This window comes from Capra hircus, chromosome 5 (assembly GCF_001704415.2).
Source record: "Capra hircus breed San Clemente chromosome 5, ASM170441v1, whole genome shotgun sequence".
In the NCBI taxonomy this organism is placed as follows: domain Eukaryota; kingdom Metazoa; phylum Chordata; class Mammalia; order Artiodactyla; family Bovidae; genus Capra; species Capra hircus.
In genome coordinates this window covers 44,438,075-44,510,163 of record NC_030812.1, presented here as the reverse complement: position 1 = coordinate 44,510,163, position 72,089 = coordinate 44,438,075, and the positions used below count along the sequence as shown (strand labels likewise).

General features: G+C 37.7%; 1 protein-coding gene across 2 annotated transcripts; it reads left to right on the top strand.

Annotated features, from left to right (window-relative positions):
* On the top strand, positions 13,249-60,781 carry NUP107 (nucleoporin 107). 2 transcript variants are annotated; one of them, XM_005680201.3, is made up of 28 exons: positions 13,249-13,371; positions 14,625-14,716; positions 15,431-15,517; positions 16,149-16,264; positions 18,376-18,520; positions 23,925-24,028; positions 27,469-27,596; positions 28,259-28,307; positions 34,264-34,335; positions 34,739-34,827; positions 37,026-37,104; positions 38,664-38,777; positions 41,201-41,291; positions 41,436-41,512; positions 43,623-43,682; positions 44,423-44,568; positions 44,694-44,742; positions 49,005-49,074; positions 49,384-49,502; positions 50,472-50,510; positions 50,825-50,975; positions 51,297-51,409; positions 51,978-52,080; positions 52,663-52,823; positions 53,443-53,568; positions 53,948-54,061; positions 59,768-59,935; positions 60,427-60,781. In XM_005680201.3, the coding sequence occupies exons 1-28, from the start codon at positions 13,364-13,366 to the stop codon at positions 60,532-60,534; spliced, it is 2,778 nt and encodes a 925-aa protein (XP_005680258.1). In that variant the 5' UTR covers positions 13,249-13,363; the 3' UTR covers positions 60,535-60,781. The 2 variants fall into 2 exon arrangements, with proteins under 2 accessions (XP_005680258.1, XP_017903460.1); XM_018047971.1 differs by lacking the exons at positions 13,249-13,371; positions 14,625-14,716 and having other exon boundaries at positions 15,446-15,518; positions 16,122-16,264; positions 60,427-60,760.

Here is a 72,089-nt window from a genome sequence, read left to right as displayed (position 1 = left end):
ACCTAATGCCCTTTTGTGGCACAGACTCCAGCTTCCTAACGAATTTCAAGGGCAGACCGACACAGCTTTCTCTTGGCATTATATCCCACTGCCAGTACTTACATTATATCATTTTAGGCTTTTAAATGTTCTTCTATTTATAGAACCTGCATAGTTGGCTCCTATATGACAATATGTTTGTGGCTCAAAATATCCTTAAAGTATTTTAAAAGTCAGTTCCCGCTCTTGATTTATGAACTACATATGCTACATTTTCAGTCATGAAAATAACCCCTTTGAAAATTGTTGTTAACAGATTCATAGTATCGTGGGTGCATGAAGCAGCCTCTTGAGGATACATTTTCATAGAACATCTAATAACGTATTTACTTACAGAAAAAGATAACTATACACATATGGTGTCCATTCAAATTTTAAAATTATTTGCTACATTGTTTCTCAAAAAGTTATCATTTAGTCACATAGTAATAATGTGCTTTCTTTCCCCTGTTTTCTTTGAACCCCTCCTTGCCCTCTTCCACTGCGTATGCTGCATATGCCTCCCATCTTTCTGACATCTGTCAGACACAGAGATCTGGACAATGACCTGCATTTGGTAAAGGGGAGTGAGGGCTAGATATCTTTATCTGTGTGCCTAGCACCGTAGAAGCCACCCTATGGATTATGCAAACCCTAGAGAAGAGGAAAGAACCCCTGTAATGTGTCAGGTTGAATTTCCTGCCTTCAAACCTCCAAACCAGGCAGGATGAGGGCTCAGTCAGAAATAAGATCATATAAGAAAAAAATTTCAACGTGACTTTTCTTAGTCAAATTTATGGGGTAAGTTTCATGCTAGCTCCCTTTTTACAATAAAAGCTAAACAGAGTGTAAATCATGCTATTTAGAGAAAACAGAACAATGCAATGCTGTCTCAAGGGCCCTAAGAAATCATTCATCAGAAATGAGAGTGTGTATTTGATTTACAAGATAATCTATGCCAAGCAGAGAAGTATCCCAAAAAAGCAAAGCAAAATGCATAAACTGCAATATTAGTTTGTGATTTAGCTGGAGAATGTCCCATATCAACAGGGAACAATGGTTTTAGTTTTTCAATCACCCCCAAGATCATGTTCTCTATTGATGATGCCTGAGATGTCTGTAAGAAATCACTGAAATTGATTTATTTGTCCACCAAACTTTCTGTCAGCAAATTCACCACTACCTTCAAAATGTCACTGACCGCTCAATGCTTTCAAGCACAAGCCACAATGAAACCTGTATTGAGCTCACCCTTACTGTCAGAATTCTAAGAAGCGATAATATATTTATGATTTCATGTTAAAAATCTCTCAGACAGCACTGTTTAAATCACAATTCAGCAATACCAGTAACTTGAAATTACAAAATTTTACATTTCACCATTCCATTTTCCTCTTCACATTGCACACAATTTGAAAGGATTAAGAGAAGAAGCTGAAACACATAAATTATTCAAGAGTTCTTCCTGTTTTTAAGCTCCACAAGATTGAGATGATAAAGAAATCTTTTGAAGTGGTAGAGAGTACTGTGAGGTATCTGTATATGACTGAAAATAATATAAATGCAAGTAAGTTCAGTCTGATTATATAAAGGTAGATACTCTTTGTTGATGTGAGTCTGAGTGAACTCCTGGAGTAGGTGATGGACAGGGAGGCCTGGCGTGCTGCGATTCATGGGGTCGCAAAGAGTCGGACATGACTGAGCGACTGGACTGGACTGAACTGAACTCTCTGTTGAGGAACTGAATGTAGTGCATGTAGTTGGGCTTCCCTTGTGGCTCAGGTGGTAAAGAATCCACCTGCAACGCGGGAGACCTGGGTTTGATCCCTGGGTTGGGAAGATCCCCTGGAGAAGGGAAAGGCTACCCACTCCAGAGTGGTGGCCTGGAAAATTCCATGGACTATATAGTCCATGGGGTCGCAAAAAGTTGGACACGACTGAACAACTTCCACTTTGACTTTGAATGTAGTTGTATCAGTTGGATACCCACTCATTCAAGAAAAGTATGAGCATCTACAAAGTGACAAAAGGTAGAGATGAATAAAACAGATACAGTCCCTGGCTTCTTGGAGCTGAACATACGGAACCTTTGTATAACTACATATATGGTATCCATTCAATACTGTTGAATCCGTTATTGTATTGGCCTATGAAAGGACTGAACTGGACTGAACTGATGAAAAGGACAACCCACTCCAGTATTCTTGCCTGGAAAATCCCATGGACAGAGGAGCCTGGGGGGCTACAGTCCATGAGATGGCAAAGAGTCAGACACAGCTGAGCAACTAAGCAGCAACAGCACTGAGTGGTTTTATATACCAAACACTGTTTTAAGGGATTTGTCTGTAGATTTATATAATCCTCATGATGAATCTCTTCAGTAGGTATTGTTACTATACAGAAGCAGGGAGGTAATTTGTCCAAAGCTCCACAGAGTAAATAGGGGAGCCAGGATTCAACCCAAGAAGTCTTTGTGTTCTCTGCCACCTCTCAAATTGCTACATAAATAATATTTAATCACCAGGGCAATTTTTTGAGGACAATACTCTTAATTTTACAGAAGAGGAAACTGAAGTCTGAAGAGGTGAAATAATTCATCAAATGTTAACCGACAAGATCCTACCCACCACACACAGCGTTCCTAAGATGGACAAACAAGGGTCAGCTAGGCTCCATATTTAAACTTTGACCCCATTTGACCTCAGGGTAAAGCATTTGCCTTCGAACCAGATACCACCACCACCCCTCCCTTCTGCAAAAAAAAAAAAAATTCATATCTGAAAAGACATAATGTACTCAAACTGTAGCTTCTGTGATCACCACAATGACCACATCCTTTCCTGGCCTCCTGTCAGTGTCTCAGGGAGTCTTTCCATTAGCATTTCTCTTATACATGAAGTTCCAATAATACATCTGAATCTTCGAGAGCACATGCAGTTTACACTCCACACTTAGATATATTTTTCCTTCCCTGACTTATGAACTTCTTAAAATTTAACATTTTTTCTATCCTTTTTGCTCCATGATCTCTCCAGACCAAATTCATATCTTGCAGATTCCCCCCTAAAATCCATTCAAATTCTGTTTTGCTTACCATCACTGGTGTTTAACTGCTTTACAATATCACTTCTACTTATGCATAAAATGTGTGTCAGAATTTGATGCACCAAGATGCATCTTGAGCAGGAAGCCAAATTAAACAGAAATAATTTAAGGTTCATTTTGGTTTATAGTTTGGTTTATATGTTTAAGGCTAAAATATTTCTTTGCACAACAATGTGAAATGTATTCAATGCCGCTGAACTGAACACATGAAAATGGCTAAAATGTTAAGTTTTATGTGAAATGTATGTCACCACAATTTTTAAAATAAATAAAAGCTAAAAGATCTAGTCAATGTCAAGAAGGGAAAAAAAAGAATAGAACATTGCCAACCAAGCCTTAATATCAATTTACAAGATCTAACAGCTTTACCTCATAATAGGTTTTGAGACTATTTTAAGAAAATAATGGCCAAATTTTATGACTACAATGGTGACCTAAAATATTTATGTATTCCAAGTTTATTATCAATTATGGATGTTTGAATAGGTAAGTTTGCATGATTTTAAAAAAAATCAGCAAATGTCCTTTATCTCCCAATCAATATCTCCTAGGTACAAGCACAGTGCTAGTACATAATAGATACTTTATAATTATTTGTGACTTCCCTGGTGGCTCAGACGGTAAAGCATCTGTCTACAATGTGGGAGACCTGGGTTTGATCCCTGGGTTGGGAAGTTCCCTGGAGAAGGAAATGGCAACCCACTCCAGTACTCTTGCCTAGAAAATCCCGTGGGCAGAGGAGCCTGGTGTCCATGGGGTCACAAACAGTCGGACATGACAGAGCAACTTCACTATAATTATTTGTGAATGAATGAATAAGGATTCTTCAAGATTATGTCCACTGAACTTCTTTATACAGAGGATAAAAGGAAGCTTTGCAGTTATATTTATCAGTGGTGGTGATGGTTTACTCACTAAGTCATGTCTGACTCTTAAGACCCCATGGACTGTAGCCTGCCAGGCTCCTCTGTCCATGGGATTCTCCAGACAAGAATACTGCAGTGGGTTGCCATTTCCTTCTCCAGGGGATCTTCCCTACCCAGAGGTCAAACCTGGGTCTCCTGCAATGCAGGCAGATTCTTTACCGATTAAGCTACGAGGGAAGCCCATGTTTATCATTATTTAAAGTGTTGAATATAAAGTATCAATATAAACTATTTTGAGCTTTTTATATAAACGGGGAAATGCTTTTGCATCACAAAAAAATGCATCACAAGAGAAAAAAAAGGATTGGAATTGGTTCAGTTCAGTCTATGTTACTAATGGCTCTATCACTACATCTCAAGTTTGATGTTATAAAACAAATGGATAATTATTATCAGAGTCTTAAGAATAAGAAAAATTTTAATATGTATAACATGTCACACATATAATGAATGCTACTATTCTAAGGCTTTACACATATTCAGTTCAGTTCAGTCGCTTAGTCGTGTCCAACTTTCTGTGGCCCCAGGGACTACAGCACGCCAGGCTTCCCTGTCCATCACCAACTCCCAGAGCTTGCTCAAACTCATCTCCATTGAGTCAGTGATTCCATTCAATCATCTCATTCTCTGTTGCCCCCTTCTCCTCCTGCCTGAAATCTTTCCCAGCATCAGGATCTTTTCCAATGAGTCAGTTCTTTGCATCAGGTGGCCAAAGTATTGGAATTTCAGCTTCTGCATCAGTCCTTCCAATGAATATTCAGGACTGATTTCCTTTATGATTGACTAGTTGGATCTCCTTATAGTCCAAGGGACTCTCAAGAGTCTTCTCCAACACCACAGTTCAAAAGCATCAATTCTTTGGCACTCAGCTTTTTTTACAGTCCAACTCTCACATCCGTACAAGACTGCTGGAAAAACTATAGCTTTGACTAGACAGAACTTTGCTGGCAAAGTAATGTCTCTGCTTTTTAATATGTTGTCTAGGTTAGCCATAGCTTTTCTTCCAAGGAGCCAGCGTCTTTTAATTTCATGGCTGCAGTCACCAACTCACTAAATTTTCATAATAAACTTATGATCTTGTATACTGTTACACCCCCAAAAAATAAATAGAAGCAGACACTTGCACCCAAGGTCACGCAGCTAGTACTTAGAGGATCTAGGATGTAACCCCAGGCAACCCAACTCTCGAATCTGAGCTTTTGACCACTTTGCTCTATTGCTGTTTTTGTGTCTAGTCCTCAACTACCTTAAGAGAATATTTTCATTTTCAGAGGTGAGAGTTAGTATAAATAGCTGATAAATTGCAGAACTGACATCCAAACCTGGGAAACCTGAATTCCAAGACCCCTCTTGATACCTCTAGGCAATACTGTCTCCTGAGTCAAGCTAGATCTTAAAGCCTGCACACAGTTTTGATATACATTCTGACAGCAAATGTGCTGCATGATTAAATCACTTCAGTCGTGTCCAACTCTTTGCCACCCCATGAACTGTGACAGCTAGTCTCCTCTGTATATGGGATTCTCTAGGCAAGAAGGGTTGCCATGCCCTCCTCCAGGAGATCTTCCCAACCTGAGGACTGAACTCACGTCTCTTATGTCTCCTACATTGGCAGGTGGGTTCTTTATACATGTGGTTTTGGTTCAGACAAAAACTGATATTTGTATTCAATTAATGATTCATTGTTATTTACTATACTTTTGGTTTGTGATTCAATTTAGTTCAAGTCCATGACCTGAAATAAATCACTTAATCTTTCTGTAATTCTACTTCTCTAGATAAAAAGACTATTAGGAAATTTTAATAGCATGTTGGCAATTAGAGATACCAAGGGAACATTTCATGCAAAGATGGGTTCAATAAAGGACAGAAATGGTATGGACCTAACAGAAGCAGAAGATATTAAGAAGAGGTGGCAAGAATACACAGAAGAACTGTACAAAAAAGATCTTCATGACCCAGATAATCACGAAGGTCTGATCACTCCCACTCCCCTAGAGCTGGACATCCTGGAATGTGAAGTCAGGTGGGCCTTGGGAAGCATCACTACGAACAAAGCTAGTGGAGGTGATGGAATTCCAGTTAAGCTATTTCAGATTCTAAAAGATGATGCTGTGAAAGTGCTGCACTCAATATGCCAGCAAATTTAGAAAACTCAGCAGTGGCCACAGGACTGGAAAAGGTCAGTTTTCATTCCAATCCCAAAGAAAGGCAATGCCAAAGAATGCTCAAACTACCGCACAATTGCACTCATCTCACACACTAGTAAAGTAATGCTCAAAATTCTCCAAGCCAGGCTTCAGCAATATGTGAACCATGAACTTCCAGATGTTCAAGATGGATTTAGAAAAGGCAGAGGAACCAGAGATCAAATTGCCAACATCCGCTGGATCATGGAAAAAGCAAGAGAGTTCCAGAAAAACATCTATTTCTGCTTTATTGACTATGCCAAGCCTTTGACTGTGTGGATCACAATAAACAGTGGAAAATTCTGAAAGAGATGGACATACCAGATTACCTGACCTGCCTTTTGAGAAACCTGTATACAGGTCAGGACGCAACAGTCAGGACTGGACATGAAACAACAGACTGGTTCCAAATAGGAAAAGGAATATGTCAAGGCTGTATATTGTCACCCTGCTTATTTAACTTATATTCAGAGTACATCATGAGAAACGCTGGGCTAGAGGAAGCACAAGCTGGAATTAAGATTGCCGGGAGAAATACCAATAACCTCAGATATGCAGATGACACCACCCTTATGGCAGAAAGTGAAGAAGAACTAAAGAGCTTCTTGATGAAAGTGAAAGAAGAGAGTGAAAAAGTTGGCCTAAAGCTCAACATTTAGAAAACTAAGATCATGGTATCCGGTCCCATCACTTTATGGGAAAAAATAGATGGGGAAACAGTGGCAACAGTGGCTGACTTTATTTTGGGGGGCTCCAAAATCACTGCAGATGGTGACTGCAGCCATGAAATTAAAAGACGCTTGCTCTCTGGAAGAAAAGCTATGACCAAACTAGACAGCATATTAAAAAGCAGAGACATTGCTTTGCCAACAAAGGTCTGTCTAGTTAAGGCTATGGTTTTTCCAGTAGTCACGTATGGATGTGACAGTTGGACTATAAAGAAAGCTGAGTGCAGAATTGATGCTTTTAAACTGTGGTGTTGGAGAAGACTCTTGAGAGTCCTTTGGACTACAAGGAGATCCAACCAGTCCATTCTAAAGGAGATCAGTCCTGGGTGTTCATTGGAGGGACTGATGTTGAAGCTGAAACTCCAATACTTTGGCTACCTGATGTGAAGTGCTGACTCATTGGAAAAGACTCTGATTCTGGGAGGGATTGGGGGCAGGAGGAAAAGGGGACGACAGAGGATGAGATGGCTGGATGACATCACCGACACAATGAACATGGGTTTGGGTGGACTCCGGGAGTTGGTGATGGACAGGGAGGCCTGGCATACTGCGGTACATGGGGTCGCAAAGAGTCAGACATGACTGAGCGACTGAACTGAACTGAACTGGCAATGTTTTGAGCTCAGAGAAGAAAACTGATCCCCAAATGTTAAAATTAAACCAAAAGCCACCATGATCTGAACCATATCTGAACATCCTGTTACTTACTTACTGTTCTATATAAGCTACAGTGTACTTCTTGACCTGCAAACAGATTTCTCATGAGGCAGGTAAGGTATGCAGGTCAAGAAGTGACAGTTAGAACTGGACATGGAACAACAGACTGGTTACAAATCGGGAAAGGAGTACGTCAAGGCTGTATACTGTTACCCTGCTTATTTAACTTATATGCAGAGTACATCATGAGAAATGCCGAGCTGGATGAAGCAGAAGCTGGAATCAAGATTGCCAGGAGAAATATCAATAACCTCAGATATGCAGATGACACCACCCTTATGGCAGAAAGCAAAGAAGAACTAAAGAGCCCTTTGATGAAAGTGAAAGCGGAGAGTGAAAAAGTTGGCTTAAAACTCAATATTCAGAAAACGAAGATCATGGCATCTGGTCCCATCACTTCATGGCAAATAGATGGGGAAATAATGGAAACAGTGATAGACTTTATTTTCTTGTGCTCCAAAATCAGTACAGATGGTGACTGCAGCCATGAAATTAAAAGACGCTTGCTCCTTGGAAGAAAAGCTATGACCAAACTAGACAGAATATTAGAAAACAGAGACATTACTTTGCCAACAAAGGTCCATCTAGTCAAAGCTATGGTTTTTCCAGTGGTCATGTATGGATGTGAGAGTTGGACTGTAAAGAAAGCTGAATGCCAAAGAATTGATGCTTTTGAACTGTGGTGTTGGAGAAGACTCTTGAGAGTCCCTTGGACTGCACGTAGATCCAACTAGTCAATCATAAAGGAAATCAGTCCTGAATATTCATTGGAAGGACTGATGCAGAAGCTGAAATTCCAACACTTTGGCCACCTGATGCAAAGAACTGACTCATTGGAAAAGATCCTGATGCTGGGAAAGACTGAAGGCAGGAGGAGAAGGGGACGACAGAGAATGAGAAGATTGAATGGAATCACTGACTCAATGGAGATGAATTTGAGCAAGCTCTGGGAGTTGGTGATGGACAGGGAAGCCTGGCGTGCTGTAGTCCCTGGGGTCGCAGAGAGTCAAACAGGACTGAGTGACTGAACTGACTGACTGATAGTGTATCTTACCACTACATTCAAAATTCTTCACTGTTTTGGATATGGCAAAAAAAATTTCAGCACCTGCCATAGTTTAATTCACCTGATTCATATCTGACTCACTGGAATTTTTTTTATTGTTCCTTTTGTTTTTATTGAATTTTAAATGAATTTATTAAAATAGTCCTTTGAATTTCAATTCAACTATGTTATATGTTATGAAAATATACTGCTTTTTATAAAAAGGCACAGTAAACTAGACAATAAAAACAATCAAGACAAAGTCTTCAAATCTCACCAAAGACAACCACTATCAACATTTCGTGTGATCTTTCAGATATTTTTTAATGACTTCCTTTTTTTTAGATTAGTTTTAGGTTCATAGCAAAAGTTGGAGGAAAATACACAAGTTCCCCATATCTCCCCCTGACCGCCGCTCACACATGTAGTGCCTCTCCCATTATCAGCCTGTATCACCAGAGTGGGATATTTTTTTCACAATTGATGAACCTGCATTAGCATCATAATCATTCAAAGTCCACAGAGTTTCCAAAAGGGTTTACTCCTGATATTGACATAAAGGTTCATTCACTCTTGGTGGTGTACATTTTATGGGTTTGGACAAGTATATATGATATGTGTCCACCATTATATTATCATACAGAATATTTTCAGTGCCCTAAAAAAACCTCTGTGACCAGTTCATCCTTGATCACTATCATCCCAGCCCCTATTTAGTATTTTTACATTGTTTCTGAGCATACTGATGTATAATATATGTCCACCTGCTTCCCTGATTTAAAACAAAACAGAAACATTTCCAAGTTATTATGAACTATCTCTAAACATCCTTTTATGACTGCATAGCATTTGTGATGTGGGCATTGATTACTCCTTATTTGCGTCTGCTTGGTAGACGTGGAGGACATATGGCAATGTGTGGAATTGTAGTTGAACATGCTTACAACCCAGAATTTGAGATAAAGAGAGTGGTAAGATGATGCCAGAAGGCTGAGTCAAGTAGTTTGAAGTTAAAAATTGAGATCACATAGAAACTGAAATTTGAGTTACCTGGTCAGACTTATATTTTTAGAAGATTACTCTCCCAGCAAGAGGAAGAAATAAGTTCAGTTGGAAGATCTACAGTGAAGAGATGAATACCTCTGCCCTGTGAAATTTCCCTCCTACTGAAATAAAACCCCAGCTTTTGGCTTGGGCAACTGCATGTGGCCATTTGCAAAGATGCAAAACGTCGGAGAGATAGGGTTGTAGTTCTGTTGTTTTGGTGGGACTTGAGTGAGGAGGCAGATCTGTTGAGTTCAAGCTTAGAATCAGAACATATTAGATTTCAGATACTCTGTATCCTCACAGTGGACATGTCCAGTAAAAGCAAGATACGGACAAGAAGTATAGATTGAGAATCTTGGAGGGAAAAAGTTGGTAGTTTAAAGACCGAGGATTCTGCAGAGTTGAAAAAAAGAAAGCTTAGGTTAGGATTCTGAAGAAAATGAATCAACATTTAAGGGAAAGGCAGATTTCAAAAGCCCACATAGGAGACTAGTTAAGAGAAGCCAGAGAGGACTCAGACCGGAGAAGCCCATTAGTAAAGTCCTGACACCCACCTACAGGAAGGTGGCAGACAAGACACTGGTCTACAGCGTCAAACGCACCCAAGATGATGAGAGATGAAAAGCAAACTTTTCCTGACAAAGAGATCTTTGGTGACTTTTCTTGGAGCAGATTTCATTTAGCAGTGAGGGTTGAGGTCAGACTGTGAAGCTGTATCCTTAATGTAAACAGAGACAAAAGTTTCCTCTTTCAAAATATTTGGCTAATTTAAGAATGATGGAGATGAGTAATACTTGACATGATAACATGTTCACACTGTTAAGTGGAAAAGCAGATTATAAAACAGTGTTATAGTCTAATCCCATTTGTTCCAGTTATCTATGGCTATGTAACAAGCAATCCCCAAATGTAGTAGTGTAAAACTGAAACAGAAGAGAATGGGGCAGGGTACCTCCTTTTAAAAAATGATATAGACTTTGAACTTCCCTGCTGGCTCAGTGGTAAAGAATCTACCTGTCAGTGCAGGACATCTGGGTTCCATCCCTGGTCTGGGAAGATCCCACATGAACAACTAAGCCCACGCACCACAACAACTGAACCTGTGCTTTAGAGCCTGGGAGCCCCAACTACTGAAGCCGGTGTGCTCTACAGCCTGTCCTCCTCAACAAAAGAAGCCACTGCAATGGAAAGCCTGCACGCCACAGCTAGAGAGCAGTCCCTGCTCGCCACAAGGAGAGAAAATCCCATTCAGCAGTGAAGCCCCAGCACAGCCAAAAATAAGCAAATAAAATTATTATTTTAAAAAATGACATAGCCTTTGAGAATATGACATAAACTGTTAGAACCAGTTAGGTCCAAGATGACAGAAGATTCAACTTCCTGTAGACACTGAGCCTCATAAAGTGAAGTGAAAGTTGTTCAGTTGTTTCTGACTCTTTGTGACCCCATGAACTATACAGTCCATGAAATTCTCCAGGCCAGAATACTGGAGTGGGTAGCCTTTCCTTTCTCCTGAGGATATTCCCAACCCAGGGATCGAACCCAGGTCTCCCACACTGCAGGTGGATTCTTTGCCAGCTGAGCCACAAGGGAAGCCTGAACCTTATAAGCTTATTGTAATATATTAGCATCTAAATAATAGTTGCCATGACAGTTCTGAGGCCCACCCTCTGTAAAAGGCCATCAAGTGGTGGTGGCCTAATTCCTTGAAATCCTCCTGCCTTCCCCAAAATAGTCGAAATAATTCTTCCACTTGTTAGCCTATGAAATTACTGCTGCTGATTAGTTACTAAATCATGTCTGAATCTTTTGGGACCTCATAGACTATAGCTCTACAGGCTCCTCTGTCCATGGATTCTCCAGGCAAGAATACTGGAGTGGGTTGCCATTTCCTTCTCCATGGTATCTTCCTGACCCAGGGACAGAACCCACGTCTCCTGCTTGGCAAGCAGACTCTTTACTCTGAGCCATCTGGAAAGCCCCGGTCTATGAAATTACCCAGCCCATAGGAATCATTCCTTATTTCTGGGCTTGCTGTTGCCTTTTGAATGAGGCACTTTTAATTTTTAATTTTTTGATGTGGACCATTTTTAAAGTCTTTATTGAATTTGTTACAATGTTGCTTCTGTTGTTTATGTTCTGGGTTTTTGTTGTTGTTGTTGTTTTGGCTCAGAGGCATGTGGGATCTCAGCTCCCGGACCAGGGATGAAAACTACACCCATTTCAGTGGAAGGAAAAGTCTTAACAATTGGACCTCCAGGGTAGTTTCCTGGTACACTTTTTACACAAATGTTCCCTCTTTACATATGAACTGAACCTTGGAGGTAATTCTTTGCTCCAAACTGCTCTTCCGTTTTACTGTGTGCCTTATGGTCAATCACCGCAAATACATTTTACAATAAAACACTTTACAATTCATTTGCCAGGGGACACATGGCAAGAACCTGAAACAGGCTCCTACTTTGAATAAACCTGATTCCAGTACTGACAAAAAAACATTAAGGCCACATTTCATTTTCCATTAAGAGACAAGTACTCTTTTATACAAGAAAAATTAGAATACGGAAAAAAAAAAGAGGGTACTAGGGTGAGACTCAAATAGTTATTGATGGAGGAGAAAATTAACATTTCGATGACTACTATGTGCGATGCACCTTTGACATCTCGTTTTAATCCTCCCAAGAACTCTGTGATGAACGCGTTATCTCCATTTTACAGGCAAGGAATCTGCAGCGCCGGGGTTTCTAACCTAGATGGAGCTCAACGCCACGTTTTTTCAAAACCCCACGCTGTCTCAGCAGGAATTAGGTATGAAGAAGTCCTCCTAGAACGACATTTCCCAGGATTAGGGTGGAATATATCAACAAATGCCTAAGGAAAACGTAAACTTATTCCTTTAGGGCTAGAATATACAGCTTTTTGACTAATGCACTTTGAAATAGAGGGCGATACCAACACCTTTTACACTTTTTAAGACAGGTGATCATTTTCTCCTTAATAGGGAAATATACCAAGTAAAGGATAATTACCTACTATGGAAAACAGTTTCAAAGACTGTAAGGGGTTTACACTTCAGCTCAAACAAGGTGAGTACAGTCAGAGATATAAGAACCTCCAAGATGTAGAGCAGAGCCAGCACGTCTGAATTCAACGACCAGGGTGTTTCCCATAGAGTATGAGGAAATGGCTTCACGTTTTTCTATACCATCAATATACATCAGGACCTCTAGCAGGACACCGGCGCCTGGACCACGCCCACAAATGTCAGTCAAGCAAAGTGGCGGCCGCGCAGCACGGATAAACGATCAGGCCCCGCCTCCTACCCCACTTCTACCCGGCCCCTGGTCCGGCCCTGCCCAGCCCGGAGCCGTTAATCGCCGACACAACTTTGCGCCTGCGCAGGCCGAAAGTGCGGCTTTGTGCATGCGCCTAGAGGGAAAGTTGGTTCTTTTCCGCTTCCACCCCTCGCGATAACATGAGAACTTGCTTCCGGGTCGAAGGGTTTACTTCTGGTGAGCGGGTAGGCTGAAACGCGGTGGCTAAACTGGAGTTGAGTTTGCAAAGTTCTCGGTGTAGAAGGCTGTCGCCATGGACAGGTAAGTTCTGGTGGTGAAGGCTGAAGTCGATCACTTTCCTCTCCAGCGTGTTGGAGGAATGAGACAGGTGAAACCCGACTCAGAGGAAGCAGACGAGGGCCTGGGTGCTGATTCTAGGCATCCTTTTCCGGCTGGAAGACTGCAGCTAAGGGAGAAAGGCCGCTTGGGCCGGGGACGGATATGGTCCTTGCCAAGATCCTTGAATAACTCATCTTTATGTAGGGGCCTGATGAGTTATTCAGTCCTATGAAGGTAGCTACTGTGATCCTCTTTTCATACATAGCATTGAGGCTAAAAGAGGTTAAGGAACTTGATCCGTTAGGAAGCTAACAAAGGAAGCTAAGAACCAAGTTGCCAACCTGGATATGTGTTTCTAGATTCTAGGGGGCTGTTTGATGAGTAAGTATTCACCAGATAGACCAAAGAGGTGAATGTAGGCCTCTGAAAAGAATGCCTACAAAGGTATAAAGGTGTAAGGATATGAAAGTGTAGCTTAATGGTCACATGCAGTGTGTGTTTGTATGAAAGTGATGTTTGTGGCTGAACTGGTAAGCTGGGGTCAGATTATAAAAGCCATGGTAGGAAATTTGGACTTGATTCTGTAGGCCAGAGATATCTATCTGAAGATTTCAAGTGGAGGAAATGCACATTAGATTCTTAAGATACAGGCCTCATAATACACACAATTTGTTTTCTAGACTTTGGGCTGAGAATGTCTGTGACTATAATAGTGCTGAGACAGGCGACACCCTTAGTGTACTCTGGGAAGAAAAGCTTGAAGGATCATTTCTTTCCAATTTATTAGATTTATTTTTTATTTAGTTTCCCAAGTCACCAGCTTAGAAGTATCCATGGTTTGAAGTACTTTGGAGACTGCAGACATCCTTTTAAGAGTTCCTTCAACTTTAGGAACCTCCTCAATCCAACGAAGAAAGGTTTATCTTCACGAAGCAATTATTTAAAGCAGTGTTAGAATATAGATTTAGATTCCGAGTGTTAAAATAATTCCAGAGGAGGAAAAAATTAACAAGTAAGTCAGAGGAGACTTTATGCGGGTAAAATTTGAGCAGGACTTTGAGAAATAAGCCGGATTTGGAATCAGAGAAGTATTAGCAACAAAAAAAGACTTGGCAGTTGCGATGATCTATGCCTTCACTGACTTAGGATCCTTTGCTTCAGTCATAATGATAGAAGTTTTTTGCAAATGCTCCTTTCTCATTTCATTCATGTGAATTTGATTATTGCCATTTTAGGAGTGGCTTTGGAGAGATGTCATCTCCCGTGATCCGGGAGGCAGAGGTGACTCGGACTGCACGCAAACAGAGTGCCCAAAAAAGAGCTTTAAGTATCCTTTGCATTTTAAGCATCATTATAAAAATTGTAACATGTTTGGAATTAGCATTATAGACTTCATAGTGATATTAAACACTAGCTGCAATAAAATACTGTGGAAATTAATTTTTTTTAACTCTTCAGATGTGTTATTTGGTAAATATGCTGAAATTCAGTGAGATTCATATTTCCTTGAAAATAAGGATGTTCCATTTTACTGCTAACTATCATATTGTGGTTAGCTTTTGCTGAGATTAGATTTTCTTTATTATTTGAGTTCTAAGAACTCTTAGTTCAGTGTATGGTAACCTAAGACTTGAGCACTTAGTTCAAGACTGTAGTAACTGATAACTAGAATTTAAAGGGGAAAGGGAATTATTTACTCTTCGCATAGAAAATATGGTAGCTATAAAATACCTTGTCCTTGAAAAACATATTCCCATATTTTGTATAGTGTAAATATGGTTCATGCTGGGAGGGATTTGGGGCAGGAGGAGAAGGGGATGACAGAGGATGAGCTGGCTGGATAGCATCACCAACTCTATGGACATGAGTTTGGATAAACTCCAGGAGTTGGTGATGGACAGGGAGGCCTGGCATGCTGCGATTCATGGGGTCGCAAAGAGTCAGACACGACTGAGTGACTGAACTGAACTGAAATATGGTTCATTCTAACTTTAGTGATGTTTTTTTCTATACGAAAAACTTTCTTTAACGTTTCCTGTAGTTCGCGCAGCCCAAGATGAAATTTTTTCTAATACCACTCCAAGAAACCAGGTTATGCCCCGAACTCCGAGCTCATTTCGACAACCTTGTAAGATTTTTTTGCTTTTAAAGCATTTAATAATGATAATAGTAATAGCAGCTAATACTGTAATATTATTATATTTTATAAGTTATTTTTAATTAAGAGCAAATAATAGGGATTGCACTTGCTATTTGTTGAACTCTTACCATGTGTAAGGCTTTACATAATTGCATAATATCTGTGAAGTAGACATTGTCTCTATTTTGCCAAATCTGAACATGAGAACTAGAGAAGTTGATTAATGCAGATAAAATGTAAGTAATGGAACCAAAATTCAAATCATAATCTGCTTACTTCAGAGTCCATGTCCTTTATACTATAGTGTGCTTTATAAAATTAGAATTTGATAAATTCATGAACTCATGAGTGTCTTTTTTTTTTTTTAATGTTCAGTTACGTTATAATGACAGCATTTCTGTTTGCAGTAAAATTTTTTTGGTGGGCTCAGTAGTACCAAAAGTTCGTATTTAGAAAAATAAGTTAAATCTTGATATTATAGAAATGTTAATATGAAAGTATATTTGGTTAGAATCTAAATAATTGAAAAGTGAAAATTGTTCGTTTTTATTTGCTTGTTTCATTTTCATGATCAATGCTCATGCACTTCGAATTCTTTTTACTAATTTCTTGCTTGTAGTTACTCCACCAAGCCGGAGCTTACTGAGGCAACCAGATGTATCCTGCATTCTTGGAACTGGAGGGAGGTCTCCCCGGCTTACACAGTCTTCAGGGTTCTTGGGAAATCTGTCTATGGTATGTAGAAAAATGGGGCTGAAATTTTCTCCCTTTTTTTAAGTATGGCATGATATTTAGCTAAAAAACTTTTAATGAGAATTAAAGTCTTATACATAATTAAAGTAACTCAGTTATGTAGGTTGAAATCATTTTTTGGTTAGACTTCCAGAAAACTGAGACCCATAAGCATCTCACATCATAGGTGGAAACTGTGACACCAGCAGCAGTTAGATGCAGATAAAATGTATTAATCTGACAGTTTACTGATCAGAATAAATAAATTCTGATTGGTTGCTTGTGGCTGTAAAAACTCAACCCTGTTTTGAAGCATAGAAGAGGAGGCCAAGAGTAAGCAATGAAGACTGTCATAAGGAAGAAAAACAAAGCATTAAAGGAGAGAAAAGAGAAAATTTGAGGAAAAGTAAGTGAGACACTCTTCAGGAATCATTATGATACAGTATTTAAAATAACAAAAGAAATGTCATATAGATTGTGATGCAGAATGACCTGATCTGGGTGCTTAAAATACCCTATAGAGAAAGAAAGAATTGTGACTAACTGAGACGATGAAAACGGAAGAGTTTTGTTGGACTAGTAGAATGTTATGGCTCATTTAGTTCCAAGAACAAGATGAAAAGGGCTCTTTATTTGGCTCTGTGGTTATTGAAAAAACAGAGAGAGTTTTATACACACCAGAAATGGCTCTGTGGTTATTGAAAAAACAGTTTTACACACACCAGAAATTGTCTAAATTATGTGTTTTCAAAGGAATGGTTTTGCATATTAAACCTCTCCTTGTCTTAGAAGGTTAAATCAATCTTTGAAATATTTTAGAGTGTTAGTATCTTAACAGTGATTTAGTCATTGAACAGTTTTATTCTGGTTATGAAGCTGGTTTATTTTGGCAACGTTTATTCTCATTCTACTTAAAAACATGAGTGAATTGACTGCTTCTAGGTTTCAACATAAGATGATGACTTTTATTATTTAGTGCTTCAGAACTGCAAGTTTAATAGTAAAATTATTACTCTTCTAAAGGCCAGGCCACCTCATGCGAAGAGTTGACTCATTGGAAAAGACTCTGATGCTGGGAGGGATTGGGGGCAGGAGGAGAAGGGGACTACAGAGGATGAGATGGCTGGATGGCATTACCGACTCGATGGACATGAGTTTGAGTGAACTCCAGGAGTTGGTGATGGACAGGGAGGCCTGGCGTGCTGCGATTCATGGGGTCGCAAAGAGTCGGACGTGACTGCGTGACTGAACTGAACTGAACTGAAAGGCCAGGATAGAGTAAATATGTATTGATTATCACAGAATGTTTGGAAGTTACTTTGTAGTGAAAAATGTTTTCTTGATCTTGTTTTGCCAATTTTAGTATCAGTTATGAGAGGTGGTTGAAGGAAGTACAATTGTTTGTTACCTTGGTTGAGTTTAAGTACACCATGTGTCTACCTACAAAACATTTTTATGAATGCAGACTATCACTACTGTGTAAGATTTTCAGTTTGATCTGGGTGCTGATGATGAGTACCCAGAGGAAATCGGTCTTGTGGTAGCTGACGCTAAACTCTCCTCAGCCCATAGTTACTATCTCATTAATATATAGGGTCCCAGCACCCATCTTTAGCATTTTCCCTTGGGGAGACTAATTTAAAGGTACATTTTTATTGTTGCTCATGCCTGGATTTTTTAACACATTGCATTTGCTTGGTATGTCTCAAGTACTTAAATCTGTTAAGTTTCTAAATCATCCTTTTTTTCAATACCATTTATTTGTTTAAGAAACTGAGTCATTCATCCCATAATATTTCCCAAAATTAAAAAATTGATTTAAAGTAGTCCTAGAGAGTAAAATTCATGAACAGAGGAGTCTGGTGGGCTACAGTCTATGGAGTCATGAAGAATTGGACACAACTGAGTGACTAACACTTTCACTAGAGCATAAAAGAATGGAGTAGTGCAAAGAAGAAAACACAGCCATAATATCCTTAACAAAATAATCATGTGGCCATCTTTTAAAAGTGAAAAACACATACGTTTTTTAAAAAAATGTTAATAGTATTAAAGTCTTTATTCACTCAGTGCCAATAACTACATTACTCTTCTGTATCTCCTTTGTCTTTTAGGTGACTAACCTGGATGACAGTAACTGGGCCACTGCTTTCTCATCACAGCGTGCAGGGCTGTTCACAAACGCAGAGCCCCACAGTGTAACAGAGGACGTTACTCTCAGTGCTGTAATGTTACGAGAGGATGATCCTGGAGAAGCTGGTAAAATAGCTTTGGTCTTTGTTTGTAACACAGTAGTTTGTCATTTAACATCAAGGAAATCATCTCCTATTCCTGAATATTTAAAAATATTTTTTGTTGTGCTTATTAGTTACGGTAATGGCTGTGCCACTTGATGATAATGGGTTAGCCAAATTTGTTTGGGTTTTTCAGTGAAATTTTTGGCCAACCCAGTAGTAACTCTAGAAGGTTGAGAACCTCACCTTAGTTCTCAGTTGGAGCAGCATCCTGCCATTTAATCTTTTCAGTGTAAATAGCTCCCTGTTAGGTTATTAGACTAGTCGCTAATGCTTTTATTCTTTCCAAACTTGTGCTATTGAGAGAGCTTCTCTTTTTGTTTAATTTTTATCTGACATTGTTGACATGTTTTGTTTTGGCCTGAATGCTAATGCTGTTTCTTCAAATAGTGTTGTGACCATTCTGACTTTAGGCTGGTTATTACCATTCCCTTTTGGAAAAAAGCATTTGCTTTTAGTGTGTTTATACCTGCACATTATGACATAGATTCTTCGTTAATTTATCATTATAGACTAGCATATATGAGTGCTAGTCAGTATTCTTACCACTGTATGCACGTTCGGAGAAGGCAGTAGCACCCCACTCCAGTACTTTTGTCTGGAAAATGCCGTGGACGGAGGAGCCTGGTGCTTGAGTCCCTGGGGTCTCTGCGAGTTGGACACGACTGAGCGGCTTTGCTTTCACTTTTCACTTTCATCATTGAAGAAGGAAATGGCAACCCACTCCAGTGTTCTTGCCTGGAGAATCCCAGAGACGGGGGAGCCTGGTGGGCTGCCGTCTATGGGATCGCACAGAGTCGGACACGACTGAAGTGACCTAGCGGTAGCAGCAGGATGCACATTAACGCATTTCATGGTCCATTAAATAAATACAATAACTGTTTCATTTTTGTGGAAAGGAAACAGCTGCTCAGATATATTAAGTAACCTGTTTGAGCTTACCTGGCTAAGAAGTGATGGCACCAGGATTTAAAACTGAGTAGTTTGATTTCAGCACCCTTCTCTTAACAATGTAGTGACTACTACTTCTTTGTAGTATATGCCAGTGATAAGCATTCAAATATTGAGTAATTCAAAAATGCTTTGTACTTAATATATAAAATATAAGAATTTCATGTTTAGTATGAACCATGGCTGAGGCCTTAGATATACAATATTATAGTAGGGTGTATATATTTTCCCTGAATAAAGCATGTCATTTTAGGATATGCTATAACTTTCCCAATTACTTTGTTATGGTGTACTTAAAATATAATTCAGGTGTTTTAAAATTTGGCTCATGTTTTTGTAGTAATTGTTGACAGACTAATAAACTAATATATCTTTGGAATCTTAAAAGACTTATAGGTGACAGAAGACTAAATAGATAAGTTGGACTACATCAAAATATGGGTCAGAAAATACTGTCAATAGAGTGAAAAGGCCACAGAATGTCAGAATATATTTGCAAGTCAAAAAATTAATATTCAGTATATAAAAAGAACTACAACTCAACAGTAGCAGAAGACAATCCAACTAAAAAGTGGACAGATAACGTGTATAGATATTTCTCCAAAGAAGATACAGAAGTAGCTATTATGCACATGAAAATTTGCTCAGTATAGCTCAAGTGGTAAAGAGTGCAGTGCATGAGATGGAGATTCAGCCCCTGAGTCGGGAAGGTGCCCTAAAGAAGGAAATGGCAACCCACTCCAGTATTCTTACCTGGGAAATCCCATGGACAGAGGAGCCTGGTGGGCTGTAGTCTAGGGAATCACAAAGAGTTGGACACAACTGAACACTGGATGGATGTAGTAATCATTAAGGAAATGCAAATCAAAACTACAATGAGACAGCACCTCACACCCATTAAGATGGCTACTCTCAAAAACAAACGAACAAAAACCCAAATAAACAGGAAATGGTAAATGTTGGCAAGAATATGGGAAAATTGGAACTCTTGTGTGTTGGTGGTGGGAATGTGAAATGGTACAGTACTGTGGCAAACAATATGGTCGTTCCTCAAAAAATTAAACATAGAATTACCTTATGGCTTAGCAATTCTACCTCTGGGTATGGGTTTCCCTTGGGGCTCAGCTGGTAAAGAATCCGCTCTCAATACAGGAGACCTGGGTTCGATCCCTGGGTTGGGAAGATCCCCTGGAGAAGGGAAAGGCTCCCCACTCCAGTGTTCTGGCCTGGAGAATTCCATGGACTGTGTAGTCCATGGGGTCACAAAGAGTTGGACACGACCTCTGGGTATATTCCAAAAGAAGTGAAAACCAGATTTTAAAGAGATTTGTATTTCCTCATTCATAGCCCTGTGAACAAAAGATAGGAGGAACCCAAATCCCATTGATGGATAAAGGATAAAATATGATAAATACTTTTTAGTGGGATATAATTCAGACACATGCTACAACATGAATGAACTTTGAGGACTTCATGCCTGATGAAATAAGCCAGTAGCATAGGGACCAAATTTCACTTATATGAGACACCTAGAGTAGTCGAACTCATAGACATAGAAAGTGGAATAATGAAAAAAAAAAAAAAGAAAGTGGAATAATGATTGCAAAGGTCTAGGGACAAGGGAGAATGGAGAGTTACAGTGTTAGGGTTTTTTGTTTTTTTTTTTTTGAAATTGACATTCTGTAAGTTTAAGGTGTATGACTTATTGTTTTGATATACTTGCATATTGCAGTACGATTATTACTGTTAGCTAATGCCTCCATGATACTTTCACATTATATAATTATCATTTCTGTGATAAGAACATTTAAGATCTCATCTCTTAGCAACTTTGAACTGTGTAGTGCAGATTTATTGACTATAACAATGCTGTGTGCATTAGATTTTCAGAATTTATTCATCTGCCCACTGCAAATTTGTACACTGGAACCAACATCTCACAATTCCCTTATCCTCCAGACCCTGGAAACCACTGTTCCAGGCTCTGGTTCTTTGAGTTTGGCTTTTTTAGATTCCTCATGAGTGATATAGTACAGTATTTATCTCTCTGTTAGCTGTTAGATTTATTTTACTTAATGCCTTCAGGGTTTATCCAGGGTCTGTCCTGTTGCAAATAACATCACTTTCTCATGGCTGAAAAATATTCTGGTTTTGTTTGTGTATGTGTTTATGTATGTATTAATATGTTGTTGTTTAGTCGCTAAGTCATGCCCAACTCTTTGTGACCTCATAGACTATAGCCCGCCTGGCTCCTCTGTGCAATTTCCTAGGCAAGAATACTGGAATGGGTTGTCATTTCTTTCTCCAGGGAATTTTCCTGACCTAGGGATCGAATCCACGTCTCCTGCATGAGCAGGCAGATTCTTTACCTCTGAGTCACCAGGGCAGGCCTATATATATATATGTGTGTGTATGTGTGTGTATACACATACAGCCCGCTTTTCTATCTGTTTATCTGGTGATGGATACTTGGGTTGTTTCCCTATCTTGGCTGTGGTGAACAATGCCACATTGAAAATGAGAGTACAGCTGCCTTTTCTTTTTATTTACTCTTTTTTGGTTGCACTGGGTCTTCATTGCTGTGTGCAGGCTTTCTGTAGTTGGCAAGGGAGTTGAGACTACTGTTCATTGCAGTGCACGGGCTGCTCGTTGCAACGCTTCTCTTGTTGTGGAGCACAGGCTGTAGGTACATTGCCTTCAGTAGTTGTGGCCCACGGATTTAGTTGCTCCATGGCATGTGGAATCTTCCCAGACAAGGGATCAACCTGTGTCTCCTTCATTGGCAGACAGATTCCCATCCACTGTACCACTGTATTTATAGGGAAGTTTCTATAGATACCTTTTTGTTAGCCTGTTTTCATTTCCTTTGAATATATACCCAAAAGTGGTATTGCTAGATCATTTGGTAGTTCTATTTTTAATTTTTTAAGAAACCTTCATACTGTTTGCCATAGTGGCTAAACTAATCTACGTTCTCACCAGTAGTGCACAATGTTCCCTTTTCTCTGCATCTTCACCAACACTTGCCATTTCTAGTCTTATTGATTGGTGATACTTGTTCTTACACATGTGTGGTGATATCTCCTTGTGGGTTTGATTTGTGTTTCCCTGCTGATTAGTGTTGTTGAGCATCTTTTCATGTATGTGTTAGCTGTTTGTATGTCATCTTTGGAGAAATGTCTGTTCAGTTCCTCTGCCCATTTTTAAATCGTATTGATTTTTTATGAATTCTTCGTATATTTTGAAGGTTAACTTTTTATCAGATATATGGTTTGCAAATATTTTCTCTCATTCCGTAGGTTGCCAGTTCATTTTGTTGACTGTATCTTTTGCTGTGCAGAGCTTTTTAGTTGATATAGTCCCACTTGTTGATCTTTTGCTTTTGTTGCTTGTGCTTTTGGTGTCATATCCAAAAATTATTCTCAAGACAGGTGTCAGGAAGCTTTTCCCTATGTTTTTTTCTAAGCGTTGTACAGTTTCAAGTTTCATATAATTTTTTTTTTCCTCTCCAAGTGTTGGCTGTGCTTGGTCTTCATTGCTGCTCATGGGCTTTCTCTACTTGTGGGAAGCTGGGGCTGCACTCGCGTTCCGATGCGTGGGCTTCTCATTTCAGTGGCTTTGCTTGTTGCAGAGCATGGGCTCTAGGGCTCAAGGGTTCAATCGTTGCAGCACACGGGCTCCAGAGTGCAGACTCAGTAGCTGTGATGCACAGCCTTAGTTGTCCCGAGGCGTGGATTTTTCCCGGACCAGGGATTGAATCCCTATCCCCTCCATTGGCAGGCAGATGCTTAACCACTTGACCACCCGGAAAGTCATCATTTAAGTCTTTAATCCATTTCAAGTTCAGTTTTATGAGTTGTGAGATAGGGATCCAGTTTTGGTTTTCTGCATGTGATTTTCCAGTTTCCTTGGCACTGTTTATTTAAAGAAACTGTTCTTTCTCCATTCAGTATTCATGGCTCCCTTGTCAAATATTTCTTGACTATATATGTAGGAGTTTATTTCTGGATTCTTTATTCTATTCCATTGATTTCTGTGTCTGTGTTTATGCCAGTACTGTTTTGAATACTAGCCTTTGTTGTATAATGTGATATCAGGAAGTGTGATGCCTCCAGCTTTGTTCTTTCTCAGAATTGCCTTGGCTCTCTGGGGTTTTAGATTTGCAAAAAGCAAAGAGTTCTGTGGTCGGATGGTGGTTATTGTGGCACAGCTCTGTGAATGTACTTTCTGCCACTGAACACTTAAAAATGGTTAAAATTATAAATTTAGTTATGTGTATTTTACCACAATTATGTATTTTTAAAAACGCAGTAGTTTCAAGAAAGATTTAGAGCTATGTTTAAGTTTTCAAACAAACAGAATGACTTGGAAGTATGTCACTTAATTTGTCTGTTCCTCTTCTGTTTATTGTGTTCTAGCATCCATGAGTATGTTTTCTGATTTCCTGCAATCGTTCTTGAAACACTCTTCAACTACTGTTTTTGACCTTGTAGAAGAGTATGAGAACATTTGTAGTAGTCAGGTAAGTTGTTTCACTTCATTGTTGGTCAGACTTCAGTAATCAAGTTTTTTCTGAACTTAGCTTGTGAATTTCCTTCCTGTATTTAAGGAGGATGTCTTAGAGATAGATAGAAAGTCTGCCAGAGCAGATCTACTTTTTACACATTGAGAATCTTATAGTATTTCTTTTAAGGATTTTGCAACTTTGACAAAGGAAAACCCAAAGTATACCAAGAACTTAAAACTCAACCATAAGAAAATGAACAACCAATTAAAAAATGGACAAAACATATAAACAGACACCTCATCAAAGAAGATCTGCAGATGGCAAATAAGTGTATGGAAAGACATTAAATATCAGCACAACGTTGCACATCAACTCTACTCCAATATAAAGTGAAGATTGAAAAAAATTTTTTTAAATATATCATGTGTCATTAGGGAGTTGCAAATTAAAACAAGATGCTACTATACACCTGTTAGAATAACCAAAATCTGAAACACTAACAAAACCAAATGCTGACAAAGATGTGTAACATGAATTCTCATTTATTATTTTTAGGGATGCAAAATGATAGCACTTTGGACCATAATCTCTCAGTTTCTTAGAAAAGTAAACATACTCTTGCCATATAATCCAACAATCATACTCTTTGATATTTACCCCAAAGATTAAAAAAATTTATGTCCACATAAAAGCTTATGCATAGATGTTTATAGTAGCTTTATTCATAGTAACCTGAATTTGGAAGCAATCAAGATGTCCTTTAGTAAGAGAATGGGTAAGTCAACTGTGGTTCATCCAGTCTGTGGAATATTACACAGCCCTTAAAAGTAATGAACTATCAAGCCATAAAGAGTTGAGGATGGACCCTGAATGTATATCACTAAGTGAAAGAAGCCGATATGCAAAGGTACATGTGGCATGATTCCAACTGTATGATATGTTGGAAAAGGGAAAACTTAAAGAGAATAAAAAGATCAGCAGTCGCCAGAGTTCAAGGAGAGATAAGGATAAAAAGTGAAGCACAGTAGAGTTTTAGGGGAGTGATATTTAAGAAGTAGAAGTAGGATTTGTAGGAGATGGTAACCCATTCCAGTATTCTTGCCTGGAAAATTCCAGGGATGGAGGAGCCTGGTGGGCTACAGTCCACTGGGTTGCAAAGAGTTGTACGAGACTGAGCAGATTATAATGATATTATATGATGGGTACATCGTTATACATTTGTCAAAACCCATAGAATGTACAGCACCAAGAGTGAACCCTTCTGTAAATTATGGACATTGGGTAGTAATGACATGTCAGTGTAGTTTCATTGATTGTAACAGATGTACCACTCAGGTACTAGATACTGATAGTGGGGGGAAAGAGTGTGTACATATGGGGCAGAAAGTAATGAGAACTCGCCATACTTTATTCAGTTTTGCTGTGAATCTAAAACTGCTCAGAAAGTTGTCTGTTTTAAAGAAAAGGAAAACAGCTTCAAGAATAATTAAAATAATAGTAATAGCCAACCTTTTTTGAGCATTTAAATCAAGAAACACCTGGAGTAACAGGCAAATTTGATCTTGGAGTACAGAATGAAGCAGGGCAAAGGCTAATAGAGTTTTGCCAAGAGAATGCACTGGTCATAGCAAACACCCTCTTTCAACAACACAAGAGAAGACTCTACACATGGACATCACCAAATGGTCAACACCGAAATCAGATTGATTATATTCTTTGCAGCCAAAGATGGAGAAGCTGTATACAGTCAGCAAAAACAAGACCAGGAGTTGACTGTGGCAGATCATGAACTCATTATTGCCAAATTCAGACTTAAATTGAAGGAAGTAGGGGAAACCACTAGACCATTCACATATGACCTGAATCAAACCCCTTATGATTATACAGTGGAAGTGACAAATAGATTTAAGGGACTAGAGCTGATAGAGTGCCTGATGAACTAAGGACAGAGGTTCGTGACATTGTGTAGGAGACAGGGATCAAGACCATCCCCAAGAAAAAGAAATGCAAAAAAGCAAAATGGCTATCTGAGAAGGCCTTACAAATAGCTATGAGAAGAGAAGCCAAAAGCAAAGGAGAAAAGGAAAGATATAACCATCTAAATGGGTTCCAAAGCTGAGTTCCAAAGAAGAGCAAGGAGAGATACGAAAGCCTTCCTCAGTGATCAATGCAAAGAAATAGAGGAAAACAATAAAATGGGAAAGACTAGAGATCTCTTCAAGAAAATTAGAGATACCAAAGGAACATTTCATGCAAAGATGAGCACAATAATGGACAGAAATGGTATGGACCTAACAGAAACAAGATATTAAGAGGTGGCAGGAATACACCAAAGAACTGTACAAAAAAGATCTTCATGACCCAAATAATCACAAAGGTGTGATCACTCATCTAGAGCCAGACATCCTGGAATGTGAAGTCAAGTGGGCCGTAGGAAACATCACTACGACCATAGCTCGTGGAGGTGATGGAATTCCAGTTGAGCTATTTCAAATCCTGAAAGATGATGCTGTGGAAGTGCTGCTCTCAATATGCCAGCAAGTTTGGAAAACTCAGCAGTGGCCACAGGACTGGAAAAGGTCAGTGTTCATTCCAATCCCAAAGAAAGGCAATGCCAAAGAATGCTCAAACTACCACACAATTGCACTCATCTCACATGCTAGTAAAGTAATGCTCAAAATTCTCCAAGCCAGGCTTCAGTAGTACGTGAACCGTGAACTTCAAGATATTCAAGCTGGTTTTAGAAAAGGCAGAGGAACCAGAGATCAAATTGCCAACATCCGTTGGATCATCGAAAAAGCAAGAGAGTTCCAGAAAAACTGCTTTATTGACTATTCCAAAGCCTTTGACTGTGCGGATCACAACAAACTGGAAAAGTCTTCAAGAGATGGGAATACCAGATCACCTGACCTACCTCTTGAGAAATCTGTATGCAGGTCAGGAAGCAACATTTAGAACTGGACATGGAACAACAGACTGGTTCCAAATAGGAAAAAGAATCTTAGGAAAAGACTGGTACAAAAGTCTTTGTACCAGTAGGAGAATTTTTCTTAATTTTTTTTATATGGTATAAGTTTTTCAGATAATTTGAAAGTATCTTATTTTTAATGTTCATTCTGCTCTGTTGGTTCATGACATATGATTTTACCAAGCATAGGTTAGATATAGCTATCTTCTGGGTTGATCTACAGGGAGAAAAATGTACTCATGGCTGTTACTGTTGAATCTGAAATCTACAGTATGTTAAACTTTTACATACACACTCACCTAGACACACCTTACTTCAAAGTAAGGCCCTTTCTAGTGGGAATGTTATATTACATTTAATTTAAAAAGGCAATAGACAGGAAAAATTTGTAATGTAAATTTGTACTTTTGGCACTATGTACTTGAAGAATACAAAATTGTGACTCAGAATTACAGAAAACCTTTTTACATTTGTGTCTTTAATTCAGGTAAATATATTGAATAAAATAGTGAGCCGAGCAACACCTGGACTTCAGAAGTTTTCAAAAACAGCCAGTATGCTGTGGCTTCTTCAACAGGAGATGGTCACATGGAGGCTGCTGGCTTCTTTGTATAGGTAAAGTTGTGTAGGACTCAGAAATAAACTGGCGATTAACTTAGAAGTTAGAATGAGGTGTGTTTGGAAATAGGTTCTGCCATTTTATGATGCTTATCATGTCTAATGCCTTTAGTTGTCAGAGGTGAGTTAGGAGGAAAGAGGGGAATATTAAATCATAAAGTTGGTAACTACCACGAATTGGATATTTGTAAAGATTTAAGGAAAGTGTTAAAAACACAGCAATATTTAGAAGAAGATAGATTAAGGAAGAAAGTGGCAGATACACTTAATATAATGTAGAAGTCTGAGAGAAGTTAACCAAATTTTTCTTAGATGCTCCTTGGTTTAGGCTCTCATTCTGTTGCTTTCTCATCCCAGTGAGAATACCTCAAGAGAAAATCGTATTTTTTCATTTTGGCCATGTAAAAACGTTACATTGAAAAGTTAAGTTTATGCATTAGTAGGTGGCCATCAAAGACTTTGTATTGTGTTTATTTTTAGTAAATACTATTTTTGTCAATGTTAGAGTCAGAAGGCATTTACTACTTGATTCTTGTTTTTAAAGCATGTTGGCTAAGTTACCCCAGATGGAATGCAGGTTTGTGCGTGTATTAGCTTAATGGTGATTTCATTTACTCTTGTGAAATAAGGCTTTTTCAGTTTGTGTTGTTTTTCCCCAGAGACCGAATACAGTCTGCATTAGAAGATGAAAGTATGTTTGCAATTACTGTAAGTTTTATATTGTTTTTTCCTTTATAAATGCTTAAAAATTTAAATGGTTTTTATAGTAGAATTTGATTTTTAACCCTCCATCTAGAGTTTCTCCATTTTTAAAATTTTACAAGTAAATAAAAGATACAGTAAGCAAAACTGATATACACTGTAGAGTGAAAGGTGTAAGTTCTGTTTTATCCTTCGTACTGTTCAGTCTAACAATTTAGTATGTATCCTACCAGACATTTTCTTTGCATCTGTACATATATATACACAGAAGTTTCATGGGTGTTTTTTTAAGATCAAGTTGAGAATGTCTTTTTGAAATATTTAGTTAAACCTTGGGAAGAGCAATCACAGTGTTCTAAAAATGCCTTCCTTTAGACCAAGGACCCTCTAAGACAGTGAAGGGTGTGTCTCACTTGACTTGAAACACTGAATTTCTAGGAAATTTTAAGGAGCTGTCCCTTAGGCCATTCAGCAGAAGCTTTTTTTTTAGTGCAATTTGGGTGGGGTGTTGCAGTGACTTGGTTCCTAGTAAAGGTATTAGTTGTTCAGTCGCCAAGTCGTGTCCAACTCTTTGCAGCTCCGTGGACTGCAGCACACCAGGTATTAGTCAAGTTGTTAAATTGTGCAGACTTGTTTGCAGTGCTGAATGTATTTTGTCCTCTCCTAGAGACTCCAAGCAGAGAGAATAGAGCCTGAAGGGAATGAGTCACCCGACTCTGTCTCATTCTGTAAATCATCTTCTCATAGTTCTCTTCACCTCCCAGCAGTCCTGTGGGAATCTAGCCACTTTGCCCCCCTTCAGAAGTCAGCACTTTCTACAGTTAACTCTTGAACAACGTGGGTCCACTTAGTATGCAGATTGTTTTTTTTTCCCCACTAAACGCATACTACAGTATTAGGCAATCTGCAGTTGGTTGAATTCTCAGGTGCAGAACCTCCAATACAGAGGAAACCAGCAGTATAGAGAACCAACTATAAAATTATATTTGGATTTTCGAGTACAAGGAGGATTGATAACCCTGACTAACCCTTGCATTGTTCCTGGGTCAAATGTATTTCTTTTTTTCTTTTAAAGCAAAATAATTTTCAAGTACCATAACTCCAACTTGTCAAAAGTCAAACCCACTCTTGTTTTTCAGTGGATAGCACCATGACCAATGAACATTCCCTAAGCCAGCAATTCTCAAACTTTGCAGCGCACATGTCACCTGGGGATCTTGTTAACGTGCAGATTCTGATTAGGTAGGTCTGGGGTGGGCCTACGAGTCTGCATTTTTAACAAGCTCCCGATGGTGCTGGTGTAGTTGGTCTGTAAACTGCACTTTGAGTAGCCAGGGTCTAGACTGGTCTCTGCCTCATCTCAGAGACAACTGCACGTCGTGTAGACTTTGCTGACTCTGTCTCTTCTGTTGCAGTTCTAATCTCTCATCTTATTTCTGTTGCCACCACTTAAGCCAAACTTTCATCATTTTTCTTAGGAATTATGTCAGTAACTTTTGTCGAGTCTTCCTGGCTTTTGTTTGGCAGGGATGTTTTGGGCGGGGAGAAGGGGGTATTCTCTTTTTTTTCTTTTCTTCTTTACCATATAGTATGCTCTTATTTATACATTATACTGAGAGTTTTTATTTTTTTAATTTAAATTTAAAAAAATTCATTTTATTTTTGGCTGCACTGGGTCTTCATTGCTTTGTGTGGGCTCTCTTTAGTTTGGTGAGCAGGCTTCTCACTGTGGTCACTTTTCTTGTTGAGAAGTGCAGGTTCTGAGTGCATGGGCTTCAGTAGTTGTAGTCCGTGGGCTCAGTAGGGTCAGCCCAGGGTCTTAGTTTCTCTGTGGCATGTGGAATCTTCCTGCATTTAACCTGTGTCCCCTGCATTGGCAGGCGAATTCTCATCCCCCAGGAAAGTCCACTGAGAGTTTTTATTATTCATCAATATTTTTTAGTTTTTTTCATGTCAGTTCATATAAGTTAACCTTATTTTTTCATAGTATGCTAAAGTATAAATGTACCATAATTTTTTTCAGACTTTCTGCTGGACATACTTAAATTGTTCCCAGAATTTTTCTTATAGGAATCAATGCAATGAACGTTTGCACTTAGCTACATATTTGAGGATTTCCTATATTTCTGGAAGTGAAATCATTGGGACAAAGTTTGAGAGATTGCCTTCCTAATGAAATGTACTAGTTCACACTGTCATAGTATGTGAAAATGTTTGCTCTGTCAATCATTTGATTTTGCCAGTTGGAGGGGAAGTACCTCATTTTAATATGCATATCATTAATCATTAGTAAGATGGAGTGTTTTCATTCTGAAGTATTTATATTGTATCAATTCTATTCTTTGCTCACTTGTCTGTTCATTACTTCCTTTTTCTTTCCTCAACATGGTAAAGATAGTCTTTCTGTCACTTGTCTTTCAGCTTTGTTTCAGGGGTCTTTGTCAAGCAGGTATTTCCATCTTTAACTGATCAACATCCGTCCTGCTTTCCTTTATCATTCACTGTATCTTATTAAGGAAGGCTGGCCTTACCCATGTGAATATTATTCTCAATGTTTTCTTCTACTTGAAGTTTTTTTCCCTATACAAGAAGTTAATTCATCCAGATTGTTTGTGAAGGGAGCAAGAGATTTAACTTTCTCCCAACAGATATCCATTTATCCTGACACCCTTTATCATATTTATGAAAGTGAAAGTTGCTCAGTCATGTCTGACTCTGTGTGACCCCATGGTCTATACGGTCCATGGAATTCTCCAGGCTAGAATACTGGAGTAGGTAGCTGTTCCCTTCTCCAGAGGATCTTCCCAATCCCGGATCAAACCCAGATCTCCTGCGTTGCAGGTGGATTCTTTTTACCAGCTGAGCCACCAGGGAAGCCCAAGAATACTGGAGTGGGTAGCCTATCCCTTCTCTAGTGGATCTTCCCGACCCAGGAATCAAACTGGGATCTCCTGCATTGCAGGTGGATTCTTTACCAGCTGAGCTACCAGGGAAGCCCTATCATATTTATACATAGATCTTTTTTGTTTTGATTGCTCTATTTGAAAACCAGTACTACACAACTGAGTCACTGTAGCTCAGGAGTTTTGCTATTTTGTAGGGTAAGTCTTCTCTTCATTTTAAAAAACATTTGGGGTTATTTTTGCACACGTTTTCCCAGATAAACTTTTTCATTTCCTTTTGAAAAAGTCCTTTTGGGAAATTTATTGAAATAATATTGAATCTGTATATTAATTTGGGAAGACCTGACGTCTCAACTATGTTGGATTTTCCTGTTCATGAATATGGCATCTCTAATTATTTAGATCTTTTATAGATTACATAGATTTGTGCTCTTCATAAAAGTCATTTATAAAGGATTTACATTAATCCTGTTGAGAATGACTTTCCTTTCCTAATACATTTTCTAATGATTTACATGTAAAGCTCATATTTGACCGTCTTTTGGACCTCTCATTTGCTCCAATAAGTTTTAAATTTGATTTTATTGGGTTTTCCCTGTTGGCAGAAATCATCTACTAATAATGAATTTCTTTTAATCCTTCTACTCTGTTATATTTTAAAGGAAAGTTTTACTCTTTATTTTTAGTTTCTAATATTTTTTGACTGTGTTGGGTCTTCCTTTCTGTGTGTGGGCTTTCTCTAGTTGCAGTGAGCGAGGGCTACTCTTGGTTGCAGTCATGGGCTTCTCATTGCTGTGGCTTCTCTTGTTGTGGAGCACGGGCTGTAGGCCAGTGGGCTTCAGTAGTTGGGGTGCACAGGCTCTGTGGTTGCAGCATGGGAACTCTAGCGCTCAGGCTTAATAGTTGTGGCACATGGGCTTAGTTGCCCCACAGCATGTGGAATCTTCCTGGACCAGGGATCAAATCCATGTTCCTTGCATTCTCAGGAGGATTCCTATCCACTGTACCACCAAGGAAGTCCATAGTCTGTTATTCCTCTTACTTGCCTTATATCATGGACTAAGAACTCCCATACAAGTATATCAATGATAGCAGGTATTCCTTTCTTGTATTTGACTTTTGATAAGAATGATTTTGTTTTAGTGAAGAATAAGAATTTTTTTTTCCTCCTAGCTAGCTAAGAGTTGCAGTCAAATGCTTTTTATCTTCTGTAGATACCTGTTTTAAATTTATTTTTGGCTGCACTGTGTCTTGTTGCTGCGTGGATTTTCCCTAGTTGCAGGGCATGGTCTCTAAAGTTCATGGGATTAGTTTTCCTTGGCATGTGGAATCTTCCCAGACCAGGGATCAAACCTGTGTCCCTTGCATTGACAGGTAGATTCTTAACCACTGGACCACCAGAGAAGTCCTATAGATAACTTTTAATTTATTAGCATAATGGTTTGCATTAATAGTTCTTCTAATGTTGAACTATCCTCAAACAGAATAAACTTTGAGTTATGATATATTCTTAAATATGCTACTAAATTTTATTAGCTGCTTTTTTTAGAAGTTTCCCAAATATATTTTCTTTTTTAGTGACTTTTTCATATCTAGTTCTGGTGCCTAGGATTGTGCCACCTCTGCAGAACAAGTTCATACATCTTCCATCTTTGTGTGTGTGTGTGTGTGTGTGTGTGCACGCGTGTGTGTGTTTTGTTTGAAAATTATAGTAATTAACCTGTTCTTTGAATCCTTGGTAAAAATATGCCTTTGAAACCATAAAGACCAGGTGCTCTTTTAGGGTTTAATTGTTTTTGTGTTCTTATTACAAAAAGTAACCTATGTTTAAAGCAACTATGAATAGTCAAAAAAGAAAAGATACTTTTATTTTATAATAAATGATTTCAACCACATTTGTTAACTTGCTTTTTCACTTGATATTTAAAAATATTTTTTCAATCGTTTAATTTATTTATTCTACAAATACTTATTTCATTCCCAGCTAGTGAGATACACATCTTGGAAGATTATTTATCTTATATTTGGCTATTTATTGAACTCACTTACACGTTTTAATAGTTTTTTGTTGATTATCATACTATTCTAGGTAGGCATTCCTGTTAATCTACAAATAGTGATGACTGTGACTCTTTTTCCATATTTTTAACTACTTAGTGCTTTTTCTGGTTTTATATATTAGCTAGAACTTTAACAGTAAATTTGAGTAATTGCAGCAATTCTTATTTTTTCCATCTTCTGGATTCTAAAAGGAGTGTCTCTCTTTACAGTTAAGTATATTTGCTGTAGGCTTCAACTATTAATAGATACTCCATTACATTGGCAAAATATTCTTTTATTTCTAATTTACGAGGATATTTTTATCAAATGGCATTTTGGCATCTATCAAGATCTCCTGGAGAAGGGACTGTCTACCGACTCCAGTATTCTTGCCTGGAAAATCCCATGGACAGGAGCCTGGCGGGTTTACTGTCCATGGTGTCACAAACAGTTGGACACAACTGAGCACACATACGTGTTCGCACGATTCATGTGTATCTCTCTTCCTTGAACCATGAATAAGATGGATTAATTAGTAGATTTGGTCATTGTGTGCCATACTTTTACTGTATTGCTTGATTTAACTTGTTAATATTTATATCAAGTTGTCTAAGTCAGTCTTTAGAACCTTGGATTATTCCTAAGTTTTATCATCTATCAACTTTAGTGTAGAATGAAAACATTTAAAAATTTTTAAATGTTAATTTCCTAATATGCCTCATGACTGCATCCTGCCCTTTATTATGAATTGCTTCATTTTGTTTTATGTTTGTTTTATTGTTCTCTAAAACAACATCTCTGGAGAAACAGAACTTAAAAATTTTAAGTGTAACCAAGAATTAAAATATCAAGTAAGAGCAGCTGCTCATTGATCTAGCAGTTTGAAATTTATTTATAAAAAATTTTCAAAGGTGAATATACAGATTTGCTGTCTTAAAATAGTTGTTCTCTTTTACCATTCTGTTGAGATAATGTTTCTTGAGCACCTTTTCTTTTTTTCCATCAAATTTTTAAAATAGGCTCTTAACGCGAGTGAAAAAGCAGTTGTGGAAGCATTGTTTCAGAGAGATTCACTTGTCCGACAAAGTCAGGTATGACTAGAGTTTTTACATTTTGGGGGCGAAATATGGAGAAAAGATAAATGACATTAAAAAATGAAGTTTTTTAGATTTTTAAACTTTTTCCTTAGATTTTTTTTCTTTTTCATCTTTTAATATATAATTAAAAGGAAGCAAGCACCTTGTTTTTTGTTCTTCAAATAATAGCCCTAGCATTTACAGGAATAGCCTATTAAAAACTGTATTATTCCTTTAGAAAATTTCTTTTGCCATAATATTTATACATCTTTAAAAACTAAAACTAGTGGTAGAAAAAGTTATTACTTGGTATTTTTTGAATTAGAAACTTTTTTTTAATTGTAGGAGTAGTACTACTTCAAATAAAATCCTTAACAAAACTTATAGTTAATGCTTTTTTTTTTGCCCCCTTCCCTAGCTGGTGGTAGATTGGTTAGAAAGCATTGCCAAAGATGAGATTGGAGATTTTTCCGATAATATTGAATTTTATGCAAAATCAGTATATTGGTAAGTCACTAAACTTTTATTCCTGAAGTCACTTAATGTTGATTTTGTTTATTCACCTTTCAACAACCATTTATTCAATTCTTGCTGAATTCTGTCTGTGAGCAAAACAGATAAAAGCCCTGCCTTTATGGGATTTATAATTGTGTAAGAGTTAGACAGCAAATACATATATCCTGTTCGGTGTTAATAGCTTTGAAAGAAAAAGGAATCAAGAGTTGATAGATAGAGGATAATAATGGGATTTAAGTAGAAGAGGTGACCAAGGAAAGCCTCTCTAGGGAAGTAAGGTTATAGGTAGTAAGAGTAAGAGGCTTTTAAGAAATAAAGAAGGTCAGGCATACAAAACTTGAGTGACAAGTGCTCTGGGCAAGAGCAGGAACTGCACAGACTTTAAGAAGGTAAAGTATTTGCACTGAAGGCCAGTGTGAACACAACAAAGAAAAAGAATAGTAGTTAATGAGATTGAAGAGAGCCAACAAATATAGGACTTTGACAGACAGCCGAAATAAGGGTTTGGAACTTTATCCTAAATGTGATAGGAAGCCTCGAGAATGAGAGAATGACATGATCGTGTTGTCAGGCACTCATTTTCTTAATAATCATAGTTTGATCATCAAGAGAATTCTACTGTGTTTCTAGCTACTTTTGTGTGTCTTTTTTTCCCCTTTTCCCTACATTCTGCAATGCTTCTAATTTATTGTTAAAACCTTGAAACCAGAAAGCAACCCCCAGGTTAAAGGGACAGTTTATTTCAAGAGTTAAAGAAAAAAGTTCACTAAATGGGAAGGAACTCAAAAAAGGGGATATATGTACACGTATAGCTGATTTACTTTGCTGTACAGCAGAAACTCACACAATATTGTAAAGCAACTATCCTCCAATAAAAAATAATATAAAAAAGAGAAACATTTAGTTTGCCTTTGAATTCAGTAACGTGTATAAAGTCTGCAAATCAATTTTTTTTCTGCTTAACTAGAAAACTTAATGCTACCAAATATATATATTTTAAAAATCTTAAATCTTGATTCTTGTTGACTTTTCTGAAAGAAATTTCCATTTTCAGAAAAAATTTTAAAAATGCTTGTTTAACTGTGTGGCATGTGGATTCTAGTTCCATGACCAGGGATTGAACCCAGGCCCGCCCCCTGCATTAAGAGTGTGGAGTCTTATCCACTGAGCCACCAGAGAAGTCCCAGAAACAAAAATTTTTAAGTTAAAATGTCTGTTAAGATTTTTGCAAGTTTTCAACCTGTTGGTCTCCTTTTTTTTTCCAATCCATAAATTAAGTAGAGAATCCTAAAACAAAGCCACACATACATGGTCATTTTATTTTTAATAAGGCATCGAAGCAGCCCGGGATGGAAAGAAATGTTCTTTGAACAAACCGTACAGAGAAAACTGCGTATCTGTGTGAACAAAGATTAACCTTGATACCTCCCTTGCACCGTGTGTGCATACTAAGTTGCTTCAGTCGTGTCTGACTATGTATGACCCTGTGGACTGTAGCCTGCCAGGCTTCTCTGTCCATGGCATTCTCCAGGCAAGACTATGGAAGTGGGTTGTCGTGCCCGCCTCCAGGGGATCTTCCTGACCCAAGCATCGAACCTGCATCTGTTAGGTCTAACCTGCATTGCCAGATGGGTTCTTTACCACTAGCACCACCTGGGAAGGTCCCCTTGTGCTGTACCCAGTAGTTAATTCAAGATGGATCATCATCCCAGTTGTAAAAGCTAAAACTTAAAGCTTTTTAGAGGAAAATATAAGAGGACATTTTTGTGACTTGGAGAATAAGTCAGTGTCACAGAAAGCAGTAATGGGGAAAGAGTGATTTGACTTTACCAAAATTAAAAACTTCGTATTAAAAGGCATAATTGAGAAAATGAATTGGTGGCAAGCCACAGATTGGAAGAATCATAAAGAACCTGTAGTTGATAAAGAACTCCAACTTGTAACAAAGAGATAACCCAATAAAAAAGACAAAGATCTGAACAGATACCTTACAAAAGCAGGTAAATAAATGGTCAATAAGTCATGAAAAAATGTTCAACATTGTTAGTCATCTGAGCTAAAATGCCCTTTTGTATTTAGTGTTTTTCATGCTTTTTCTGAGTTGGTACTTTTACTGTGAGTCGACTTGATTCTTTAAGCAGACGTATACAAATCGTTCTTCTCAAAAGAAGTTGTACATATATTTTCAGGGAAAATACTCTGCATACCTTGAAACAGCGGCAGCTATCTTCTTATATAGGAAGTGTCCGTCCTCTTGTCACTGAATTGGTAAGTGTTCTTTGAAATGAAAGTTGCCCTCAAAGTTAAATGATTTTCTTTTTTTTAATATAAATTTATTTATTTTAATTGAAGGCTAATTACTTTACAATATTGTATTGGATTTTCTTAAAGACTGAGTATTTTCTTCTTTTAGATCTTTGTTTTAGATTTCTGAAGGATGGCATATACTGTTTAACTCTTAAAAAGTACTAAGTTACATTTGAATTTAATGGCATGTATTGAGCCCATCTGTGGCCTATGGATTGTAAATTGTTAAAGAGAATGTAGAAAGTATTCCTGATTTGCCAGCATTAAAACAAATTAATTTTAACCTTAGAGTAAGGTTTAACTCTAAATATAAGATGATGACCTGAGAAGGTTCTTCTATGTAGAAAGCAGGGAGAGAAAATAAAGCTTTGTGAATTAGCTGGAGGTTAGAAAAAAGTCATTCTAGGATATGAGTAATGGTAGTAACAGCGGGTTTGAAAAAACGAGAGTCTAATAAATGTAGAAATGACGAAACAGAGCTTTGTGATAGGTGGAGGCACGTGAACTAAAAGTTTATAGTGAAGAGTGAGAGAAGGAAGTAACTGAAAAGATGGGTAAAACTCTTATTTTGTAACAAAAGTGCATTTTGATAAAAATTATTTGGTAACTACTGACAGTGCTTGTAATAAATTGTAGCAAAATTATACCACAACAAACAACTAAAAATCATTTATCCTTAATTTATGGAAAGTGATTTCCTTTTGTCAGAAAGAAACCATCTTCCAAAATTGAATGATTGTATCTGCAAAAATATTTGTGGAACTAGCCAGTTGATTTATTATGTATTCCATTTTTTGAACTGATACTCATATTGCTCAGTAACATTTGGAATAAGATTTACTTCCTCCTTTTAAGTCACATTTAAATAGCTTTTCATCTGAAATTCATCATGTAGATAATATGTGCTCTTTGCCGCAGAAGTGAGGCCAGTGTTATCCCTAGTGTTTAAATGCACATTTCTATTTTGAAAGGTAGTTAGGAATAACTGTCAGAGCGTAGAGGTATTTATCAGAAATCTATTTTAAAATTTCTTTTGTTGGACATGGATTTATTTTTATGTATTTTTAATCCCATACTGGGCTCTCTTCTCATATATTCTCAGGAAGAACCAGCTGTGTACCTTCTAGTCATGGCATGCATTGTGATTGCTGGAGTTTCTCTGCTCATTCTCCATGTAGGCCTAATTCTGCTTAGGATTAACTTGGCCACGTAGTTGCTACAGCAGGGTAGAGTTCAAGTCTACTTAAATTATGAGTAGAATTTCTAGAGTTTCTGGGCTGGGCTAGTGATATCTCTGCCTTGCCTGACTAAGGCATGCAGCTTTGTGGAGCAGTGGAGTGTTTCGAATGGGCAGCAGACAATTATGTTTATTTGGAACACTTACAGCTTTTTCATTCCCTTTGTTACCTAACTAAAATTAGTTTATTTCAGTATATAAACTCAGGAGATGTTTATCACGTCTCGATGATATTTAAATTATATATGTATATAAAGGATTTATAGTTGATTAATTTTTGTAGGACCCTGATGCTCCCATAAGACAGAAGATGCCACTTGATGATCTGGATAGAGAAGATGAAGTCAGATTACTCAAATATCTTTTCACTCTAATTCGTGCTGGAATGACAGAAGAGGTAAATGATACATACCCTGCTTGTCCAATGTCAAAAAGTCACAGACTGTAAGTTAGAAGGGATCTTTGTGACAACTTAGCATACTTCCTCAATGCGTTAATGTTTTTCACAGTATTTCTGGGTCTAACGCCCAACATTTTCAATGATAAAGAACACATTGTTTCAGAAAGCAGTACCCTTTAGTTTGTATATCTCTGGTAGAAAATTCTTTATAAGAAGTTAAGCTTTGGCTTCCCATATTTGTACCTCGTACTCTAGGCATAACCTCATTATTTCTAGTTTGGATTTTTAAGGGTTAAGAATAAATCTGACCCTGATTGCTCTTCTAGTTGATACTGTGTAGCATTTGAAGACTGTGATGCCCTCAAACTTCTTCCTTTTAACTTCACCTCTTTAAAATGTAATCTCCTTTGTGATAGTTAAGATCTTGCATGTAGGATGTGAACTATCTAATTAACACAGTTTACTGAATGGTTTTGTGGACGCCTTTAAATGAGAGTCTGATGCATAGGTGCTTCAGGCATCAGATATTATGTTGTACCTGTTTTGCTGTACTCTAGATGATATTCTTTAGCTAGAAATATGTTAGTTCAAAAGTGTTGTTTGTTCTTCTCTGTTACAAACCACCAGCATATATTAAATAATTTCTTATAGTAGTAACCCTTGGATTATTAAACATTCTTATTTTTTAATTAAGAAAAGAAGTAACATATATTCATTTATTCAGAAAATATTTAAGGGCCAGCCACTGTGCCAAGTTACGTGCAGGATTTTAGGAGTCACAATGGCAAACGGGATGTATTTTTGACAACAGAAAACAAAAATATAATCACATTACTGAGAGGCTTGAAAAACAAAAACTTTTAAGGTCCTACTACTTTTGCATAATCACGGATAGTGAAGTTTTAAATAAAAATTTACTTATAACCCTTTTTCTTTTGTACCTGTTTTTAACATAATTGTAAACACAGTATACCTCCAGGTGTTTTTTTTTTTTTTTAATCTTTTTACTGTACCGTTCACCCACTTCAAGTGACTAACTCAGTGGTTTTTTGGTATATTGCATTATTGATTTTTTTCATTATATAAAAGATGTATAACAAAATTTGTTATTTTGACCATTTTCAAATGTTAATTTCAGTGGTATTAAGTATATTCATAGTGTTGTGCAATCATTACCACTGTCTGTTTCTAAAACTTTTTTGTCACTCCAGACAGAAACTCTGTAATCATTATGCAGTAATTTCCCATTTTCCCTTTCCCTCAATATTTGGTAACCCAATCTACTTTCTGTCTCTGTTAATTTGCCTATTTTAGCTATGATGTAAGTGGAATCATATAATATTTGCTCGTTTGTGTCTAGCTAATTTCACTTAGACAAATGTTTTTAAGATTGTGCATTCAGATTTTGTCCTGCCTTTTTTCAGATAACATATCAAATATTTTAAAAATATTTTTCCATGTTGCTACATTATAGCTTTAATTATAGCTTTTATAACTTTTATGAGCCATACATTCAATATATGTTTGGAGTATGATGCTTTTTAACTGGTTGTATTAATCAGATTCTATAGGTTCAAATGACAGAAACCTAACTCATTACTTACAAGCAGGGAATTGATTGGTTCCTGGAACAGAAGTGTAGAGGGTTATATCTGGCAGGATCCAGGGACTCAGAAGATGTCATTAGATACTGTCCAGGCTCTTAACTCTGCCATCCTCTCAATGATTTCATTCTTAAAGAGCCATTTATGTCAGTAACAGCCACCAGCAGCTCCATCCTTATATCTTCCTGCAAGTGAGCAACCCCAGCAAAAGGACTGTCTCTTTCCCAGTATCTCTGGCAAGAGTCCTAGGAGTGATTCTTGTTAGATCACATGCCTAATAGTTGAGTTCAGAGGTAGAATCATATGATCTACTCAAACCATGTGACTAAATGGGGGAGAGATGGTTCCTGAAGAGATTCTGGACCAACAAACATGTGTCTTAACTCATTGGTACATCAGGTGCATCTGATTGGTCACATTCAGCATAAAGACTTATCATGTTTATGGCCTGAATGAGCAACAGCACCCTTGTCATTATAGAGACTAACTATTTTTACATAAATCAGGGGTCATCAACCTCTATAACCCATTTGTCTTTAGCAGAATTAAATGCTTGCGGGCACCATGAGCACCTATTGGTGAGCCCAAAATCAAAGAGCAAAGGGATTATTAGGGAAAGAAAGATAGGGAGGGACCACAGAAAGACATGCATATGTGAAATGCCATCACTAATTTGTCTACACCATCCTTTGTGACATCTGTGCCATAAGTTATCTAGTCCTTTGTTAAATCCCTTATATTTTTCTACAAAGCACACGTATTTCTTTGGTATTGCATTGGTTATATGGCCAACCGCTCTTTTTCTTGTTTCTAAAGGCACAGCGACTCTGCAAACGCTGTGGCCAGGCTTGGAGAGCTGCAACACTTGAAGGCTGGAAACTCTATCATGACCCCAATGTTAATGGAGGTATTTTAATAGATTTTATTCTAAGAGTTGGGATATATTTAACTCTAAATAGCAATTTTGTGAAGTATAGCTTTTGTTTTTAGAAATTATTGAAGTAAGATCTCATTGTAAACTGTAAACTTTATTTCTTTTACTGTTTTATAGGAACAGAATTAGAACCTGTTGAAGGGAATCCATATAGATGCATTTGGAAAATAAGTTGTTGGAGAATGGCAGAAGATGTAAGATATAATAAAATATTTACTGATACTGATTTTTACTTTTAATACACTGAAGGCCTGCTGAAAATGCTGTGGAATTTTGAGAGTAGTTAAGAACTAAAGTTCCTGTTTTTTAGAACTTTCAATCAGACTGAAGAGTAAGGTAGGCTTTACTAATCAGAGGCTCGGAGGTTAAAGCATCTGCCTGCAATGTGGAGATCTGGGTTTGATCCCTGGGTCGAGAAGATCCCCTGGAGAAGGAAACGGCAACCCACTCTAGTATTCTTGCCTGGAGAATCCCATGGACGGAGGAGCTTGGTGGGCTACAGTCCATGGGGTCACAAAGAGTTGGACATGACTGAGCGACTTCACTTTCACATTCAGACACTGAGTACTAAGAGTTAAGTGCTGAAATAAGGCAAAAAAAAAAGTAGCAAATGAAGTCACCATATAAGCACTGGGCTGGGTTCCCAAGAGAGAACTGAATTGATCTTTCAGAAATTTGAGTTGTTGGTCCTGATAAACAGGAGGGAATTCTAGATAGGATGCCTAGATGGGAAAAACTCAAGGGAAGGTAGGTCTATCAGGTTGGAACAGAAAGCTCACGAAAGGAAATATTGTCAGTTCTGTTGTGACGTGACCTATGCATTCCTAGCAGTCATTGCAGCAGGACAAATGGTGCAGAAAATCCAGAGCTTTGAGGGAAAATGGAGTTATGAGCACAGTACTCAAAAACCATCATAATGCTTAAAAAAGATAAAAACTTAATAAAAACCACACAGTTTCACTCTGTTAAATTAACAGGAAATACATAAGTAACTGCAATAAATATGGCAATTTACCTTAAAAAAGAACTGGAGTTTGCTTGTGGTACTGGATATCAGAGGGTTGCAGCTTGTGAGTTACTGAGAAGTGATAGAAGGAGGCTATCTGAAGTCAAACAAAATTGTAACAATTGATGCAAAAGGATTTAATTTAACACACACCTGCAGAGCCCAGGGGGCTGGTAGATGTTTGAGGCGGGTCAGTTTTGTGTATTTCTAAGTGGGTTGGTTCAGTTAGGTGTTGTTTCCTGTATTCAACCAGTGTTTCTTGTGGATGAAATTGTGCATAAAGAAATGGGACGTTTGTATTACGTTCAAATTATTCCTTGATAAATCAATTGCATTGGAACAAATTCACATTTTCAAAACAAGCACTATAGCAGAACTGACTGTAATGGGAAGATGACTGAAAAACATAAGAGCAGGCAGTGGTAGTCCTCAAATGCTGCTCTAAGTTGACTGAAAAAGATTAACAGCAGGCAGTGGTGGTCCTCAATTGTTGCTCCAAGGAATGGGAACTTTGTACCATAGATAGTAGTGAACCATCAAAACCTTGAGGGTGCGTGACAGCAGTGCTTTAAGAAGATTAGCATGGCAGTGGAAAATAGGCTTAAAATTGAATGAACTAAAGACTGAGAAACCAGTTAGAAGCCTATCAGAATTATTCAGACACTAAGAAATAAGGGCCTGTCCTAGCTTAATATGGCGAGTAGAAAAGAAAGGAACAAAAAATGGTGAGGAGCAGAAACTGGAAACAGAAGGCAGAGGAAGACTCAATTATGTAGTGAGAGTCTCTGAAGACTCTTGTTTGGATGATGAGAAAACAGGAAATGTCATTAATAGAATCCAAAAGTAAAATGGGATAATTTGGTGAAAATAATTAATTCTGCTTAGGAATTTGATGCAAACTGGTACATGTCAGGCTCCAAGGGCCTTGTTTGATGTTCTTAGATCAGTTTCAGGTAGTGTTAGGTATTTAGCAATTTTATAGGAGAAAACGTCTATGCGGATTCTATCTGGAATAAAATTTGACTGTAAAATAATCAAAGCATCCATTAGAGTTGAATCTGCTTTCACTCTGTATTTGAAATTTGGCTGTTTGACTTTTCTGGAAGATTTCAGTATTGACTACATCAAACTAAGGGATCCTTCCTTAGTCCCCCAGTAGATCTTTTACTAAAGTTTAGAAACTGTTCGGGAACAAATAAGTTCAGTTTAGAAGATACTGCAGAATTCCAGATTGTGAAAAAAAATGACATACTGAGATAAACAGTAGTTCAATTTTATTTATATTCATTGTATTTCAGGAGCTTTTTAATAGATATGAGAGAGCAATTTATGCAGCTCTAAGTGGGAATCTCAAGCAGGTATGCAATGTATTTTAATAATTCTTTTTTCCTATGGAATGGAATCGGCTGAATGAAATATTCTAATATAGTAATCATATAAGCTTAAGCTAGTTTCTAAGAATAACGATGGTAAGATTATTATGAAATAGATGGTAACTTGAGCTACTTAATTTGATGTATCCCATGTTTTAATCTGTGCAGTCAGACTTCAGTTTCTCAGAATTGTAAATTTAATTACAATACACATTTATAACTTTTGTAACATAGCTTTATCCATAAATGTACCCCTAAGGCACAGTATGACTGTTAGAATTGTCTCACGTACGTGTGCTTCTTGCAACTCCCTCTATCCCCTGCATTTTATAGCTATTTTGAGGGATGTTATTTTAATTCGTTGGAACACCATCTTATATCAGCATGGAAAATTGATGCTATAAGAGTCCAGACTTCTTAGAAGATGTGGCTTGAGGGATCTCCCTGATGGTCTGGTGGTTAAGACTGCGCTTCCACTGTAGGGGCTACTGGTTCCACCCCTCTCCTTCCATGTGGGAACTGAGGTCCCACATGCTGCCCACTGCGCCCCTCCACCAAAAAGTGGTTTGGGAAGAAGTTGGAGACACAGGGTTATTTGGATGATAGCTTATAATCCATATGTTTTATGTTATTATAGTGATTTTATAGTTCATATCAAGAAGTTCCACTGCTTTTCCTTTTTTTTGTTGACTGTCTGCATGTTTCTGTTTTGGAACGGGGTGAAGCTGCTTCCAGTCTGTGACACCTGGGAGGACACAGTGTGGGCCTACTTCAGGGTGATGGTGGACAGTCTGGTTGAACAGGAGATCAGGACATCAGTAATGACTCTGGATGAAACTGAAGAACTCCCTAGAGAATATTTGGAAGCAAAGTGAGTCTATTGGTTTGTTTTTCACCATGAGGATTTGTAGTATGCTCTGAAGTTTTATTCTATAGTCTTTTTAATATTATATATTAATGTTACTTTATCCGTTTTCTTGATTTTTGTTTCAAAAGTTGGACCTTAGAAAAGGTTTTTGAAGAACTTCAAGCTACTGATAAAAAGGTAAATATTAATATTTTAGGATAATTGGAATCAGAAACTAAATGTTACATTGTTGTGTACTATAGCTGAAAGGCACAAAAGTATGTGGAATCTTGTTATATTCTCTCTTCCTTTCCTTATGGCATACTCAAATAAGAGATAGCTTTAAAAGGAAGAAACTTAATTACATATATGAATGACATATCATTTCTGTTTATTTAGTTTAGAATTTATTTCATTGAAATACATGGCATGCATGTAGGCTAGTTGATTTCTTCTTGAAAAATTAAATTGGAATGCAAAATCAACAAAACTTTATTTTCCTAGATCTCAAAATAATCTAGTATTTTTTAAAGTAATATTCTTAAAACTGTAAAAAAATGACCTTAGTATATATTGTAACAAAATAATCTAAAAATGTATTATATAAGTAAGACCTTTATAAAATTTCCTCCCAGCCTCCTTAGGATTATTCTCATTCACTGAGATGATAAAACATGGATATGTATCCTTCATATCCTTCTCCATACTCTTAGAAATGTATGTAAATATTCTAATATAAGATTTTGGTTTTTAGAGGTTGTTTTTCGTGTTACTCTACCTGCATTAGTTTATGGCTCCCTCCTTTGCTCCACCCCCGTTTAATGAGACTGACTTTGAGTTAATGCATATAAATTTAACAACCTAACTTATTATTTTTAATAGGTTTATAATATTCTATAAAATGTGATACATCCTTTTTGAATCATTCCCCTTTTGGTAATCATTTGGGTTACTTCTAGCATTGCAGGGAATGTTCTTGTTAGTCTTATTTATGCTTATCTACTAGTCCTGTTTCTTTACAATAAGTTTTCTGAAAGCAGGGCGGCTGAGTTAAAGGGTATATGTATTTTAAATTAATTCCCTGGTTGTAGCAATTAATTCATATTCCTACAAATAATTTATTGATATGGCCATTTCCCTACCTTCTCAACTAGCCCCACATGTCATTGTTTGTTTTTGCCAACCCATCAGATGAGGTGGGAAGTAGAAACTCCCTGTTCTTCTCATAGTTCCCTGTCTATTCATAAGGCTGAGCAAGTTTTCCAGTGTTAATTGACCATTTTTTAATTTCCTATTTAGAACTTTCCCTTATTTTTCTGTTGAATTTTATCTTTTCCTTTTTATTGTATAAGATCTCTTTGTATAGTGAAAAAAAGTTAATACTTTATCAAATTTTTCTTTTTTAAAAATCAGTCTGTTTTGGAGATTCTAGCAAATAAAACAAAATCATTTTATTTTCCAGCAAACGAAAGTCAAGGAATAGATACAAATCTAAAAAGAGGGGAACATTTACATATGATAAAAGTATAAATCTAGAAAATTTGTGAATCAATAAGTTACTATAATTAAGAGAATTTTTAAAGTGTCTAAATCCAAGATAAAGTTATAAATTCAAGATAAAGTTACAAAAAAATTACAGCCTTTTTGTACTTGTTGCAGCTATTAAGAAAAGGATTTCAGTTCAGTTCAGTCACTCAGTTGTGTCTGACTCTTTGTGACCCCATGAACCACAGCACACCAGGCCTGCCTGTCCATCACCAACTCCTGGGATCTACCCCAACTCATATCCATTGAGTCTGTGATGCCATCCAACCATCTAATTCTCTGTTGTCCCCTTCTCCTCCTGCCCTCAATCATTCCCAGCATCAGGGTCTTTTCAAATGAGTCATCTCTTCACATCAGGTGGCCAGAGTATTGAAGTTTCTGCTTCAACATCAGTCCTTCCAATGAACACCCAGGACTGATCTCATTTAGGATGGACTGGTTGGATCTCCATGCAGTCCAAGGGACTCTCAAGAGTCTTTTTACAACACCACAGTTCAAAAGAATCAATTCTTTGGTGTTTAGCTTTCTTTATAGTCCATACATGACTACTGGAAAAACCATAGCCTTGACTAGATGGACCTTTGTTGGCAAAGTAATGTCTCTGCTTTTTAATATGCTGTCTAGGTTGGTCATAACTTTCCTTCCAAGGAGTAAGCGTCTTTTAATTTCATGCCTGCTAATCACCATCTGCAGTGATTTTGGAGCCCCCCAAAATAAAGTCAGCCACTGTTTTCACTGTTTGCCCATCTATTTGCCATGAAGTGATGAGACTGGATGCCATGATCTTAGTTTTCTGAATGTTGAGCTTTAAGGATGCTAGAGTTGGACTGTGAAGAAAACTGAGTGCCGAAGAATTGATGCTTTTGCACTGTGGTGTTGGAGAAGACTCTTGAGAGTCCCTTCGACTGCAAGGAGATCCAACCAGTCCATTCTAAAGGAGATCAGCCCTGGGTGTTCTTGGAAGGAATGATGCTAAAGCTGAAACTCCAGTACTTTGGCCACCTCATGCGAAGAGTTGACTCATTGGAAAAGACATTGTTGCTGGGAGGGATTGAGGGCAGGAGGAAAAGGGGTCGACAGAGGATGAGATGGCTGGATGGCATCACCGAGTCGATGGACGTGAGTTTGAGTGAACTCTGGGAGATGGTGATGGACAGGGAGGCCTGGTGTGCTGCGATTCATAGGGTTGGACACGATTGAGCAACTGAACTGAACTGAAGCCAACTTTTTCACTCTCCTCTTTCACTTTCATTAAGAAGCTCTTTAGTTCTTCTTCGCTTTCTGTCATAAGGGTGGTATCACCTGCATATCTGAGGTTATTGATATTTCTCCTGGCAATCTTGATTCTAGCTTGTGCTTCATCCAGCCCAGTGTTTCTCATGATGTACTCTGCATATAAGTTAAATACCCCCCAAAGTCTCATTTAAATTACTGACCAAAACTGTAAGATGCCTAGGAATAAATAGCCAAGGGTTTGAGTACCTCCATAAAAAAACTATAGAATCTTATTGAAAGACACAAATAAATAGATTTAGCACCTTCCCGAATGAGATGATTTGTTGTTAATATCAGTCATTCCAAAGTTAACGTTGAAACGTATTGCTTTGGGGTATTATTTCTGAACAGAAAATTTCCAAGTAAAAGAGTAAGTGAGAATAGAAATAAGATTTAGAAAAGAACAGTAGTTACGTTGTTCCTTAATAATAAAATAATATAACGATTTAATAAAACAATAGAATTGGCACAGGAATAAATAGATCATCAGAACGTGCAAGTCTGTATTAGATTCTAATATATATGAGAACCTAATAAAGGACAGATGACTTTTCCTTTCAGAGGAAGAGGGGTGGTTTATTTACATACATGGTATGGACATAATTGATTTTCCATCTGAAATAAAGCTAGATCTCTGCCTCATGACATGCATTACAATCAGTTCCAGGTGGAGCAAATATTTGTAAAAAAGAAAGAAAGACTGCTGGAAGAAAATTTAGACAAATAAAAATTAAAATCCTCCTACAAAGGCAGGTCTATGGTTTCCTGTCTTTTGGACAGATAAGAACTGGAGGCAAGGAAATGTGGATTTGGAGAAGTCGGTGCTAGCTTCCTTGCTGCAGGCTCACGATCAACCATCCCATGTAGAAAAAAAAAAATTGACCAAAAATATAGAAATTATTTTCTTTAGGAAAAAAATCTAACAGCATGTTACTTGTAAATTTTTTCTACTCTGTGCCTAATCACTATTTTGATGGATTTTATTACTCTTGGTACAATTTGCAGATGAATGCTTTCAAAAACCACTGTTTATATTGAAGGAAATCTTATAGTTTATTTTGCTTTGGTTACCTGTCCCCTTCTCTTATGGTTCACCATGGACAGTCAAGGAAAACAGTAAAATACATTAATAAAAGTATATCTGTCTACGTGTGATTAAAGCATTTTAATTGCAAAAAGAACAAGTTTTATAACATTTACAGAGATTAAATTGTTTTATCACAGTTCTCTGTTTCAAAAAATAATACCTTGAGTCCCAATGGCAATATCTTTCTCATACTTTATTTAGGTTTCCTAATACCCTTCATTTCCAGCTTTTTCTTTGTCTGAATGCACGTGTGCTAAGTGGTTTCAGTCATGTCTGACTCTGCATCCCCATGGACTGTAGCCTGCCAGGCTCCTCTGTCCCTGGGATTCTCCAGGCAAGAGTACTGGAGTGTGTTGTCATGCCCTGCTCCAGGGGATTGAACCCATGTCTCCTGCGACTCCTGCGTTGCAGGGTGATTGTTTTACTGCTGAGCCACCGGGGAAGCCCTTTGTTTGTATATGTTCCTTCAACACTTTATGTTTTTAGCTTATCAATGAGTATATACTACAGAATGACCATAATAAATTTACAGAAAATGTAAAAATTTTTTCAGAGAGTTCTAGAAGAGAATCAAGAACATTATCATATAGTTCAAAAATTCCTTATCCTGGGAGACATTGATGGTAAGATATATTTTATTTTACTTTGCATGAGTTCTTTGGTTTTTTAAAGTCGTTTTCTAAAAAGTTATCAAAAGAGTGCACATGACTTACCACATCTTGTCATCTCTTTCAACCTATTTGACTGCAACTATATAATTTTTAGAAAATAAAGTTTGACTTTAATCCAGAGGCTGTTTTATGTGGTAGTTCATAACAATAAGGCAGTGAATTGATAAGAGTGCTATATGAATATAATAAATGTCCTTGGATAGAGTTTATGTCTCTTTTTTGATTTGTATCCATCTAAATCTTTGCTTTAATGGTTTGTAGGTTTGATGGATGAATTTAGCAAATGGCTTTCCAAAAGCAGGAACAGTCTACCTGGACACCTCCTCCGCTTCATGACTCACCTTATTTTGTTTTTCCGCACTCTGGGACTACAGACCAAAGTAAATAAAAATGAGCTGTATACTCTTCTCTGCAAGGCTGGTGCTTTACACATCTGTTGTTAGGAAAACATGCTACTTTGGGGTTTTGTTTTCTAGAATGGTGACCATAGTCTCACAGTGTCGCTCAGTGATAACTCACTGCAGATGACTCTGATGTTCTGATCTGTGACTACAGAATGCTGATGTTTACCTGGACTGGAGACAGTTTATAACTTCAGTCCTCATCAGTACCCAACTCGAAATCAACCAGCAAGCTAACTGAACCAGACTAAGTTTTCTGTGGGCTATTAAACCTTTGTTTTCTTTCTTTTTCTTCTGTCCTAAATGATTGGTAACATTTTGGGCAGAGTATGCATAGAAGGCAGAATGATGTAGTAGTTGAGAGCTGGGGTTTTGGATTAAAAATCTTGGATTCACATTCTTACACAGAAGCTTCTAGTGGTGTAAATCTGGTAAACAAAACCTCTTTAAGTCTTACATTCTTCCTTTGAAATGTGAACAATAATAGTAATTACTCACAAAGAGTTAGGGTAAGTTAATACAAGAAATTTGTTAAGCAGTTAGCCTGGCATGTAGTAATTGCTGCTAAGTCACTTCAGTCGTGTCCAACTCTGTGCGACCCCGCAGATGGCAGCCCACCAGGCTCCCCTGTCCCTGGGATTCTCCAGGCAAGAACACTGGAGTGGGTTGCCATTTCCTTCTCCAATGCATGAAAGTGAAAAGTAAAATTGAAGTCGCTCAGTCGTGTCCGACCCTCAGCGACCCCATGAACTGCAGCCTTCCAGGCTCCTCCATCCATGGAATCTTCCAGGCAAGAGTACTGGAGTGGGGTGCCATTGCCTTCTCCAGGCATGTAGTAACTGCTCAGTGGTAAATACTAAAAATCATTATGACAGGATTTTTATTAGATATATTGGTGGTACACATAAACAGCTGTATTTATAATTATATCTTTTTTTTCCTATGAAGGAAGAAATTTCCATTGATGTTTTAAAGACATACATACAGGTAAACTCTGGTAAAACAGGTAAAATCAAATCCATAGTTTGATTCTTTTTTTTCCTTTGACCATTTTAATGAAAACATAAATCAGAATGATAGTGTTTTAATACCTAGTGGCTTATCAAAATACATAAATATCTGTTAATTATCATAAATACTTTCTTTTGGAATTTAAAATTAATCCTGTTTAGCAGTACAACTCTATGTCTGTATGCATATCTCCTAAATATGTTTAAAATTTTGAATTGAATAGTGCTGTTGTTCCTAGAACTTGCTTTATTATTGACATATTAACATTTTGATCCTTTTCTATTTTTCAGCTTTTAATAAATGAGAAACATACAAATCTCATAGCATTTTATACCTGTCATTTGCCTCAAGACCTTGCTGTTGCCCAGTATGCATTATTTTTGGAAGGTGTTACAGAGTTTGAACAGCGCCACCATTGCCTGGAGCTGGCTAAAGAGGCAGGTAAAAATGGAAGGCTTCATCTCTTGGGCTCTGTAGGCAGATTATCATTTTGTCTTAGTAACATATATCCTTCTAGTTTTAAATCCTGTTTCTCTTGAGAGGAAAAGAAGGAATGAAGTTTTCAATGAAATTCTGTTTTGGAATGAAATAACTTATACTGTATCTTGTGTAAAATATCTTTTAATTTTGGCATTTTCTTCTGTAATTTCTTTCATATTTTAAAGAATTGTTATCCCAGATTTACTAAATCATTGTGATTATTTAAAGAAATTAGTATGAATGATTAATTTCTTGTTTCTGTCCCTTCAAAAAATGTTTTAGATTTGGATATTGCAGCTATAACAAAAACTGTAGTTGAGAATATTCGAAAGAAAGATGATGGTGAATTCAGTCATCATGACCTGTCCCCAGCCTTGGATACGGGTACTACCGAGGTAATATGAGGGTACAAGAGGTATATTATGTAACTGAATAATCCCTCGTGTTATGCTTTTTCTAAATGTCTACTTTAAAATACTCTGGCTTCTTTCTTTTTTTAAGAATTTTTCTTTGTCAGCCAAATTATGAAAATTAGCAGCAAACTTAAGTCTTGTGTAAGGAATTGCTTAGTAGCAGTTTTATGTTAAAGGAAACTTCTTTAATAGTAGAAACCTGAGCATTGAATTTTTACTCATCCGATTATTCTAGATACTTGATCAGTTAACTAATTTTTATGTAGTTTACTTATTCCTATTTTCAGAAAAGAATAGAAAGTTTTATCTAGGAAAGAAAAGGTTGTAGAATAGCACTTAAAGGAATCAGATAATTAAATTGGTGGCACATCAGATATAGAGCTATTAAATGTGAAAATAAACCAAGAAAAGCTATTTTCTTTCATGATTTTGTATAACCTGAAGGAAAATAATCATTAGTAGTACAGATGTAAGCCAGTTCTATTAATGTGTAGGATATCTTAGGGAAAAAGCACAATTGACAGTTCTTTTTTTCCAATTAAATGAATAGGAAGACCGATTAAAAATTGATGTAATTGACTGGTTGGTATTCGACCCAGCACAGAGAGCAGAAGCACTAAAACAAGGCAATGCGATAATGAGGAAATTCTTGGGTATGCTCTACTTTATATTCTTTTTACAAAGTTTTTTTTTCTGTTCAATTTTGTTGTTTTTCTAACCCTTCCAGTAGGGTAAGGTACAAAATACCCACTTTTATGGCTGATATTGTGAAACAAAACACATTTAATAGTGACTTACTATGTCCCACTCAGTTTTATATATAATCTCAAGGTTTTGAAAAATGGAATTTTTTTTGAAGACATAGTATGTAAAAGTAGCTGTGGGATTTCCTGGTGATCCAGTGTTTAAGACTCCGTGTTCCATTGCAGTGGATTTGGATTCAGTCCCTGGTTGGGGAAGTAAGATTTGGCATGCTATGCAGGGCAGCCAAAAATTGAAATATATAATGAAAACAAAAGTAACTACATTTAATTAATCCTTTATGTGACTGTCACACTGAAATAAGGAAAAGCCCAGCCATTAGGTAGAAAGATCCCCTAAACCTTCAAAAGAAGTACCTTGGGCCCTGAAATGGTTAAAGGCCACGGTGAAAGTTGCAGACTAATAATTTGACTCCTTTAGAAGCCACTACACAGAAATCCATGTATATTGAAAACTATATGTCTTCTTCACAGCCTCAAAAAAGCACGAAGCTGCAAAAGAAGTATTTGTGAAAATTCCTCAGGATTCAATAGCAGAAATCTATAACCAGTGGGAGGAACAAGGAATGGATAGCCCACTTCCTGCTGAAGATGATAACGCTATCCGAGAACATTTGTGCATCAGAGCTTACTTGGTGAGATTGTAGAGAAAACCATGAAGTGCCTGTCTTTATGACTTTCAAACCTGATTCACTCTCAAACCTTAAACTACTTTTTTGAAAAGTGGTGATTGACTTACTATCTTACCTCCCTTGTGACTGTGGGAATCACTGATCCCTAAGAACTTGGAAGTCCTGACCTTGTCTTCATGTGCAGGAGCCTCTAATCATTGTTAACCAACACACAATGTGTTTTCTTAAGATTCTTTGAATTCTTAACTCAACTTTAGCATTTCTGCTTTTGGCAACAACTGAAAAAAGCAAGATAATCTATATTATGACTAAAATAACAACATACTCATTCAAAATTCATTCAACAAATAATGAAGTGATTAGCTAGGTTTTAGGACTAAGTCTGAATTTCTTTGCTTCCCTCTGGAAGCTAATAGGCTCATCAAGGACACGGATAAGCACGTGAATATCACAAACAAAATACTTATTCACTGTAATTTTTTTGTATAAAAAAGAAATATCGAACAATTTTCTTTCTTACTACTGCAAAATTACTTCTAAGAACCAAATTTTTAAAAATTGTATTGAACATATGTGAAAAGTTTTCATTTTTTGTATTTTTCTATTTTACTTTACATTTTAGGAAGCCCATGAAACCTTTAATGAGTGGTTTAAGCATATGAATTCAGCTCCACAAAAACCTACTTTGACAACTCAAGCAACTTTTACTGAGAAAGTGGCTCATGAACACAAAGAAAAGAAATATGAAGTAAGTTAAATGTAGATGAGACATGTCTCATTGCATCTCAGAAATACAAGTCATATGTGTAAGATCATTTCTTCAACAGTTATATTCCTATTATAAGAGTTGATCTTCCTTATTACTGTTATACTTTGAAGAAAGAAATCTGTTTAGTTACCTTTTTGTAGATAATTAACCAAACATGAAACGTACCTTCAAGTGACAATAATGTTCATTTACATGGTAAACATTTTAGTGTTTTATTGAACTGCAGTCTGTTGATGTTTATTTTGTATTTGGCTTACTGAATGTCAGTTCTTTAGAATTATGTTCCATATATGTACATCTCTGTACTTTGCAAATATATTATAGTCCATTATATGTCTGCCTTATATCTGTTTTCCAGATGGATTATGGTATTTGGAAAGGGCATTTGGATGCTCTAACTGCTGATGTGAAGGAAAAAATGTACAATGTCTTATTGTTTGTTGATGGAGGGTGGATGGTGGATGTTAGAGAGGTAAGCTCTGTGCATTGTTACAAGCTACATCTTTTTTTTTTTAAGTTCTTTCTCTGAATAGGAGCAGTTACAGATCTTGTATTACCTTTGTACTATATTATAACTGAACATCCCATAATTTAAGTCTAACCTGGAATACTAGTTAGGGAATATATGAATGCCTGACTCCTGGGTAAACTGTTTCTCCACATTTAATATGTTCAGTCAGTATAGTATAGTAAAATCTAATTTTTAAAAATTCTGGACCAAAAATCAATTATTCATGTATTCAACTCAGTCTGTAGAGGTGAAGATAAGTCTAGTAAGAGTGAGTAAGACATACATAAAGCAGTGGCTCTCACTTCTGACCTGCCCATTTAAATGACCTGGAGAACTTTTAAAAAATACTGGGTTGATTCCACTAGTGGCTACCAGTGGGGAGAGGGAAGGAGGAGCAACATAGGGGTTGTGGGGTGGGAGGTACAAATCACTGGGTGTAAAGTAGGCTATGAGGACATATTGTACAACATGGGGAGTAAAGCCAGTATTTTGTAATAGCTAAATGGATTATAACCTTTAAAGGTTGTATTAAAACAAAAAAACCTTTTAATGAGTCCCCAAAAGACATGACAATTAAATACAATATGTGATTCTAAACTGGATCCTGTGTTGGAGAAAAAAAGATGCTATAAAGGACAGTGTTGATGTTAAGGTATTATATCACTGTTAAATTTTCTGAAGTCGTTAACTGCAGTGTGACTATATTAGGAGAAAAATTCCCTTTGTTAGGAAATAAACTCTGAAACATTTAGAGGTAATGGAACATGATTATGCAACTTGCCCTCAAAGGGTTTAAAAAAAAAAAGTGTGTTTATAGATGCACACACAAGCAAATCATAAAGTAGACAGGATAAAGATTGAGCAAAGCAGGGTAAAGGGTATTGAGATATTCTTTGTACTGTTGTTGTAATTTAGTTTGTTTGAAATGATTTTCAATTTAAAAATATTTTTTAGATACTAAAAAAGAAATACTGGGTTTCACCTCCACAGATTCCGGTTTAATTGGTCTGAAGTAGGGCTGGGCTTTAAAAAAAAAAGTTTAAATTACCTGGAAAGCGTTAATGTGTAGCCTGGGTTGAGAGGCAGTTACAGAAGTACTAAATGCCAAAAAAAAAAAAAAAAAGCACAGATGCAGTATTTTCTGACTTCAGAAAAAGCAAAGGCTGCTTCTGCCCAGAAGAGATCTGGACAGAATGCTTAAAAGGTATAGCATTTGACTGAACCTTGAATGACGGGTAAATTTGGATGAGTAGAAGTAGGGGAAAGGAAGAATGCTGCAGGTAATAATGTTGTGAGGGAAAGGTATTGAGGCTCGCTCCTGGGGCATGACAGAAACAGTGCATTAACTCAGTTCCAAGGATTATACATGCTGGATTCTTGGATAACCTTATTTTGAATAGAAAAATCCTAAGAGTGTCTTTGATAGCTTTCCTTCTGCATTCCCTGAATCCTAATATATTCACTTCTTTTTTATTGTTTGTTTTGTTTTTTGCTACTACATTTTTTCTCACTTTACTGGCTTCCATTTTCTGACCAGAAGCAAAACATTAAGGACAGTTTGCTGTTTAAATACTAAAAAATACTAACAGCTTCCCAGGTAAATTAAATACTAACGCTTCTTAGGTAATTAAATTAAATTAAAAAAAAAAAAAGGCCAGCCCTACTTCAGAGCAATTAAATGAGAATCTATGGAGGTGAAACCCAGTATTTCTTTTTTAGTTTACTACTACTGTTTGCTACTACTCGTGATATAGTAATTATCTTAAAAGTCTCCACATCTTATATATAAATTCATAATAGAACCCTGCTGACTTCATAGTTTTGAACCTTTTTGTGTGCCGGGAGGGGGGGTTCTTTTTATTAATATCTAATTAATTCATTAATTTACCTTTCACTGTGCTGGGTCTTCCTAGCTGCACGGGCTTTTCTCTGGTGTCGGCGCGCAGGGGCCACTCCCTGGTCGTGCGTCAGCTTCTCATTGCAGTGGCTTCTCCACTGGGGAGCACAGGTCCTAGGTGTATGGGCTCCGTCGTTGCGGCACGCAAACTCAGCTGCTCCGTGGCGTGTGGGGCCTTCCTGGCCCAGGGACCAAAACCCTTGTCTCCTGCACTGGCAGGTGGACTCCTCACCATTGAGCTATCAGGGAAATAAAATAGTTTTGAATCTTTAGCAGGTTCCTTAATGTGAAACTTTTCTCTCCTGATTTATGTTGGTGCTCATGAAGAGAAAATGTTAGTGTTGCAATATGCTATTGGTATTTAAGGTTTGAAAAGACTCAATGCCTTATTTATGCCTAAATATTTATACTTACATATTTGTTATTCTAAGAATTAATCTTAGATAGTGAAAGTCACAGAACACACACTTTGGAATATTTTTTAAATGGAGTTGGAATGGAAGATTATGAATGATACCATTTTGTTTACAAGCATTTTTAAGTCAACATTCTGTGTCAATCACTTCTTCAAATCTAATCCAAACAAGCGATTTCTTGAACTAATTATAAAGGATGATATTTTGAGTTGAGTTTAGCTTAATACTCTTACATATTCAGTGAAGCAGAAAATTATTCAGGGCTCCTGCTAGCACTTATATACCTTGTATAAGGATTAGGAAATGGTACCCACTCTCTTACCCAGACAGATTTCATGTCAAGTGCACATGACCTGTAGAATGGAGCAGGGATTAGATTTCAGCCGCCACTCATTTACTGTCCAGCACCACTGTGCAAGGTACAGCTGTTCAAAGCCCTGACCTGATATGCTGGCTCTTATATCTGCACGTCACTTTTTACATAACTGCAGAATGGTCCCATTCATGTTGGAGGCTGGTGGCACACAGGGATGGCAGAGCAAATGAAGCAGACAGGCCATCTCTATCTACTCTTCACCACCTCTGCCTCAACCACCTTCTGGTTGAAGTGTCAGCTGTCTTTTGCCTTGCTTCCACTCTTCTGTATGCAGGCCCTTCATATAGTATTTTCTTTTAAAATCAAAGAGATATCATTCTCCTACTCTCATCCTTCTGATCGCTTCTCATTACACTTTGAATAAAAAAAAGTTCTTTTCTTGACCAACAAAGTCACACATGCACTGGTCCTGACTGCCTCCCCAGTCTTTGTATCCTACTCTTCTCCTCTCCTTTGTTCTAACTTTCTGGCCTCTTTGCTGTTCTTCTGCCTACAATGCTCTTTCCCTGAGATATCTGCATGGATGACTTCCTTACTTCCTTAGCAGCATACTCCAGTGTTATCTGTCTTTAGAGACCCTGCTGCAGCCCCACCCCCCTATCCTCAATAGGGTGCATACATATATGTACATATCAACACATCCCAGTTAATGATCCTTTCTCACATATAAGGCACTGTACATCCCTGATGGAAAAAATCTTTTTTAAAATATATATTTACAGGATTTTTCAAAGCTTTTGTTCATTCAGATGAGAAAAATATCATAGGTGGTAGCAGAGCAATTTGTTCTGTTTTCCTTGAGGCAGACTGCTAGGCCCATCAGGCATGATTCTGGATACTTGATGCAACCAGTCTGCTGGTGTGGGAGTCCCCTGCAGTCAGCAGAAGAGATCACACCCTAATACTTGGCAGCAACAGGATTTAGGAGAGGCAGGTCCCAGAATCCATCCTGTGAGACCAGGTTATCCCAAAGCCAGCTGCTACTTTCAGTTGGTAAGAGATTTAGGAACCACAGGCACTTTGTCTCTTTAGGGTAGGGGAGAAGAGTATATTGGAGCACAAATGGAATGACCCAAAAAGAAGCAGTCCTCATTCTTACTAGGCTCCAAGTAGGAATCACCAGTATGAATTATGAGTGAGGCCTCGAGGTGTTTTAAATCTACCTGTGAAGAGAATGAGTGCTTATTTGAGAAAATAAATGAAGGTGCTTTCCCTTTTAAAGCTAAGAAAATACAAAGCATGCATTTTAATATTTGCTTCCATGTATCTGTATCTCAAAACAGAACAAAAAGATGGATAAAAATTTTTCCTATGCATAAAAACCTGACGTATGTCAAAGTTAGTACAATTATTCTTTGGTATAATTTCCAGATTACATTCTATTGCTTCACACTTCTACTTATATCTACCTTCGTAAAATGTTTTAACAATTTAATATCTCACGTGAACATACTTTTAATGATGAATATAATTGTCATAAGGAAAAATTTTAATTAATTATCTTATTAGGCTTTTCAAAGGGGCAGTTGTTATTTTTGCTTGTCCCGTTTTCTTTTACACTGTTATATAGGACTTCCCTGGTAGCTCAGCTGGTAAAGAATCCGCCTGCAATGCAGGCTGACCCCAGTTCGATTCCTAGGTTGGGAAGACCCCCTGAAAAAGGGATAAGCTACCCACTCCAGTATTCTTGGGCTTTCCTGGTGGCTCAGACGGTAAAGAATCCGCCTGCAATGTGAGAGACCTGGTTCAGTCTGTGGGTTGGAAAGATCCCCTGGAGGAGGGCATGGCAACCCACTCCAGTATTATTGCCTGGAGAATCCCCATGGACAGAGGAGCTTGGTGGGCTACAGTCCATGGTGTCACAAAGAGTTGGACATTACTGAGTGACTAAGCATAGCACACAACATATGACACATGTTACTTTTTTTGTCTTGCCTAGCTTGTAGGATCTCAGTTCCTCAAGCAGGAACTGAACCCAGGCCATGGCGGTGAAAGCCCAGAATCCTAATCCCTGACTAGGCCACAGGGAAACTCCTTAAGTTTTGTTTTACACTTAGTCATATGGATTTCCTTTCAAGTTTTAAGATTATTTCAGAAAATTTAGGTACCTTTTTATTATTTAAATGATTTTACTTTTCAACTTTGAAAATGTAGTGAACATAAGAGGTCTATAAGAAATAAGAAAATGTTAGTGAACATAAGAGGTCTATTTTTTCTGTACTCTTGAGAGTCTACAAAACTTTTTAGAAAGATCCCTGTATACTTATAAAGAAATGCTCATTGTTTTCTCTACAGTAAGTTTTCTCATATATGTTAGTTCTGCCCCATTCACTGTATTATTCAAATCTTTGCATTCTTTTAATTTTTCTATTTTTATAAAATTATACAAAAGCATCATGAATCCATTCTAAGTATTAAAAAAAATATTTGCAGTGAAGTTGTCCTCCTTGTGCACCTCTCCCCTCATCCTGACCCTTCTTCCCAGCAGGAATCTCAGGGTATGAAATGCCTTTTCAGACTGCCCGATATCTGCCTCTGTTTCCTTCTATGTATATCCAGGGGAATAGTTATTATTTTCTATTCTGATTTTTGCTCTAGTCGTAACATTTTTCCTTTTATGCAGATGTTTATTTAAGACATAGTAAATACAGTTTCAGAACCATTTTGTTTTCATTATCAGACTTGTGACTCCTCTGAAGTATATTTTGTTCGTGTTTTTTGCCAAAAAATCTTGTCTACTCGATACTGTGATTGAAACCTTACCTTGGGAATATCTTCGTGGTCTGGTGGTTAGGACCCCAAGCTTCCACTGCAGGGAGCACAGGTTTGATCCTTGGTCAGGAAATTAATATCCCACAAGTCGAGTGGCATGACCGAAAAAAAAAAAAGAAACCTCGCCTTGTTTTATTTTTAATGGGCCTAATAAGCTTTATAGAAACCCTTTAGCTTCTATTTGTTGCATTTTGGTTTGTGTGTAGGATGCTGAGGAAGACCATGAAAGAATACATCAGATGGTTTTACTGAGAAAGCTTTGTCTGCCAATGTTGTGTTTTCTGCTTCACACCATATTGCATAGTACCGGTCAGTATCAGGAATGCCTGCAGTTAGCAGATATGGTGTCCTCTGAGCGCCACAAACTATATTTGGTAAGTTCTAGAGCGTTTGCACTTGTAAATTTTAATGATTTGATGTCCTTTGTAGTAATATTTGGGGTGTCCCAGGTAGCATTAGTGGCAAAGATCCCACCTGTTAATGCAGGAGACGTAAGGGACTCGGATTTGATCCCTGAGTCAGGAAGATCCCCTGGAAAGACTGAAGTGACCTAGCATGCACACAAGTAGTAATATTTAATTTTGTGAGATGTATATATTCTTTAAATGTTCTTAGATTTTCTTAATGATCCAGTTTTCATGTTTGTGCTTCTCTATACAGAATATGTTTACATATCTAAGCAGTTAGAAGTATATTGACTGGCCCAGAGAAGTAGATTTGAGCTATGCTAATATACTGACCTCTGGCTACATAAATCTTAAAGAGGAATTTCTTCTTGCATTAAGCTAATCAGGTTGATTAGGTGACTATAAATTTACACTCTTCTTTGTTCTCATTCTTAACATTTTCTCTTTTTTAAAAACAGGTGTTTTCTAAGGAAGAATTAAGGAAATTGCTACAGAAGCTAAGAGAATCCTCTCTAATGCTCCTTGACCAGGGCCTTGATCCATTAGGATATGAAATTCAGTCATAATTCAGTCATTCTTTGTAATCTAGATAATTTCCATGATAAATGGAGTTTTTTTGTAAAATATATGTATTTATAATTACTGAGTTTTTTCTTTTCCATTATCATGGGGAAAATGTAAAATTTAGGCATTGCATTTTGTACTTTTAAGAATATTATGGTGAGACTTTGAAAATTTAATGTGTTATATAATTTCCCTGTGTTTATTAATAAAACTATATAAAAATTAAAACTTTTGTTCATATGAATTCCAGGAATGCCCCTCTATGATATAATAAGAAGTTAAATTTTCTATTCTTTTTTCCTGTGATCATAAGTACTCTAAAATCTTAAAATTATAAAAATAGAAAGTCCTGATATATTTGTAAGCCAGATACGTAACTCCTCATCATAAAATTTAGTGTTTTTTAAATATTACAATTAATTAGGTGAACAAAGCAAGAATGTTTTCTAAAGTAATATTATGCTGTTATTTTACTTTGAAGCCATTTCTGGTTTATTAATTCTCATTCAGTAAACCTGATCTCATAAGTTGCAGCATGTAAAGACTTAGCATCGTATCTGGCACACAGCGAACACTGAATACATTGGGGACTATAAAATGAGTGAGATCTTATCTAGCCCTTCTAGTAGGGAAAATACAATAAATATGTCTTTTAAATACATTAAAAAATACAGGTAATCTGAGTAGGAAGGAACTATTTTCAGCTAAGAGATTTCTGAGGAAGTAGTATTTGAGCTGGAGTCTGGGTAATGCATTGAATTTGCAAAGACAGAGATCAAGAAAGGTAACGCACTACAAGTTTAAGAAATCAGCATGAGCAAGGCCTGCAAACGATGAGTGCATGTTTGTGAATCAGCGTTTGTGCCAAATTGACTAGTGTCTAGGACTCATAAATAGATAACCAAAAGGGAGAATGTGGCTCTAAGAGGAAGCGAGACGTAGATTAGCAGTTCCCAAACCTGGTTGATCATCTGACTCGTCTGGTGAGTTTCTTATATGTATTTACATATGCTGCCCCAAGAGCTGGGGATGGGAGTCATACAATTTGTATTTGGTGTAAATATAATACACCATAACTGATCTTAATACACCATAACTAATCTTAAGTTCAGGACATTCTGGCTTAAATCAGAGACGGGTATTGATCCTGTATCCAACGCAAACAGCAGGAGCTGACCATGAAACTGGCCTGGCATCACTTGGTAAGAGGCGTAGAGATATCAGACTCTGCCTCAAGTTTTGATTTATGCTAGTTCAAGTGTTCTAAAGAATAATTGTTTACCTAACAAAACCTCTTTTATTCTTATACCTCAGTAGAGCAGAATGAACTGATGTGAGAGTGTAAACCTAACAAAATGTGTACCAGATTTTATTCAGAAAACTACAAAATGCTGATGAAACCAAAGGAGCAAAATAAGTGGGGAGAGACACCATGTTTATTAATTAGAGATTCAACACAGTAACAATTTAAATTCTCCCCCCATGTTGGTATATAGGTTTAACACAATTCCTATGAAATTCTGGCATGAGGCAGAGTATGTAAATTGGTATGGTGGAATTAATGCTGATTTTCTTAGGTGTGATACTGGTATTGTGGCTGGGTAGGAGAGTGTTCTGGGTAGGAAACATACTGAAATATTTAGAAATGAAAGGTCATGAAGTCTGTACTTTACTTTGAAATGGTTTAGCTTTAAAATAAAAGTCTACATAGATAAAGCAAATATGAAAAAATGTTAACCAGTGAATCTATGGACCAATGAATCTGTGGGAAGGGCACAAGATTTAAATTTTTTCAAATAAAAATTGGGGTAGAGTTTAGTAAATTATGAGGAAAACAACTGAATATCTGTATGGAAAATAGTCAACCTTGACCCTTAATTGATACTGTGCACAAAAATTAGTTAAAGGTAGATTATAAACCTGAATAAAAACACTAAAACTGTACAACTTAAGAAAAATAGAGAATATCTTTGTAACCTAGAGGGTAGGTAAAGATTTACTATACAAAAGACAGCAGTTACATTAAGGAAAAAGATTGATTACTTAGACTTCATCAAAATACAAAATTTATGCTCAGATATGGCGATGGCACCCCACTCCAGTATTCTTGCCTGGAAAATCCCATGGACGGAGGAGCCTGGTAGGCTGCAGTCCGTGGGGTCGCTGAGCAACTTCCCTTTCACTTTTCACTTTCATGCATTGGAGAAGGAAATGGCAACCCACTCCAGTGTTATTGCCTGGAGAATCCCAGGGACGGGGGAGCCTGGTGGGCTGTCGTCTATGGGGTCACACAGAGTTGGACACGACTGAAGTGACTTAGCAGCAGCAGCAGCATGCAGATAACACCTCTTTAATGGCAGAAACTGAAGAAGAACTAAAGAGCCTCTTGATAAACGTGAAAGAAGAAAGTGAAAAACTGGCTTAAAACTCAGCATTCAGAAAAGGAAGATCATGGGATCTGATCCCATCATGGCAAATAGATGAGGAAAAAGTGGAAACAGCGACAGATTTTATTTTCTTGGGCTCCAAAACCAGATGGTGACTGCAGCCATGAAATTAAAAGACGCTTGCTTCTTGGAAGAAAAACTTTGACAAACCTAGACAGTGTATTAAAAAGCAGAGACATCACTTTGCCAACAAAGATCCATATAGTCAAACGTCTTTCCAGTAGTCCTGTTCAGATGTGAGTTGGACCATAAAGAAAATTGCTGAAGAATTGATGCCTTTCAAATGTGGTGTTGGAATAGACTTGAGAGTCCCTTGGACAGCAAGGAGATCTAACCAGTCAATCCTAAAGGGCATCAGCCCTGAATATTCATTGCAAAGACTGATGCTGAAGCTGAAACTCCCAATACTTTGGCACCTGCGGCAAAGAGCCGACTCACTGGAAAAAAACCTTGATGCTGGGAAAGACTGAGGGCAAGAGAAGGGAGGGACAGAGGGTGAGATTATTTGGGTGGCATCACTGACTCAATGGACATAAGTTAGAGTAAACTCTGGGAGACAGTGAAGGACAGAGAGGCCTGGCATGCTGCAGTCCATGGGGTCACAAAGAGTTGAACATGACTTGGTGGCTGAATAACAACAATGCTCTTTAAAAATACCATTAAGAAAATAAAGCACAGAGTGGGAGAAAATATTTGCCAAAGGAAAACTGGCTCAAAAAAAACTTGTTTCCAGGATATATAAAGAACTCTTGTAACTCAGGGTAATTTCCTGTTGGTCTCAGTAGATAGGACTCTGCGCTTCCGTTTCAGGGGGCTTGGGATAGATCTCTGGTGGGGGAACTAAGATCCTACACAAGGAGGCCAAAAAAAAAAAAAAAAAGAACTCTTCAGTTTAGTCGCTCAGTCGTGTCCAACTCTGCGACCCGATGAATCACAGCACACCAGGCCTCCCTGTCAATTACCAGCTCCCGGAGTTCACTCAAACTCATGTCCATTGAGTCGGTGATGCCATCCAGCCATTTCATCCTGTCGTCCCCTTCTCCTCCTGCCTACAATTCCTCCCTGCATCAGCGTTTTTTCCAACTCTTCACATGAGGTGGCCAAATTATTGGAGTTTCAGCTTCAGCATCAGTCCTTTCAATAAACACCCAGGACTGATCTTTGGGATGGAATCATTGGATCTCCTTGCAGTCCAAGGGACTCTCAAGAGTCTTCTCCAACACCACAGTTCAAAAGAATCAATTATTTGGTGCTCAGCTTTCTTGACAGTCCAACTCTCACATTGATACATAGCCTTGACTAGACAGACCTTTTACAAGACCTTTTAGAACTAACACCCAAAAAAGATGTCCTTTTCATTATAGGGGACTGGAATGCAAAAGTAGGAAGTCAAGAAACACCTGGAGTAACAGGCAAATTTGGCCTTGGAATCCAGAATGAAGCAGGGCAAAGGCTAATAGAGTTTCGCCAAGAAAATGCACTGGTCATAGCAAACACCCTCTTCCAACAACACAAGAGAAGATTCTACACATGGACATCACCAGATGGTCAACACCGAAATCAGATTGATTATATTCTTTGCAGCCAAAGATGGAGAAGCTCTATACAGTCAACCAAAACAAGACCAGGAGCTGACTGGCTCAGATCATGAACTCCTTATTACCAAATTCAGACTCAAATTGAAGAAAGTAGGGAAAATCGCTAGACCATTCAGGTATGACCTGAATCAAATCCCTTATCATTATACAGTAGAAGTAAGAAATAGATTTAAGGGCCTAGATCTGATAGATGGAGTGCCTGATGAAGTATGGAATGAGGTTCGTGACATTGTACAGGAGACAGGGATCAAGACCATTCACATGGAAAAGAAATGCAAGAAACCCAAATGGCTGTCTGAGGAGGCCTTACAAATAGCTGTGAAAAGAAGAGAGGCAAAAAGCAAAGGAGAAAGGGAGAGATATAAACATCTGAATGCAGAGTTGCAGAGAATAGCAAGAAGAGATAAGAAAGCCTTCTTCAGCAATCCATGCAAAGAAATAGAGGAAAAGAACAGAATGGGAAAGACTAGAGATCTCTTCAAGAAAATTAGAGATACCAAGGGAACATTTCATGCAAAGATGGGCTCGATAAAGGACAGAAATGGTCTGGACCTAACAGAAGCAGAAGATATTAAGAAGAGGTGGCAAGAATACACAGAAGAACTGTACAAAAAAAGATCTTCACGACCCAGATAATCATGATGGTGTGATCACTCATCTAGAGCCAGACATTCTGGAATGTGAAGTCAAGTGGGCCTTGGAAAGCATCGATGCGAACCAAGCTAGTGGAGGTGATGGAATTCCAGTTGAGCTGTTTCAAATCCTGAAAAATGATGCTGTGAAAGTGCTGCACTCAATATGCCAGCAAATTTGGAAAACTCAGCAGTGGCCACAGGACTGGAAAAGGTCAGTTTTCATTCCAATCCCAAAGAAAGGCAATGCCAAAGAATGCTCAAACTACTGCACAATTGCACTCATCTCACACGCTAGTAAAGTAATGCTCAAAATTCTCCAAGCCAGGCTTCAGCAATATGTGAACCGTGAACATCCTGATGTTCAAGCTGGTTTTAGAAAAGGCAGAGGAACCAGAGATCAAATTGCCAACATCTGCTGGATCATGAAAAAGGCAAGAGAGCTCCAGAAAAACATCTATTTCTGCTTTATTGAGTATGCCAAAGTCTTTGACTGTGTGGATCACAAGAAACTGTGGAAAATTCTGAAAGAGATGGGAATACCAGACCACCTGACCTGCCTCTTGAGAAATCTGTACACAGGTCAAGAAGCAGCAGTTAGAACTGGACATGGAACAACAGACTGGTTCCAAATAGGAAAAGGAGTACATCAAGGCTGTATATTGTCACCCTGCTTATTTAACTTATATACAGAGTACATCATGAGAACGCCGGACTGGAAGAAACACAAGCTGGAACCAAGATTCCAGCAGAAATATCAATAACCTCAGATATGCAGATGACACCACCCTTATGGCAGAAAGTGAAGAGGAACTAAAAAGCCTCTTGATGAAAGTGAAAGTGGAGAGTGAAAAAGTTGGCCTAAAGCTCAACATTCAGAAAACGAAGATCATGGCATCTGGTCCCATCACTTCATGGGAAACAGATGGGGAAACAGTGGAAACAGTGTCAGACTATTTTTGGGGGGCTCCAAAATCACTGTAGATGGTGACTGCAGCCATGAAATTAAAAGACGCTTACTGCTTGGAAGAAAAGTTACGACCAACCTAATTAGTATATTCAAAAGCAGAGACATTACTTTGCCGACTAAGGTCCGCCTAGTCAAGGCTATGGTTTTTCCTGTGGTCATGTATGGATGTGAGAGTTGGACTGTGAGGAAGGCTGAATGCCGAAGAATTGATGCTTTTGAACTGTGGTGTTGGAGAAGACTCTTGAGAGTCCCTTGGACTGCAAGGACATCCAACCAGTCCATTCTGAAGGAGATCAGCCCTGGGATTTCTTTGGAAGGAATGATGCTAAAGCTGAAACTCCAGTACTTTGGCCACCTCATGCAAAGAGTTGACTCATTGGAAAAGACTCTGATGCTGGATGGGAATGGGGGCAGAAGGAGTAGGGGACGACCGAGATGAGATGGCTGGATGGCATCACTGACTCAATGGACGTGAGTCTGAGTGAACTCTGGGAGTTGGTGATGGACAGGGAGGCCTGGCGTGCTGCGATTCATGGGGTCGCAAACAGTCAGACACTACTGAGCGACTGAACTGAACTGAACTGGGACAGACCTTTGTTGGCAAGGTCCTTTGTTGTCTCTGCTTTTCAATATGCTCTCTAGATTGGTCATAACTTTCCTTCCATGGAGTAAGCGTCTTTTAAATTTCACAGCTGCAATCACCGTCTGCAGTGATTTTGGAGCCCCCAAAACAAAGTCTGACACTGTTTCCACTGTTTCCCCATCTATTTCCCATGAAGTGATGGGACCGGATGCCATGAGCTTAGATTTCTGAATGTTGAGCTTTAAGCCAACTTTTTCACTCTCCTCTTTCACTTTCATCAAGAGGCTTTTTAGTTCCTCTTTACTTTCTGTCATAAGGGTGATGTCATTTGCATATCTGAGATGATTGATATTTCTTCCTGAAATCTTGATTCCAGCTTGTGCTTCTTCCAGCCCTGTGTTTCTCATGATGTACTCTGTATATAAGTTAAATAAGCAGGGTGACAATATACAGCCCTGACATACTCCTTTTCCTATTTGGAACCAGTCTCTTGTTCCTTGTCCAGTTCTAACTGTTGCTTCCTGACCTGCATATAGGTTTCTCAAGAGGCAGGTCAGGTGGTCTGGTGTTCCCATCTCTTTCAGAATTTTCCACAGTTTCTTGTGATCCACACAGTCAAAGAATTTGGCATACTCAATAAAGCAGAAATAGATGTTTTTCTGGAGCTCTCTTGCTTTTTCCATGATCCAGCAGATGTTGGCAATTTGATCTCTGGTTCCTCTGCCTTTTCTAAAACCAGCTTGAATATCTGGAAGTTCATGGTTCATGTATTGCTGAAGCCTGGCTTGAAGAATTTTGAGCATTACTTTACTAGCGTGTAAGATGAGTGCAATTGTGCAGTAGTTTGAGCTTTCTTTGGCATTGCCTTTCTTTGGGATTGGAATGAAAACTGACCTTTTCCAGTCCTGTGGCCACTGCTGAGTTTTCCAAATTTGCTGGCATATTGAGTGCAGCACTTTCACAGCATCACTTTTCAGGATTTGAAATAGCTCCACTGGAATTCCATCACCTCCGCTAGCTTTGTTTGTAGTGATGCTTTCTAAGGCCCACTTGACTTCACATTCCAGGAGTCTGGCTATAGGTGAGTGATCACATCTTCATGATTATCTGGGTCATGAAGATGTTTTTTTGTACAGTTCTTCTGTGTATTCTTGCCACCTCTTCTTAATATCTTCTGCTTCTGTTAGGTCCAGACCATTTCTGTCCTTTATCGAGCCCATCTTTGCATGAGATGTTCCCTTGGTATCTCTAATTTTCTTGAAGAGATCTCTAGTCTTTCCCATTCTGTTGATATCCTCTATATCTTTGCATTGATCGCTGAGGAAGGCTTTCATATCTCATTGCTATTCTTTGGAACTCTGCATTCAGATTCTTATATCTTTCCTTTTCTCCTTTGCTTTTTGCCTCTCTTCTTTTCACAGCTATTTGTAAGGCCTCCTCAGAGAGTCATTTTGCTTTTTTGCGTTTCTTTTCCATGGGAATGGTCTTGATCCCTGTCTCCTGTACAATGTCACGAACCTCCGTCTATAGTTCATCAAGCACTCTGTCTATCAGATCTAGTCTCTAAAATCTATTTGTCACTCTACTGTTTAATCACAAGGGATTTGATTTAGGTCATTTAATAATACAAAGACCAAAAAAAGTACTAGAACAGATGATTCTTAAAGGAGGACAAATACCTAACCAGTGTACCCAAGAAAAATGCTCAGTGGAAAACACAGATTAAAACCATGAGCTATCACTACACCTCCATCAGAATGGATAAAATCAAAAAGACTAACAACCAAACGTGTGAAAAGATGTGGAGTATCTGACTTGGACACAGTAAAATGGGTAGTCTTTGGGGGAACGTTTTGACTATTATAATCACCTACTCTTTAACCTAGAAATTTCATGCCTGCATATTTACATTAGAGAAATGAAAATAAATTCCACAAAAAGACCTGTAGAAAATATACATAGCAGCATTTTTTATAATAGCCTCAGACTGGAAACCCAAATGTCTAATGACTAAACAAAGGCATACTACTCAGCAATATGAAAAGGAAAGAATTGATCTATTCAGCAAAACCTAGCCACAAATAGTAAATACTATATGATAATTTATATGAAGTTCTAAAACAGTCAAAAACTATTCTAAGGTGAAGAAATATTAGAATAGTGATTTCCTCTGGTGTGGGGTGGGGATTTTCTAGGGAATTTCTGTGGTGATGGAAAAGTTCTATACCTTTAGAGAGGTATGGATTACAAAGGGTATCCAAGTGTCAAAAACTATAATATATGATTTGTGCATTTGAGGGGATTTAAATTGGCTGTTTAAAAATTAAATGGGGTGGGAATACTAGAAACAAAAACGGCGGTTACTGAAGCAGGAGATGGGTACAGGAAGGTTCGCCATACTATTTTAATTTTGCATATGTTTGGAATTTTTCATAATGAAAAGGAGGGGAAATGGGCTGGAAGCCATAGAAATTTGGGTTTGAATCTATTCAATCCCAAAGAAAGGCAATGCCAAAGAATGCTCAAAGTACCGCACAGTTGCACTCATTTCACATGCTAGTAAAGTAATGCTCAAAATTTTCCAAGCCAGGCTTCAGCAATATGTGAACCGTGAACTTCCAGATGTTCAAGCTGGTTTTAGAAAAGGCAGAGGAACCAGAGATCAAATTGCCAACATCTGCTGGATCATGGAAAAAGCAAGAGAACTCCAGAAAAATATCTATTTCTGCTTTATTGAGTATGCCAAATTCTTTGACTGTGTGGATCACAAGAAACTGTGGAAAATTCTGAAAGAGATGGGAACACCAGACCACCTGACCTGCCTCTTGAGAAACCTATATGCAGGTCAGGAAGCAACAGTTAGAACTGGACATGGAACAACAGACTGGTTCCAAATAGGGAAAGGAGTACATCAAGGCTGTATATTGTCACCCTGCTTATTTAACTTATGTGCAGAGTACATCATGAGAAACGCTAGGCTGGAAGAAGCACAAGCTGCAATCAAGATTTCCGGGAGAAATATCAATTACCTCAGATATGCAGATGACACCGCCCTTATGGCAGAAAGTGAAGAGGAACTAAAAAGCCTCTTGAAAGTGAATGAAGACAGTGGAAAAGTTGGCCTAAAGCTCAACATTCAGAAATCTAAGCTCATGGCATCTGGTCCCATCACTTCATGGGAAATAGATGGGGAAACAGTGGAAACAGTGTCAGACTTTATTTTGGGGGGCTCCAGAATCACTGCAGATGGTGACTGCAGCCATGAAATTGAAAGACGCTTACTCCTTGTAAGAAAAGTTATGACCAACCTAGACAGCATATTGAAAAGCAGAGACATTACTTTGCCAACAAAGGTCCGTCTAGTCAAGGCTATGGTGTTTCCAGTGGTCATGTATGGATGTGAGAGTTGGACTGTGCAGAAAGCTGAGTGCCGAAGAATTGATGCTTTTGCACTGTGGTGTTGGAGAAGACTCTTGAGAGTCCCTTGGACTGCAAGGAAATTGAACCAGTCCGTCCTAAAGGAGATCAGTCCTGGGTGTTCACTGGAAGGACTGATGCTGAAGCTGGATCTTCAATACTTTGGCCACCTCGTGCGAAGAGTTGACTCACTGGAAAAGACCCTAATGCTTGGAGGGATTGCAGGCAGGAGGAGAAGGGGATGACAGAGGATGAGATGGCTGGATGGCATCACCGACTCGATGGACATGAGTTTGTGTGAACTCCGGGAGGCCTGGTGATGGACAGGGAGGCCTGGCGTGCTGCGATTTATGGAGTCGCAAAGGGTCGGACACGACTGAGGGACTGAACTGAACAGAACTCATCTATTCTAGCTGCAAGATAACATTCATTACCTCTATTCCAACATCTGTCAATGAGACTAAGGATAATAATCACGTTTCAGGACTAGTAAGGATTAGGGCTCCTGTGCTTTGGAGAAGAAGGTAGAGAAAACCACTTACCCAACTACATCAGCCTGGAGATGTGCAAAAGTTCTGAAACAATGGGCAACTGGGTGAATGTCAGAAATTGAGGTTAGGGTCTTGGATGCCTTGAATGAAGGCAGTTGTAATCTATTAAATATTTTTATATTTTAACCCAAATTTCAGAGTTCATATTTTAACTCCAACTATTCTAAGAGAAATAGAGGAGTGATAAAAATAAAATTTATCAATCATGTTAAGATTATCAGTCTAAATCTGTTATCACAAGGAAACAGTGAATTGAGTAGACTAAAAGAAGACAGGTTATCTAAGGCTAGGTTCTTAACTGGGGAGCAAATGAGGTAAACAGTAAATCACTGCTGAGTTCTGCAGATTCAAACTGGAAGAGAGGATGGCAGTGTGAACATACAATTGAAAAGGCACACAATTCTTGTAAGAATTGGTAGAGTGTGGTGACATGACAGGAAGAAAAGTGTAATCGGGAAGACCCTGTTAGGAAAGCCAGATTTCAGACTTTCCCTAATTAACTTCTCATCTTAATTTGAATCATTTCCTTGGCGGATGACTTCCTCCCCAAGTTAGATCAGGCTCTTTTAGTATACATTCATAGAATCATATTTTGTACTTCTTCAGACACTTTCATTTGTTGTGGTTTATAATTGTATGTCTTCTCTCACTGACATCTATGAGAAGGGGTTTTGTCTGGCTTTACTTGCCAGTATCTCCCAAGTACCAAATACAGTGCCTGGGACAAAACAGGTGCTCGATATTTGAATAATTCTCAATTCAAAGAGGAAATGAAAACCGTCAATCAAACTAAAGAATTAAGGAAAATGAGAATATTACATTGTCCTGAAGACTGTGTGCAAAGGTATTCTAAAAGAGGAAACTCACAGTTTTACATCTTTTTATTTTTAAATAAAAATAAATGAATTAAACTTTCTATTGAATAAATCAGGAAAGAATGAAAAAAGTTATGAAGCAAAATCAGAATTTTCGAAAAGGCCAGTAAAATAGTTACCCACAAGACTAATCAAAGGACAAAGAAAACTCAAATGCATGTTTAGAATAAATAAAGTGATGTAACAACAGATGAAATAAATTAAAAATATGGTAAAAGATATGCACAGTTCTGACGAAATACATTAGAACGTCTAAATAAAATGGACATTTTTCTAGAACAATGAAAAGCCAAACTTAAAAAAAAAAATCTGAATAGTACCTACGATGAGCATATACGTAGGTTCATCGTACAGTCTACTCTTGCGTATGTTTAGATTTTATAAGTAAAATGTTTTAAAATATGCTTTCAAGAAGTAATGCTTTCCCCTGTCTCATAAGGGCTAAATTTGCTCAGAACTAACAGTAGCTAACAAGTCGATCAAA

What these genes read in the sequence shown, in the direction of transcription:
- NUP107 (XM_005680201.3), top strand. An exon ending in CTGCTGGCTTCTTTGTATAG is followed by an intron (nt 27,597 to 28,258) that starts GTAAAGTTGTGT and finishes GTTTTTCCCCAG; the next exon opens with AGACCGAATACAGTCTGCAT. An exon ending in GGATGGTGGATGTTAGAGAG is followed by an intron (nt 54,062 to 59,767) that starts GTAAGCTCTGTG and finishes GTTTGTGTGTAG; the next exon opens with GATGCTGAGGAAGACCATGA.